Source organism: Solanum lycopersicum, chromosome 8 (genome assembly GCF_036512215.1).
Source record: "Solanum lycopersicum chromosome 8, SLM_r2.1".
NCBI lineage: Eukaryota > Viridiplantae > Streptophyta > Magnoliopsida > Solanales > Solanaceae > Solanum > Solanum lycopersicum.
Genome location: NC_090807.1, coordinates 35,863,078 through 35,935,166, shown reverse-complemented (window position 1 = coordinate 35,935,166; position 72,089 = coordinate 35,863,078). Strand labels below are relative to the sequence as shown.

The following is a 72,089-nucleotide window of genomic DNA, read 5'->3' as shown; positions in this document are numbered from 1 at the left end:
GCGCAGGGTATGAATTTTATCTGCCAGCCAAAATCAATAATAAAAGCCCTAAGCATATCTTCAAGAGTTTTAATAGGACTCTCTTCTAGACAATCCATTTTTGGATGAAAAGTGGTACTTAACTTAACCTTAGTGCCAAACCCTTCTTGGAATGACCTTCAAAACCTAAATGTGAATTGTGCACCCCGATAAGATATGATGGATAAAAGAATACCATGGTGACACATAATCTCATCTGTGAAGATCCTAGCATAATTTTCCATCAAATAATTAGACATGACGGAAATAAAATAAATGTACCTTTTAAAGCTATCCACAACCACCTATATATAGTCATACTGCCTTGGAGTCGGAGTCAAATATACTTCAAAATCCATATAGATATATTCCCACATCCAAGTAAGAACTTGTATTTCTTGTATTAAGCCACCCGACTTTTGATTTTAAGATTTAACTTGTTGGCAATTTGGACACACAACAACAAACTCTTCTATGTCCTTCTGCAAACCTTTCAACCAAAATACTTCCCGAAGATCATGATACATTTTTGTCAATGGATGGAGTAGTGGGACCTATGATCTTCCTCAAGAATACGGTTCCTCAACAAATCAATATTGGGAACACGCAATCTTCCTTGGTACCTCCAAATACCATTCCCCTCTAAGGAGAATGACATATAAATCTTACCAAGAACCGATTCCTTTAACTCCATCAACAGTTTATGAATGTGTTGTTTGGAATTTACCTCAATCATCAAGGATACTCGGTGTTACATTGGACCATAAAACCACCATTTGGACATTATCCAACCTCACACCAAACATAATCAACCTATGAAAATCTTTCACTAGGTATTTCTTGGCTTCATCTATGTGATACACACTACCAATAGTCATACGACTTACAACATCTGCAACCACATTGGCTTTGTCGGGGTGATAGAGAACACTCATGTCATAATTTTTCAACAATTCTAACCACCTTCTTTGTAGTAGATTCAACTCCTTTTGGGTAAACACATATTTGAGACTCTTATGGACGGTGTACACATCATCATGGACATCGTACAAGTAATACCTCCATATTTTAAAGGAAAACACCATGCCCTTTAACTCTAGATCATGAGTTGGGTAATTTCTCTTATGCAGTTTAAGTTGCCTAGAAGCATAGGTTATTGCCTTCCTATGTTGCATAACCACACACACAAAACCCACTAGGGATGCCTCACAATACAACAACAAACTCTTTGTACCTTCCGATAGAGTCAACACTGGAGAGAAAGTAAGTCTAAATTTTTTGAAACATCTCTCACTTGCCTCTGACCACTCAAATTTCTTACTATTTTGGGTCAAAGTAGTCAACGGAGATGCAATAGATGCAAATCCATCCACAAACCTTCTATATTAACCCGCTAGACCTAAGAAACTTCTAATGTCTGTTGGAGTCAATGGTCTAGGACAATTTTTCGCTACCTCCAATTTCCTTGGATAGACCTCAACTCCCTCACTAGAGATAATATGACAAAGAAATGTCATCGAACTCAACAAAAACTCACATTTTCTATGCATGGCAAACAATTGGTTCTCCTTAAGCACTTGTAACACCACCCTAAAATGGTTCATGTGATCAACCTTGTTTTTTGAATATACCAACAAGTTGTCAAATAATACAATGACAAATGAATCTAGGTAACTTCGAAACACCCTGTTCATGTGATCCATACACGTTGCCGGGGCATTCGTGAGACCAATGGACATTACTAAGAACTAATAGTTACCATATCTAGTCCAAAATAACGCCTTTGGTATATCCTCACCTCTCACCTTTAGTTGGTGATACCCCAATCTCAAGTCAACCATAGAAAAGTATCTTGCCCATTGTAGTTGATCAAGAAAGTAGTCAATCCGAGGGAGAGGATACTTATTCAAAATAGTGACTCTATTAAGTTGACGGTAATCAATATAAATCCTAAGGGACCCATCCTTTTTCTTAACAAACAATACAAAGAGCACCCAATGGAGAAATACTAGGTCTAATGAAGCCTTTCTCTAGTAGATATTTGAGTTGAGCCTTCAAATCTTTAAATTCGCCCGGAGCCACCCGATAAAGAGGAATCGAACTGGGATTTTTATCCGGTAACAAGTCGATACAAAAATCATTTTCCCATTTGAGTGGAATATAGTGGAGATCATTAGGATAGACCTCTGAAAATTCACCCACTACGAGAACCAACCCAATGGGAAGAATTTCAGAGTCTTAATCTTAGACTCTTACAATATGGTTTAAACATCCTTTAGAGATCATTTAACATTCTTTAAAACAAGAGATGATACAACCTCTAGGAATAGAATTTCTCCCCTTACTGTCAATAACAAGCTCATTTGGAAAGTTAAACGTCACCACCCTCATTCTACAATCTATTGACGCAAAGAAAGAATCTAACCAATCCATAAAAAAAATGATATCAGAATCAAGCGTATCATGTTCTACTAGTTCAACATAAGAAACTCTATTGAGCAAATTATATGATAATTTCTATACACCCTTTTTACAATAATCGACTCACTTACTGGAGTAGACACTACAAATAATTCATGCAATATATCGAGCAAAATGTAAAAAACTTTAGCTATTAGAGGAGTAACTAATGATAAAGTAGTACCGGGATTATGTAAGGCATATACATCCATAGAGATGACTTTTAACATACGGTTCACCATGTCAGGAGAAATCTCTCGCTCACCCTTGTCTTGACTCTTCACATTAGGAAAATCCCTACTCTTGTGACCAATTATACCACAACTAACACATTTGTTCGTCCCAATGAGACAATCACCATAGTGATTCTTGCCACACTCACTACAAGTTTGATTCTTGCTTGGGGAACTAGTACCTCTTCCCTTTTGAAGCTTTAGGTTTTCAACCTTATCACCACGAGCCTTAGGAACTTGGGTGGAATTTTATTAGAAACTATCTTCTTAAACCTAGGCTTGTCTTATATCTCAAGCCTATTCTTTGAAGAACCACCATCAAAAGATCTTGCCCTCTTAAAATCTCTACTCTTTCTCTTCGTCCTTGCCACTTCTACATGTTCGGCATGAACCATGAGGCGAGAAATATTCATGTCGTCATGTAGCATAGATGGATGACACTTCTCTAGCAAATCATGCAACACTTGCGGCACAAAATGGCTGATTTCATCTCTAGGATCAAAAACCAAAAAAGGACCATATTTTGACAATTTTGTGAATTTCAATGAGTATTCATGCATAATCCCACACCTTCTTGGTTAAGGTTGATGAACTCCACCACTTTAGCTTCACTCTTTTCCATAGGAAAGAACTGATCAAGAAAATCCTTCTTTAACACCTCCGATGTCACCAGTCCACCCCTTAAGGACCTATTATCCCTCTATTTGACATACCATGCTTGAGCTATATCATTGAGTTGATAAGTGACTAACTTTTCTTTTCACTGGTAGACAATCCCATATAATATAGAATCTTATATATTTAATCGATGAACTATTCGGGGTATCCTTCAACCTTGGAATCATAGAAAGTAGTAGGATTCATCATACTGATATAACTTAGATGAGAGGCTATAGTAGAAACTTGTTAGTATGCTCAGGGCATAACATCCTGATTCTTTTGGGTCGTCATCGCTTGGAATTTAGTAGTGGAGGCTTATGCTTGGGTAGTAATTTCTTGGGACATTTGGAGGAGAGATACTCTCATGTTCTCATCCGGCAATGGAGGAGGATTCAACGAGGCTTGCTCATCATTAACAGTTTCCTCAAGAGAATGAACATTATCATCACTAGGAGGAACTCTCGTATTGATAATCTCTTCTTCAAGTCTTCGTTCGGCATTCCTTCGAGTAATCATTACCTATAATCCCAATAAAAGGATAAAATGCAAAAGCACCCAATAAGTACACTCTTGTGGCATGATATTCGATTTCAAGGAACGTGAGAGTTTGTTAAGCATCATATAGATTCCTATTCATAACTGTGGCGCGCTTCACTATTAGGAATACAAACCTGCATAGACATGGCTGAGAGAGACATTAACTCAAAGGTATTCAACCTCATGATCTGATACCAAGTTTGTCACATCGAGGTTTAGCGACTAGACGAAAACGGCATCGTCATCCTCCTTAAGGACTAAGACTAGACTCTTAGCATACATCATTATATTCATAGCTGAAAAACGCGAAAATATTTAAAACTTTTCATTACATCTATTTGAAGGTTTACACAGACTTCTACATACACATTGTGTGTGTGTGTGTATATATATATATATATATATATAGCGAGTATACATAGATCCTTCGTATAAGAAGATTACTTAGTCTACTACTTTTATTGTACATAAGTATATAAAATGTAACATAGTTATAATAGTAATGTCATATCATAACCATATAATAAGAGTGTAAGAACATGGACATAACCTATACATCAGAGTAATAATGCCTCACATGGGATATACAATGTTTCATAAAAAATGGAAATGAAAGAATCATATAATTCTTTAACTAAAAACAACTCCATAAGATAGATAATGGCATCTCCTTCGAAAATTGAGGACCTAACCAACTTGGATTATCAAGAGATCCAAGTCCTCTTCAATGTCGTCTACAAATCCCTTCAACGGTCGGAACATAAAATGTAGGGGAAAGGGAAGAAATGGGTTTAGGACACAACTTGTACTAAGTATGAGATCATATGCACACATATATGAAAACATGATAAGAAAGAGGGACATTTCATAAAGTATGCATTTTTCATTTAAAATCCTTTATACACTTTCAACAACACCTTACCAACCAATAAGACATGTCCATTTAGTCATAGTCATGTACATTACAAAAACCATAACATAAAGTTAGGTCAAGTGAAGCATGCACATCATATCATTGAATACATATTCAAGTAACTCTATCATCAAGTCATATTAGCAACAAGAATGAATAAGAGTACATTTCATTATAACCAAATCAAGACAATTACCCATGAACCTCTATCAAGTAAACAAGTGGAATGACCAATTAAAGCCCCATAACCTTAATAAAGAAACCACGCAAGAATCATAACAAAAATCTTACTTTACATATTATAACATTTTAAGAATGCATATCATCTTACTTTAACAATGTAAACCTATAACTACTTATAAGTGATACTAATCAACATATAGTATAAGAAATGTGAATGTTCATGATATCTATAACATATATTATCATAAACGTAATCATGCATAAGAACATCCTCCTATGACTCCCGTCAACGCTAACTAGTGAAAGGCTTAGGTAGAGTCCCATACCTCTACCTAGGCTGATCTAGACCCCTTAAGTTATCATAGTTAGAGTTCATTCCTTTAGTTCATTTTAAATTTTGGGAATATCTTGCCTTAACCTAAATAGACCACAATAACAAATTTTGAATCCGGTGTTGTAAAACCTTACACCGAAAGAAAGGTAGTCTACCCGACAAAGAAAAACTACACATAAACGTATCATTGTAGGTGGATCCACTAGCTAGTATTCCTATGGTGGAAACATAGTTTATCTAACTTGGGGACATCTAGGAAACATTACTCTACACCATATTTTGTTCATGAGGATATCCACCACATGAAAACCGTAGTGAACCCTACCTTCCTTGTATAAAAAAGTGTCACCCCCTCACATACAAGATCACTCGATGCTAAGCTAGAGTCCCTTTTTGAAATGTCTTTAATATCTTCATTAATAATCATACTTTATTGTAGGTCATAGGGTCTAACCCTTGTATATTCATCATCAACATCATAGCTCAATAGGAATTACATAAGTATTGTTCTTTCATTACAATTCATATAGGTAAGGTTAGCACATTAGCATCATCATATCATGATAAAGCACATTGGCAAATCATTCACCATCCGTATAACATTTACATCTTAATAAAATAGATAAAAATCATTATTAAGACATTTCAACTCAACATCATACCACCCTATAAATCCTAATACAAGGCATACTCCAACACCACATCATTACTTAATCACAATTAATCATCATTTGAAGTAAAGGATAGGGATCATAAGAATTACCAAGTTTCCTTCATATTTCATCATTAAGTTATTAGCACAAACCCTTAATTCAACCCAATTTGGGATTACATCATCATGAGTCAATAACCAACATGATAATAAGACTAGAAGAATGTAATTCCCCCAAAATGAGTTAGGGTTTCTAGAGACTAATAAGTTTTTCATAAGGTTATATGTTTATAAATTGACATATAATATGTTTTGGAGGAAGTGTGTAATGTTTTAAGGTGATTTTTAAGTCAAGCCTCAAGGGACGACCGGGAGGTTCAAGGACTAGTCGCCTATGTGACTCATGTGTCTATATGTGCTTATATTTGTATGTCATGATATTAAGAAGTCTTAAAATGAGTAATATAATGTTTAATCATATTATATGGAGTTTTATGAAGGTTGGAGGTCAAACGTCCATGAACATCCATGACGTACAAAAGTTAGCCCTTGAGACGTCTAAGTGTTTCTTGATGGGGCCTAGCCTCTTTAAACATGTTATGTGTATTTGTATTCTGGGTGAAACTTATGTGGAAGGTATAAACATATTTAAAGGTTTAATTAACGTTTGAAACGTCTAAGTAGGACTTATAAAGGGCCCCGCAAAAGGGCCCACAAGAAAGACGAAAGAATGGTTGAGACACTGCCTTGGCAGTGTCCACCGACTGAACCAAACGACGGCCAGTTCGTTGACCAACCACCCGTTGATGAGTTTTAGTCGATGGACAATTAGACTGGTCAGGTCTCAACCCAAAAACAGACCGTGTCCCAATTGAAGAAAGCAAAGGACAACCAGTCTATTTACAAACGATAAGTCGATGGTGGTCCATCAACAGAAGCCTGCAGTTGTTGCCTGCGTGCTCTTTTATTTAAGTGGTGAATAGGAAATTCACCCGATGTCCTAAACTAAGTCTAAATGATTACTTTATCCATATTTTGGTGTATTTAAGAGATAAAACACGTGAACAACCCAATCTTAATCCCTACTACACGAAATAAACCTTTCCCTCCAAATACGTTCTCCTTAGAAACCACCATTGTTGATGAAGCTCAAGAACAGCTTGGAGCTTGGATTAACCCTGATGATTCACCATGTCTTTGTGGATTTCAACTAGACAAATGTATGCTGATCCTTCATCTCCAAGTAACCTTTCACTTGGAGAGTTAATCTCATGTTTTTTCAAAGAAACTTTCATGATCAAAGTTCTTCTTTTTCAATCTATCAATGGGTTCTTTCTAAAGACGTTTTAAATGGTTAAAGGATGATTAAATAATGTTAATAAATTGGTTTTAATGTGATTTTAACCCAGTTTCATGATGAACACATGTCCCTTCAAAAAATTTATTTAGCCCATGCATGGGCATTGTGATAATGTCTTGTGAATGGTTTAATGGTGATTCTCTTACGTTGAATTGTCTATATCTACTGTTATTTACATTAATTAGTGATTAATTGATTATTAAAGATCCATAAGGATCAATGTATGAAAAATTGAGCATACTTAGTCTAGTCCATCAAGAGATCATTGTAACCTTTCCTCTATTAACCATGAATGTGGAATTCAATTTTGTAGGGTTGGTTGTATATAATGTATTACTTAGATGTTATTAATGAATTTTAAATAATTGATTCATGTGTATCAAGGTCAATTAACCTATGATTCTTCTAACTTCCATCGATTTATAATGTAGCATGTTTAGTGTGATCTAGAGGTTATGGAAAATTGTAGTAGAATTATATGTAGATTATGTTGTACGTAACTACTGACTTATATTGATGATATTAATTAATTGTGGATACAAATTCTTGATGATCAAATAAAAGGAGTCTTGGCATGAATTGATATAGGTTCTTCTAGCCTACAAATTGAATTTTGTAATGAACATTATGTGATCTTAATTCTAAGGTAGATGAAGCTTGATTTAGATTTGATTTATTCCTATTTAACAACTTCCCTAAATGTATCTTATTAAAACATGATGATTATGAGCAAAACTAGGGAAGTTACTTGATGATCTATAACTCTCTAGTTTCTACCATATATGTGATATAGTTCACTAGTTGTATCATGATCTTGTGACGACTTGTACATGCTTTCGTTTATGATTTAAGTACATATATATACTTCTATATAATGTATTAATAATTAGAAAGGTTTATTGATCAATTATGATCAAAGAATGATGAATTGGTAAGAATGGATCATCCCTATACTTTTCTATATAATGTTTATGAAGCCTTGTATGCCATAGGCTTAGCATCTCTAAAGCTTTTTGTAAGAATGTTGTAAGTCTTAAATTAATGAGTCTTATGCTATGCTAACCATTTTATGATGTTGTGTGACATATCATTCAATAGGATGACTTGATAGATGTACTAAAATGGGCAAGGTATGGGACTTTTACTATGCATTGCACATGTGCACCTTGATGTGATAATTCATAGGTTGGTCTTCTACGGACATGCATAGGATTCTATGAACATGTTAAAACTGACTTGTATTCTATGTGGTTAAGCATATGATATGATGAAGTTTGAATGTGCATAGTGTCTTTGAGTGCTGATATGAAAGAATTTCTCATGTAGGTACACATATAGACTTATGCATTGATATTTGAACATGTGTCACATTATGTGTTATGTGAAACGTTTGTTCACACATAAATACACATGCACACATGAATGATCTAGTTAATGGGGGGAAATTGAAAGGTGTACCCAAAAATACTCTAAAACTTGATAGCTGCTTAAATATGCTATAAGCATATGAGGAATGAATATGCTAAGCCTATGTTTTATTAATAAATGTAATAAAGGCATTTCAATAAAGGGAACTTATCGTAGCACCGAGTAAACTTCACACTAAGAGGTGTTGACTTCCCTTAGAGGAAGATTCACCATTTGTCCCTTACAGAGTTTTGACTTCCCTTAGAGGAGCACTAACTTGTGGATCCACATGAGGTGTTGACTTATCTTTGAGTAAGACTCACCCTTGTTTTCACATGATAGGAGGCCCCGATTACCCAGTGGCATGAAGAGGGATGACCTATCTCTTAGTTCCATAAACTTTGCTTACCACATATGATCTAGCAATGTGAATTCACTTAGGATGCTAAAATGTATGTTAATGTTTTACTTTGGCTAGGTGAGGACACCTTCCATCGGTGTATGGCTCTACACTATCGAATTCCATGTTTAGCACCCATAATCTTAGTGTCGGTTAAGGATATAGTTTCCCTAACCTAAAATGGACAATGAAAGTAAATGAATAGGAACCTAGCTAGGAGGACTGAAGGGAGGTTACTTAGGATAAGTCGAAGTAATTAAACCATCTAGACATTGCACAATCAACTCCTTAGGAAGTCCTCGGAAGGTTACCTAATATATATGATTATGTTGATGTTCATATACATGACTTGTAGTATTGGTCTACTTGTTATGTAGATATGCATAATATGAATCTATATGACGTGGTCTGATATTTATATGCACTATGTTGGTCTAAATGACTATATGATGAAAGTTTTGTATTGACATGAATGAAGTTGTCTTCACTTACTTTTTTATGTATGAATTAGATTGTAAGGCTTGTGGCCTTATGATAAGTTTAATAAGTATGTGTGAGGTTATGGGGATTCACATATACATTGCACTAGTAGGATTAGATTAGGATTATGATTAAGGTCTTATAATTCATTGATGTAAAGTGAAGTTTCTATATGTGGAAGTTTAATGTAGCTTATTGTAATTGTCCTATGGTATTGACTTAAATATGTCTATGTTGTACTAAACATCTATGATGGTATGTGTTGTGTAGGTTGTATGCATTGTTTTCTTGTGGCCTTAATGTGATGCATTGCATCAACTATCACTAGAGGGTTACTTGGGAGGTTAATGAATAAAAGGAAAGAATGTTCACTATAAAGTAGAAATAGCTCACTATAATGTCACTTGGAAATGTCACAAATTTTATATGTGATTTTATGAAGTGTTTGGACTTTTAGTATGTTCATATGAATCCCGTGAATGATATGAATGCTATTGGATAAAGGTTTTATGTATATTTACTCCAAAAGGCACGATTTATGATTTCCAAGAAAATGTCCGTTTCAAATGCATGTTTTGGCATGATTGCCATACTTAGTGCATTGTTGTACTAATACCATTCCTGTCTACATTTTAGACAAAGTTTAGTTTATGGGTTCTTAAAGAATGTCTTGAATTGTGAAGAGCTTGATAGATGATCCCCAAGCTCAATGAAAGGAATCCTTAAGTTCAAGGATCTCCTAATTATGTCTTTACTATTAAGTGTATAAGGTTGTACTTGTCTTTATGTTTTCAGGGTCTTGTCCCCAATGTACTCTATATTGTTGTCTATTATTTCAAAGAGACTTAAGGTCTAAACATCTATTATATTTTAAATATATGAAGTAATGTTTCTAGCATTTGATGTGTTATAAATACATTTAAATTTTTCGCTAAAATTAATGTATCTATGCGATGAATGATAACAATGGGATTGTATAAGACTTCTGAGAGGTCAAGTAAGCCATGTTACTTCTAAGGGGTGCTCCCTTGGATGTAAATTTTTTTTACTATATCAAAATTAAATATTAGATCATAGCTTAAGACAAGATACTTGGGTCAATTTACAATATACTTCATAACCTAGATAATCTTTTGAAAAACTAGCATGAAACACTACAAATATAGATAATAACATTCATGATTAGTGCGACAACATAATCTAGTAGTAATTCATCAAATAACCAAGTCAATTAAACCAATACAACTTAATTCATATAAAGATCCAAACCTAGGGTTAAGGGGTAAGGGTCATCTTCTACAAACTATACCAAACTATCAAGATATAGAATAATTATGTTAGAATACATTTTAATATATTCATAATATCCAAAAAAAAACATAAAAAAATCAGTTCATAACATTTGTTTTGTATTGAATGAAAATCCACTAGAAAACTCAACTTTTTAAATCAAATTGATGGAACCTTTTAAGGAAACAGGTCTCAAAAGTGAATTAAATGACATACCTTACTATTTGATGAATATTTATTGATGAAATTGACCCCTTGAAGCCATTACACCATCCCCTTGCTTGGTCTTCAATGGTATCTTCCACTAGAGAGAACAAAGAGAAAAGGAATAGAGTTTTATTTTGTGAGGTTTAATTAGTCTAATGGGGTTTGGGTCTTTATATAGGGTGTTAATTAACTTAATTAGGTTTTCCTAAACACATACTAAAGACTTAATACATTAATTAATTAATTAGGACATAGTTAAAACATGCCGAAAATTTAACCATCACAGAAGACACCACGATAGCCAGATCGTGGGTCAATCGACGAACAACCCCCTTTTCCGTGCTGCAAATCTGCCAGATTGGTCATAGTTATGCAAATATAGTTTCTTTAGGGATTTTTTTAAGTGTTGGTAGACGTAAGTTGATCCACAGATGTTTCGTCGATGGCCTTCCGTGGGTGCACAATGCCCAGGTAGTGTTTAACTCCAAACGCTAGAGTCCTCTTCAAGGGCCCTTGGTTGTTGCTTGGGGAGTTATAACCAGACGGTTCTAGACCTCTTAAATTAGTTATATTAATCAAAATGAAAATTAAAACAGTGTCTATACCTTATGAAACTTAAGTTAGGCTCAGAACACATCTTGGATTTTTTTAAGTGTTAAAAATGTACACAAACAGCCCTCCTAGTTCACTTTTGACTCAGCTTCCATAGTGACTTGAAAGAGTCATTTAAGAGAGATGGGTTTTGGGTATTAGAAAATGGAGTCTAAAATTTGGTATAACGGTTGGAATTCCCTAATATACCTAAAGATGACCTAAAAATGACTTCCTAGGTTCATAAAAGACTTGGGGTGAATTTACCAAACACCCCAAGTAATTACAGGAAAAACAACTTCTGGACACTCTTCAAAAGACGTATGTAACCAATGGACCGTCTGTCCATCAACGGTCCCCTAGTGGGAGTTCCTGGTTTGATACAAAGATTCATATGGGTCGTAGATATCCTACCTTGAAGGATTAGCGATAGGGAAAGTCTACGGGCCGTTGGTTGGACTACTAGCCGTCGTTTTCCCTCGTTGGTGGACACTGCCAAGGTAGTGTTTGGTCATTGTCTTGGGGCCCATTTCTAGTGAACAATTTGTATCCTAGGAAGGGTCATACCTAGACTTTAAATCCCAAAACAGACTCTTCTAGGTCATAGTAACATCCCACATCAATTTCAAACTAAACAGACACGTAAAACTTACTTAAACACGCAAAGACACACAATCACTCTCTAAGGCACACTATGCGAACGTCATGGACGTTTTCGGACATCTTACCCCCACACTTAAAAAAACTTCACACTTCCTAAAAACATCAATATTAATCTTTTCAATTTAAAATTAATTTAAGAAACAATTACGAAGTTCTAGTTCACCATAGTTCGTTTTATGGTGTTTTACCTACTAGATCTTGGTGTGGTAAGAGGCATGAGGGTAGGTCTTTGGGTGGTATAGGTTGTCGCTATGGATATGGTGAGATTTTACATAATATGAGTTATTTCCCTAAGGCAAAGTCTAATATGAGGGAAGGCAAGCAACTTGATACTAGTAGTGTGGAAGGTGTTCCTTATGAAAAGGCTAGGTTCTTTGCTCTTAAATCCAAGCGTAATCAAAAGTGATCTCCCTATGTCCTTTTCCAGTATGTGCTTATTATTTGATTTATTAAAATATCCAGTAATTTTATGATTTTGATTTGTTTTAGTAATTTTGATGTTTCCTTATGATGAGGAATTGATGATAGAAAGTCATATTTATCTTAATCATATGTGGGGGATAAGGAGCTTTTGTATAATGTCTTTATATAGTAATGTTTAGCTTTGAATTGAATTGTGTCCTCGATTTAGTATATGCATTTGGGTATAATGCACATACAATGTGTTTTTAGTATAGAATAGGTCCTTTCAAGAAGAGGTTAGGATGGTGTCATTTGAGGAATTATGTTTCCCAAGTGAGGTATATTGTAACACCCTAAAAATTAATCAGGATATGGTAGAGCCTAACATGTGGGCTATGAGATTTTAAGGTAATAACAGGGTCAAATATGGTTTCTAGAGGTATCATAAAGAGTTTAAGAGAGTTTGCATGTGAAACGTCCAAGAACGTCATGTGATGTTTGAAAGTTAGACTTGAGACATGCTAATGTGCCTTAGTATGTTTCGTGAGGTTTATGTTGAGTTGGGGTTCAAATTTACCAGGTTTGTTCCTAACACCTAGACAGACATACTTAGAATGGAAACATCCAGAAACGAATCCCTATGGGACCTGAAAAAGTCCCTCAATAGGGACCCCAACCATTGCCTAGACACGACCTAGGTAGTGACTATCAATGTGGCAATAAACACCTTGTGTGTTGGTCGACGCCCATCGATGGTGGGGCGTAGGTTGACACTTAGGCTCCATATATTAAGACCCATTTGAGGAGTCTCTAATAAAGATGAAATCTTTAAAGGATGGCCCATCATCTGGTTGACGCATTGTCGATACACACTGTTGATGCATTCTAGAATTTAGAACAGTTCACTATTAATTGAAGGGGTGAATTGGAAAATTTAGCCCACGTCCAAATAAATGCATAGGTGATTAAATTAGGTTCTTTTCGGTATTGTAGTAGTATTTATACAATAAAAATACCCTTTTAGACTCTATACTCAAAATATAAACCTCTCTGTGACAATAGGACTCTTAAAAACACAATTGGAGAAGAAGAAGAAGAATTGGGTGCAACAACATAGAAATATTACTTAAATTATTCAACCTAGGAATAAGGCTCCAATATAATGTATATGAATATTATTCATTCATGGATTTTTCCATCTATTACTAATCACAAGTAACCACAATTGAAGTAAAGAATAAGGATTACATGATATTCCAAGTCTCATTCACAAGCCAACCTCATGGTCTTACCATCAACCCTCAAACTCAACCCAACAATTGGTGTAATAACATCATATAATAGTAACAAACATTATTAACAATCCAATTCAATCATTATGCAACAACTAACCACTAGTTCATAGATTATAATTAGAGGCTTATATCAAGTTGACAACCTACTTCACAATTTAGGTTAATTACTCAAGAGCTAGCATAACTAAACTACAATATATCATAATCTACTCATTATTATCATAATAACAACATACAATAGTACTTCACACACTAAGAAAACCAATTGCAACAATAATATACAATTCAATTCAAGATCACAACCTAGAGTTAAGGGGAAGAGTCATCTTCTACAAACTAGACCGATACATCAATCGCTAGTGTAATGTAGTTATTCTTCATCATAGTCTAATAAATTACATCAAAATAATCCATAAAAAATCAGTTTAAAAGACCAATTTCGCGATTAGAAGAGACCCACATGAAAACTCATCTTTTGGAATCAATTTGAATGAAACCTTTAGGGAAAGAGATATCAAAGGTGAAAGGAATCAAATACATTAATGTTTGATGGAGGTTTATGGATTAAACTTTATTATTTCATCCCTAAAAACCACCTTGACCTTTTCATATATGGTTTTCTTTAACTTGGGAGGGAGAAAGAAGAGAGAAGGAAGAGAGTTTGAGTTTTGGAAAATTATGAGAGATTAGGTTAGTCTAATTAGGTTACGGTATTTATATATATTGTTATTAACCTAATAAGAACTCCCCCTAAACCCTAATTAACCTCTTATCTAATACAGATAATAAAAGTAATTAAATAAAAACGTGCAGCAAAACACTGACTCCATAGACAAGAGCACGATCGACGTATCGCGTGTCCGGTAGGCACTATTCATCTCCGTGCATCACTCTCGTCGATAATTTTAGAGACATTCCATTTGAAGAATTTGAAAATTCTTTGATAAGTGTCCATCGACGGAAGCATTCCACTACCCATCAATTGGACAACAGATCGTGAGTTGAATCTGTTGGTGGATACTTCCTTGGGCAGCCTTTGAGCCAAAAATATTAGGGTCTTCCTCAAGTGCCCTTGGTTGGTCATTGAGGAGTTGCACCCGAAATTCTTGACTATGAATTCACCCTAATACATGTTAGACACCATTCAATGAAAATTCATCAATTTTTGACTCCGCAAACCTAGTCACACAGTCTAAGGCACGCTAGTACCTCACAAAACTACTTTCCATATGTCATTAATATTCCTTGAAGTTTTGATTTCTAAACTACTTATATACATTAAAATGGACATTAAATTAGTGTCTAAAAACTATGACGCCTATGTTAGACTCTAAAACACGTCTTAGATTTTTGAAATATTACAATATGTTTCTTGTGGTAGCTTAGGGTTGAGGATTCATTCCCCCCATGATTAGCTTTCATATACATTATTAGTTGCATGGTTGTAAGGATGGTTGTATCGTTTCTTTATTTAGTAGTGTTATTATGTAGATGTACTTTCCATGATAGTAGGTCTACTATTGTAGTATGTTGAGCTTAATAGTCAAAGATACAAAATAAGTTATCTTTGAGTAGGTTAGTTTAGAGAAGTACTTATTATGGATGGTAGTATGGGATGCCATCAATACATTGCACAAGTATGACATGAAGCTACCTAAGACATGACCACAACATGTTGTATGCTTATCTTGTATAGTGCTATAGTTGCATTCCATGACATGATTGACTTCAAATTATAGTTCCTTGTCAATATCAAGTAGGTATATTAGATGGATATTAAGATGACATGAAAAAAGGAAGGGTGATTTCAAGATATTTTTAGTGTGTGAGGTATTATGGGATCTTTCACAGGCATTGCAAAAGGATTTTCTGAGGTGGCCTAGGTGCTTAGTGAAAATAGGTCTTAATTGTGAAAGTGGACTATGATCAAGCATTACCAAAGAGAGGTACTTAGCTTTGGTAGTAGTATGAGATGCTACCTTAGCATTGCATAAAGACACTTAGAGGTGGCCTGTGATGTAGTTAATAGTAAGAAATACAATGAGTTTATTATGAACTCCTATATGCTTTATGATGCCTTAATATGTTTATGATATACATGTTATGCCTATGTAATTATCTCGTCTAATTATGTCTATTATTGACTAACCCTTTGAGATATCTTATGTTTTGTATGATATTTCCATACTTAGTACGTATCGTACTAACACATATTTCCTAAATGTTGTCCATGTTGAGTTTTGAGGTGATTAAGGTTTTGTTGATGGGTAGAGTTTCCAGGATTTCCAAGAAGAGATGATTGGTGAGTCCTCATAGAATCCAAGGACTACAATCATTATGTTGTCTTTATGTTTTTCTTCCATGTTAGACTATCATGAGCCGTGACTCAAGATTTTTGTATTCATGTTGTCATATATGATTTGATACATATGTTAGACATTTTATGAAATTACTTTCGCATTATATTTTTGAAAATAAAGTTTTAATTCCGTGTACGTATTTGTTTAACGCATTAATCCTACATATTGTCCATGTAGGGTCTTGAGAAGATTGAGGTTGCTTTAAGGATAGAGTTTCAAATATTTCGAAGAAGAGAAGATTGGTACATCCTCATAGCAACTACCACCACTATGTCGTCTCTATGTTTTTCCTTCATGTAAGACTATTATGGGCCGTGACCCAAGACTATTGTATTCATGTTTTAAATAGATTACTTGAGACATATGGTAGACATTTTATGAAATGAGTTTTGCATTATGTTTTTGAAGAAAAAATTTTAATTCCGTGAATTTTTGGTATATATGCAATGAATGATGTGTAAGGGCTTGTACGAAACCTCCAAGAGGTCAAATACTCCGTTTTGCGACCTAAGAATGCCCTGTGTTCTAGGGAGTACATGTGGGTCGTGAAAGGAAATAGTGAATGCAAATAAAAAAAACCTTCTCTAAGCACAACTTAATCTGGAAACAATTAGAGGAACAATAATTGTGGAACTTGTGGTGTCCCAACAACAATAACATAGGGCAGGTTATCAGGAAAATCAATCAGATTTCGATCAAGAGAGAGCTCAATGGATTTGTTAAAGGGGAAGACTTCAGAGGAACTAGAGTCATACTCGACTAATGAAAGACGTGTTGGACAAATGGTGGCCTCCCATCATCAACAAATACGAGGATGGAATCAGACTTGCAATTCACTTCGATCAAAGGTCCATTGTTTTGCCAAATGGATCTGCATAACGAAGGGATGAACGTTGAAAATATCTGGAAAAAGTGACGGAATTTGATGAGTACCTTCTGAGTTAATTGAAAGATATAATAAGAATTTAAGAGGTCATTTAAGACCTGGATCTCAACGACTGAGCTGATTTGGATGCAAGCGTAAGATCTTTGGGATAGAAGGGTTATAACTGAGCTTTGTTTCATTAGCGTGGTTTCCTTTTAGTTAGAGTCCTGACATATTTATTCTAGTTGTTAACTTTATTCGAATCATGTCTTTTTAAGTTACTGACATTTCTTTGGTGATATTTTTATTGCTTTCCTACTTCTGTTTTAAACATTGATATGATATTTTGAGTTATCTTTAATTCTTTTTTATAAATAAATAATAGTAATGTAACATATGAATCTACAAAAAATAATAATAATAATTATAATAATAATATAATCTATTCTCGAACTACGTAAATATTTGATTCATCCACCAACTTGATATGTAGGAGACCCAATGGGTTCAATCAAAACTTTTTCAACAAAAATAACTGAAGATGAGAAAAACGCCTAGATAAGTCGGGATGAAACATAATGTCTTCCCTTTATTATATGGATTCAATGTGCACAATTTCTTAACACTAAACTCATTGCTTGTCTATTTAATAAGAAAGAGAGACATATTAGTGTAAAGGTGGTTGGTTTAGGGCTAAACTCACATCACATACATACAATACAAGGTGAAAGGGGAAAAAGAAAATTACTCAGAAAGACGGTAATGAGTCGGGCAATGATGAGGTTCTAAACCATATGGTCTCGCAAGAAATTCCTGTCGACTTGAAGAGGGAAGAATATCAAGACAGAGTATGATGGAGATGTACAAAAAATAGAAGGGTGGAAAAGTTGCATCATCTTTAATCCATAACCATGTAACTATTAATATTTGACCCCCTACAATGTGTTGATGGGTGATCCGATTTATCCACACAAATTCTCCCTTACGCTAACATATATAGCATAGCTAGAACTTCAACGATGTGCCCTTTGAGTACTCCTATGCTGCATAATCAACTTTTCTTGCCAACTGAGCTGACTAACAATGTCTAACAGTGAAAAATGTTACCCAAATCCAATAAGTATTCTCTGTCCTAAATCCCTCGTGATCGTGACTACCACACTATGAAGCTCTTAAAATTTAAAGCTCTTATACCCACACTCATGAATACATTTCCTCTTTCCAAGTTGATAAAATCGTATAAAACGATGAACACGAAGAAATGACTAGATAAATGAAGTGTTTGGAACAAAGTATAAGACTTATACAAGGCCTGGCAAGCCACAAAAGCAACTCATTGAATGATTTATGCATGTTCCTCCACGTCTATTTGCCTAATGGTTTTACAACCTAAAGTTTGAGAAATACAATTTTCATTGAGACCCTATTGCTTATTTAAAGAAATATTGCAGTAAAATTAGGGATGCAGAGGCAAAGAAGAATTAATCATGGCCTATTTTAGGGAAAGCTTGGTGGGGATTGCATTTGAATGGTTCACAGACTAGGATGTTACCATTGGATTAAATTGGATGATTTGGCTCAAAATTTTATCACCAATCTCAATATAATATTGATATCATTCCACTGATCTTCTCTTGCAAATATAAGGAAATAGACTACTGAAATTGTTTGTGAATATGTTGTTAGGTGGTGTGAACAGGATTCTAGGGTTAAGCCGTAAATATAAGAGTAAAAGAGGATCAATGTCTTTCTCCAAGGACATGAGCCTAAATACTTTCATAACTTCCTCTCCACCATAGGGATAACATTCGGGGAAGATATTAATGTTATGGTGGAAAATGGCATTAAGTCTGTAAATATTATAAGTCATGCTTTCTTAGAAGCCACAACACGAATGTTTCAAAATGGTTCTTCAAATATTGGAGGAAAGAAAAGTGGGAAGAAGTAGTTACTATTGTACCAGCTCTTTGAACCTCTGTACAAGATAATAACTCTCAACACTATTTTCCATCCCTAACTCCACAATGTCCTGTCCAATTCTCACAACAATAGAGTACACACCTAGAAGATATGGTGTTCTCTAATTGCAAAGCAGCGTACTTGACTTATCGAAGGTCTTGTACAAAACCTTTGACATCATTTCTTTTATAACATGTATGAAATGTAGTGTGGAATTAAAACTTTTCACACGATATAGTAATACTTCGAAACATCTTTTATAGAAAACATAATGGAAGACTAAGTCTCAAAGTCGACATTCTAGAAATACGAATATAATGTGACACTTCCCATACTTCAACATATACAAAATACGTAAGTATATTACAATACTTTCAAATAAGGAAATCTAAACATCATGTCCTCGAATCTAGTGAGGACATACCAACTCTTACTTGAATGAATTCTAATCCAAGCCTCTAGTTCGAGACTCCTACAAAATGCCACCTCCATCTTTTGAAATAGAAAAAATATGTGGAATTATTACATTAGATGTACTAAGTATTGAATAATGCATAAAATCATGATAAAAGACATTTGTATAAAACATGACCTTTTGAGTAAAACTTCATAAAACAAGTATAAGAGATCACATTAAGTCAACATAAGCAGAAATAGTCACATTCAATCAATATAACATTACTATCACCTCAAAACACATTAACATTAGACCTTCTTACCAAAGGTGATTCTAAGACTCACTTGAGTGAGTTATGTAGTGAATGCCCATACAATCCCTTAACACACACCAAAGTAATCCTTTAGATTACCTAAATAAGATTATTCCCATTTCATATATTTAAATCCCTATCTAGAATTTCTCTAAGACTCACCTAAGTAAGCCATGAAGAGAACGCACATACCCTCTCCAAGCCTACCTGAGCATTCCTCAAAGCTACTCTACATAAGTACCTTTTCATTAACATACAACTTACTTAAGTCAATATGTTCATTAAGTCATTAAGGAGAAATTCAACGCTTAAGGACATTGACATATTTGTCATGGAGAAAACCTAGGTAACTCACATACTAAATCTTCAAAGCCTAGTAGTGCAATGTCTAGATAGTGTATCCACTACCTAAACTTCATAGTTCTTATAAAACACTAGCATGTATCCTACATGATCAGCATATGCAATAACCGATATAGACCATACTAAATAGGGATGGAATTCAGAGTCTATCCTACTTTGATAGAGGGTTTTCTACTTGCCAATGGTAGTACTACGAAAAAACCCATATAGGCACATGGTTATGGAATATCAAGGGTTTCCTTGTACTCTAATATCCATCTTAACTAGAGATACTCCTCAAACATATTCTCTTGGTGCTAGCCTTTGTTCTCGTAGAGTATTTCAATAAAGAAGCATATGAAGAGGTAACATGTCTTAGTCATAACCCAATCATAACACACCTTACCAAGGAGGGTACACTAGGGATGCCTACAATGGTTATTAAGATAGCTCAGTGACTTTCCCAAAGATGATTTCATGTCGTTTCAGTCAACCAACCTTAAATCCACCATTCACACTAGAAGGATACCATTACGGGTTTCAACTTCAAGGATATCATTACCTTCTATCAAAAAGGTTCCTCATAAATGGCCTTCTTTACCGTATTAAAGATCATAGTCCATTCATACATATACATTCATGAATAAGGTGCTTTTCACGACGTGGATTCTGGAACCTGAATTGCAACAGGCGTCGTTGACCTCTCAGAGGTCGTAGACATGAATTCATAACATTCATATTGTTAATTTTAATGGAAAATATAAATCTTTTTATAAGTATTAAGTATACATAGACTTCATATAGATTTTACATAACTTCATCATATACTAAGCTAAAATTAAGGGAACAACCATCTAAAATAAGGAATCAAATAGAAACAGAGAATTATTTTAACAAATTAGTTTGCCAAACACAGCCTTATTACAAAGCTTCGAAATGAACGTATGAAAGAAAATCCAGGGAAACATCCACTATCTCTGTCTAAAACTAAAGCTTGACTAAAATCGTAGCATACTCAAAATCAAGAGGACCTGTCAAATGGTTTGGAGAATGTTGATGTCCAAACCGCTGCAAAAGTATTCAATCTGTCCTCAAACTTGCACCTATAAAATAGTAAATTTGTATAGGTTTAGTACACCACTTCTATTAATTATGGGTGCATGCACACAAAGACACATAAGGATATGCATGATCAAAGAAAACTCTTCCTAAACGACATGCCATTTCTAGAAAGTGACTTCAATAAACGTTCCTAATTTGTTATTTGTGAATTGTGGTATGAATATGATGTATTTTAATGCATTTAAAGAACTTAACTAATTTTCTATGTTATTATAAGACATTTTAATAATCAACATAATTTTTGAACAACTCCAACGAAAATTTTAAAATTTGTCTATTGCCCATCCTGAGAGCCCCCTTTTTTTACACTTAGAATTTTTCCAGTTTTTTGCTTCTTGTTGTTGTGTAGTTCAATGATTTCTTTGATCTTATGTTTTACTTAAAAGTGCAATGATTTATTGTAGTACCATACCCACAATGAATCAAATAAGTAATGCGAGGACTAAGGAATAATTTCATTACCTTACAATGAGTCATTCGTTAGTCTATGTATCCATTAACATTTTATAAGCCAATCTCTATTGTCTATGCAATATAATTTATTACGTTCATGTTAGGGGGAGTTATGAGGTTTTTAGTTCTCATTATGTTTCTACTTCCCTTTATTGGCATCATATAAGAAGTCAGTATAGATTAATCTTATTTGGCCTTACCCATTCTTTTATGAAAGTTAATAAGTATTGATATTGGCAATTGACATTCTTAAGCCCTTCTTCATAGCTCACTTTGAACATAGGTTCCATCATTATTCTTTCTTAATTTCATATAGACATCCTTAGAAGTAAGATTATACAAACTAACATGAAATCCTTTTTCTTCCCCACGTCGAAAAGAGGTGATTCACCGATTAAAATGAATCTAGATCATGTGAGCCACACATTATATCTAGTGTCTACCCCATATCGAAAAGGGGTGATTCCCGGCTAAGGTGAATCCATCTCAAGTGTTCACTCCACACTTAAAAGGAGTGGCTCATGGATATAGTGAACCAAGAACATATCGTGAACATTAAAAGGCATAGAGCATGTGAGATAAAAATTAAATCTGATGTCTTTCCCTCATCGAAAAGAGGTTGAATAATTGGACAAAGTGGAACCGAAACATACCTAGCTCTCTTAGGTGGAAACCATTGGCTAGTTCCTATTTTGGCTAGACATAGTTCGAAGACTAGGGACTTAATGATACTACATATCAACCTCAATGACAGCCTCCTCTCATGAAACTTACATGTGCAAGCACATGCTCATAACTAGTCTATCGGTTTTGTGCTCACTTTCATTATCTTATTTATCTTTTAGAGTTAACTCAAGCATTATGGAATCTTTCTTCTAGATTGAGATTTACTTAATCTTTTGATGACTTGTACTCCATACTTTACATTGATGAAATGTTAAATTTCCTTAAATATCATCCTTACTTTACATTTATAAAATGTGAATTGTGCTTTCATATAATCATTAGATGTTAATGAGACTAGTCTCCCACATTCTAACACCTTCATTCGTGAGTATTCTTTTAACATAGTTTCTTAGGAGTAAGTAAGACGTGTTTCACTTCCTTTAACACCCCATTATGGTCAAATAATTAAGAACCCTTTAATTATTTTATAACTCACGTTACTTTGTTTAGTGTAGTAGCTTCATGTCATCGTTTATGGACGATGACCACTTCTTCCAATGAGTTACATATGTCCATAGTTCATTCTGTTAGAGCATGTTGGGAGTTTTCCAAAGGAATGGCATGCCCTTGGTTAAGGATTCATTAATTTACTTTAGAAGTTCTTATAATATCAATAGATACTCTAACTACACAAGATTGATATATGATTAATATTGGCCTCAATATTTGGATATTTAACTACATAGCCATTTATGTTGGCATAAGCCAATTTTTTGTATGTTCATATTTAAATTGAATATGTATGAACCATTAGACAATCTTTCAATCATTTACATAAACTCATATCCATTTTCATGCATCCCTTTTTATAAAGTAGTGTTAGGAAATTTGTCGTTATAAGATAGGCAATTCATAGTTTATTGTTTTTACTGATAACGTTTTTAAATCTCTTGGACAATATCATATTAATACTTTGATTAACTTATCTTATGAATTACATCACAATAAGAGCAATTAAGCATTCGGCCAAAACACATAGATTACTTAACACATCACGGACATAACTTAGCATATCATCGGTTATTAATTTACATGATAATATTAACTTTACAGGACCACAAGTTCATAAATACATTCGTTATTCAACATTTAAGAACAATACATGTTAACAACATCCATCACCACATACCAACAACATGATCTATAACCTATTTATCATTGAATTTAAAAGGATACTATGGACAAGGAAGTTCGACGACAATATAGGAACAACCCCAAGAAAGAATTTAGTGTTCTACGTTCTTGCGGTATGTTGCTTACTGCCTTTGTCGTGAGTTTCTTATGAATTGACGTGGTTTCTAGGTTTTTGAAACTTATGTTGAATTCTTCAACTTTAGATTAATTAACTTAAATAATAACTTCATTAATTAATTACTAAAATATCCCTCCTAAGTTTACTAGACATAGGTGGACCATTAACTTAGCCAATTTTAATTTTGATTAAGTGTCTCGGCTGACGAAAGAGTCATTTGATTAATTTGATTCATTTAATTAATTAAATAAGGTACATAATGCAATAAAAAACACCCCTAAGTAACTAGGACCACAACTAACAACTTTAGACAATCCTAGGTTAGGTACTACTAGGTTGTCTCCTTCTTGTCTAAACCAAAATGTAGAAATTTCTTGTGATTTCGGTTTTTCCATTTTAAATTAACTAATTAGGAAGATAAATTAATTAACTAAATATCCAAGGGTAATTACTAAAGTATCCCTAAGTTGTTAGGACCATAACCAACCTTTTGGACAATCCTAAGTTAGAAACTAGGTTGTCTCTTTAACTAGTTTCTAGGTTTATGTCACCCAATTAAGTCTTAGATTTTTGGGTGTACTACATAACATATTTTTTATTGTATTAGGTTATTTAGCTATTAAGGGAAGTAGGTAAGGTTCTAGAATTAGTTAGCGATTTAGGCGCCTCATGAAGTGGTCCCTTGTGCACGTTTTCCCCCTAACTACCCTAACTGAATTCAGTTAGGCTGGTCCCTTCCTTTGGCCGCTTCTTCAAATGTCCTTACATGTGCTTGCACATGGGTTGCTTGCACATGGGTTGGTTGTACCTCCCTCACTAACTATTATTTATTGTTCATTTGGGAATGATAACTTAATGTCCCAAGGATTTTCACTATATCCTTGGGCACTTCTTAATCTACATGATCAGTGTAATTAATCATGTTCCATGGTATCTAGGCTTGACACTTGGATGCCTCATACCATTTTGTGGGTTTGATGAATATATTTAAAACCCTTAATGCCAATATTTTCTAATATGACCAATATTTTTCTTATTTGGATATTTTATAGAAATTGGCTAATACCCCTTAGCCAATTTTCTATTTTATGCCCAATATTTATAAATATTGGGCATTGGAATGCTTATGTCTCCCCAACATGCATTCTTACAGATTTACTAGGCTCTTCATTGGACATGTAATTTTTCCAGAATGTTACAGTGCTTTAGCCTTCTAATTTAAGGATTCATATTCATATTCTTCATTTATCAATTAAGAGACATAGCTGTACAAAACAATTCACATTTCATTCCCATCTTATCATATGTAAAATATCACTCAAGTAGCATATAGTGAAAACTTAAGCATGATACAAATCACCCTACACACATCTATAGAATTGTAAAACTTTGAAAGTTCAATACATAATCTAGAACCTCACATGAGTGTCTACGGTCTATAACACTGTTTTAAGGTCCATAATAATGAATAAAAGTTACATAGGAAGTTTTCCACTAAAGGAACGTCCACGATGCCCATATATTAGTGCGAAAGGTGCCACTGTGCCTTTACCTATGTGACGGGGTTTTATGAGTTTGAATTTGATGAGATATGGTGGTAAGGTGTACAAAATGTATTAGAGTTGATATAGGATCAAAACTTCTGTCTATGACTCCCCAAGGACCAACAGAAGGGTCCTTGATAAGAACCATTTCATTTTGACCCAAAGCTGCCAATAACGGCACTACAGGCAATAACGATTGACGCTTGCAGGCGACGAGCATGGCTTAATTGACGGGGCATCGCTGCCTCCGTACAATATCAATTAGACATTTTCATGAAAGGGTAATTTTTTCAAGTCTCAGTCACAAACGATGGATGTACAACACGAAGGGGGGCTTGGCCATCGACTGACCTACAGCGCAGGTTAGGTCTGCATTATAAATCAAATTTTATTTATTTCATTCAATTAGTTAGTTAGTTAGTTAATTAGGGGTTAGGGGAGGTATAATTAAGTTATTTAATGGCTTATATAAAGACCTAAGCCTAATCAAACTAACCCAACTCCCATATTTCCCAAAACATAATTTCTATTCCATCTCTATTCTATCTCCCAAATAGAAGAACTTCATTGAAGGTATGGTCTAGGTAAAGTTCTAAGAGAAGAAATAAGTGTGCTTTTCTCCATCATTCTTCATCAATTTACAAGGTATGAAATAATTTCACCTTTGGGATTCTTTTTCTAAAAGGGTTCTTTCTAAATTGATTTCAAAAAGATAACTTTCAAGTGGGTTTTCTTCTATTACGAATTTATTCTTATAAATTGTATTGAATACAGTTCATTTTGGGTATTATACTTAGACTATGATGTATTATTATAAAGTATGCTATTTCTTGATGAATTAACTTATTGTGAAATAGATCATGAAATTTACCCAATTCTATAACCTTGGGTTATGAGCTAGTGGTAAATTAATGTGTGGTGATTCAATTGACTTCATTATTGTTTAATTACTACCGTGTGAAGATAGTACACACATTGTTGGTTGAATATGATGGTTGATTCTAAAACCTTGTATGATGGCTTGTGAAGGAGATGGCGTAAGTCTTGTGATCTCAATCCTTTATTTTAATTGTGATTAGTTGTGTTTAGTGATGAATTTATATTGAAGTACAACTTATTATTAGATTGATTAGAGTTGTTATGATGTTGAATTGAACTGTTTTAATTTATGGCTTGTGAGTTGTTCGCTAGGATGTAATGATATAAGATTGGTGATGAATTGCCTATATGCCTTATATTAATATGGTTATGTAAACTTGTTAACCTCACATATGTGAATTGTATTGAAAGGACATACTTATACAATTACTACTGAGGTATGACTATGAATATATAAGGGGTAGACCCCTATGACCTAAACTAAGTTGTGATTATAAATGAAAGACATTTCAAAAGCGAACCTAGATAAGTAGTGAGTGAAGTAGAAATGAGGAGTGTCCCTTCCTATATAAGGGAGGTAGGATCAATATTGTACTCATGATATTTGAGACTATAACAAATGTAGCATAAAAGGGTCCAAACTACATATCCCAGTTCTTGAACTATGTCGACTCATAGGAATACAACCTAGTGGATCCACATAGATGCTATTTTCATGTTTCAGTACTACCTTAGCAAGTATTCCACCTTTTTTCGGTGTAGGTTTCCATGACACAGGATTTCACATTAACTCATGTGGTCTAGTCGGTTAAGGCAAGACGTAACCAAAAGATAAACCGAAGTAACAAGGTGAACTCTAAATAGGATTACCTAAGGGATTTGGCTTAGTCTAGGTAGGAGTATAGGACTCTACCTGTACATTGCACCAGTTAGCCTTGAGAGTACTCTTAGAAGGAGGTTATTATGTTGTTATATGCATATAATATATATATATATATATCTGTGTGTGTGTGTGTGTGTGTGTACGTGTTAAACTTACATGTTAATGACACTATGTGACATTGGTTTCACTTATGAACATGGGGTTTGTCTCTATTGCTTAAGTATGATAATGAGTACTCTTAATGATATAGTATGTAAAGTTTGGAATTTCTTATATTTGTTGGTGGGTTTACTTGGTTGAATAAAGTTATGGGGCCTTAATTAGGGATTTCAGTAGTGAACTTAATGGGGGCGTATGAGCGATGGTCTAGCTTATATTTTGATGTTATGAACTCTTATGCATACTTGTTGATATTATATCATGATTATAGAGTTGTCTTGATTATGTGCTCACTTATGTTTATATGCATGTTCACTTCACAATAAATTCAAAGGATCATAAAAATAATAGGAAGACTAAGATAAATTTAAATGATCGACAACAAATTAAAGATATACTTCAGGCTCATTTTTATTACAAAGATGGTTTTAGGTTATCTTCTAACGATTATTCAAGGTTTAAGGACTGACATGGTGATTCACAAATTGCCAAGTGACCCTAAGCTTCCGTCGTTCAAGTAATATTTGAGAATTATAAAAATTGACATGAGCGTAATAATAAAGGAGGACATTAAAAACCAACTTGAAGCTAAAGTCATTGGAGTCGCTCAATATCCATCATTGTTAGAAAATATGATGCATGTCCAAAAGAAAGAGGGAAAAGTTTTAATGTGTGTTGATTATTCTAATTTTAACAAAGAATGTCCAAAAGATGACTTTCCCTTGCACAAAATCCATATTTTATTGGATTATTGTGCTAAACATGAAATTGCATTTTTTGTGGATTTCTATGCGAGGTACCATCAGATTATTGGTGGATGATGAAGATGCCGGAAAAATGTCTTTCATCACAGCATGGGATAGATATTGTTATCGAGTCATGCCATTTGGGTTAAAAATGTTGGAGCAACTTATATTGGAGCAATGAAAATCATGTTTCATGATATGATTCATAAAGAAATCAAATTTTATGTTGATGATGTAGTCATCAAATAAAAAAAATATTCAAATCATGTGCAAGTCTTTAGAAGGTTCTTCGAAAGGTTCCGCATGTATAATCTAAAGCTTAATCTCGCAAATTATGTAATTGGAGTACCATAAAGAAAGCTTTGTGAGTTTTTAGTTATTCAAGGAGGTCTCGAGTTCCATCATTAAAAATAAAATCTATTTAGGAATTTCCAACTCCAAAAAATAAAACAGAGATCATGAGCACTTTTGGAAGGTTAAACTACAATAGTAGATTCATAACTCAACTCACAAAAACTTGTAAAACATTTTTAGGTTTTAAAAAAGATTGTTATGGTCGAATGGAAAAAATAATGTCAAGAGGATTTTTTAAAATAGTCAAGAGGTACTTTTGGAATCACCTTAGTTGGTTCTTATTATACGTATCATGGCACTTCATCCAATTCTATGTGTCAGCAATCGTTAGCAAGTATATCACCCAACTGAATGGTTTGGGATTGCTCTCACATGGAATGGTAGAGATTTGGCATTCAATAGCTAAATGTGAATATGCTATAAGCAATCATAGCTACAAACATTCACGAATAAAAACATAGTACATGTTTTAAGTGTCACAAGTGTCAAATATCATAAGGGTTTTGACTTAAAATAATTAATCCAACAGATAATGCTAAAATAACAGTTATAGAGAAGGGTTCTTAGGATGTGACTGGGTAATGAGATAAGGTAGGGAATTAGGTAATTACAATAAATAGTGAATTGTGGTAAATAAGTGAATAATCTAGACTTTTGTTGGGATAAATTTTCTCTTGAATAATTTACCATAAATCAAATCGGCTTCTCTCGACCACTAATAAGCAATAATGAAAAACATTATTAGCTTTAGTCCATTCACTCTCTTTATCTGAATGTGTGCAAAAGGGTTTATCATTAACTCTCTCGAGCAGAACAATTTTATCCCAATATACAAAGACCATCAAATTAGTGATCTTACTTTTTAACACCTATCTCTCACTCGGGCAAACCAAAAACACGATGGTGGAGTTGCATTTGAAACTACAACCTTTTATATTATTACGCAATAACTAAATGAAATCACTTTTAAACACAATCTACACTATTGATTAAAAATATCTAGCAACTAAATCTACACCTTATCCCACCCCAAGAATTGGGGCTTTAGATAGACATAAAAAAAAGATAGAAATTATTACAAAATGGTTTCCATCAACTGAGTAAGCTTTATAACATATTTACAAAGGTCTAAGATGCAAAATATTCAATATCTAAGGAAAAATATAGTCCCTATAATTAGTTCTCGTCTCTGAACTTCAAAACAAAACAATAATGAATAATTCTCTAGAAATCTATCCTCTTTTTAAACGAAAAATGTAATACCTCAGAAGTTCCATAACTTAGGCTAGATCCTCATGTAGTGGATAGTGCTAATTTAAGACCTAAACTAATCTACTAAACCTTATTTGAAGTATTAAGACCTAAACGTCAAGGGACGACCACGATGTCCAGATATATGTGAAGAGGACCTATAGTGACTTAAGGTGTTTCAAGGGGCTTAAAGAGTCGGATAAAAGTAAAATATGGTGAAAAGTCTTAGGATTTAGTAGTGTCGAAATGTCAAGGACCATCGAGGATGACCCAACATTTGACCCTAAAAAGATGTATAAAACTGTGTGCAAACCACGAGAGGAATGACAGACCGTTGACTCCCTATCGTTTGGTCTCGTTGGTCCACACTTAACCATGTAACCTTGAGACTCCATTTTCGGCCTCTGCCCCTAACCACAAATGACCAGGACGGTCCGTGGTTGGTACAACATCCGGTCGACGAGGTATCATCATTTAGGAACCCATTCACTATCTTTAGTTGATCAATTAGGAGTGATTAGGTAATTAATTAATTAATTAATTAAATAATGGTTAGGTAAAGTTTTTATAAGTTAGCTTATGACTATAAAAAGGTCCTATGTAATTAAACTAACCTAACAATTAATAAATCCTAAAACCGAAATAAATGCAACTTCTCTCTACTTTCTATTTCTACCGCAAAGACCCCATGAAGAAAAAGTTCAAGCTTAACTAGGTAGTCAAGATCAAGTCTTTATTCTACAATTCCCAAAAAATTAACACAGTATGAAACTTATTCACTCTAGGGAGTCCTTTCACCAAGAGTTTTTTCAAAGGTTAGTTTTCAATGTTCTTCAAAACTATGGGTTTCAACCAATTTGGTAAGATTTATTTCAAATTGGTTTAATGTGATATTGATGGATTATGATTTTTTATTAGTAGATTGATGTAGTTCCTTAGACGTTTACCTAATTTAACTAAGATATCCATGAATGTACCTTTTACCTAACCCTAACTATGCATTAGATTTGTAGATGATTAGGGATATTTTAATTGGATGTGCTATTGCTTAATTTACTATTATATTGTGATAATGATTGGATTATCGGATAAATTTTGTAGAATTGAGGGTGAGGTCTTGAAAGAGATTGTTTGAAGCCACTGGTAATACTTTCAATATCATGAATATTCTACTTCAATTATATTGGTCTATTACTGATGATAATGTTCAATTGCAGTGTGAATATGTGAATATGATAGGAGGATGAATATGATAGCATGTTATGAATATGATGAATGTGAGATGATGATAGTATTTTGATAAAGAAAGATTCAAAGTGACTCTCTTGTGAACCTTATTATTATGACTATGATGGGATGATCTCACTAAATGTTGGGTTGTAATGAAAGGACCTAAGAGCTATGATCATGATTATACAATGGGTTAGTTGTAACAATTCGGAAGTTCCATGACTTAGAATAGAGACTCGCCTATTAAATAATGGTTCAAATTATGTTTGAAGACGTATATCAATGTAATAAACTCAATTATAACAATTAGAGATAAAATGACAAAAAAGACCTTGACGTCCGGAAACTAGCGAAAAAGAACTAGTGGACGTCCCTATGTTTGGTAAATGTATGAAAGTGTCATATTAAGTCTAAAACATATAAAAATAATATAAATAGATAACATATATAATAAAAGGTCCAAACGTCCAGTCACAACTCCCCAAGGACCACTTGAAGGGTCCTTGAGGAGGACCCAAACATTGGTGAGCAAGCTGCAAAAGCAGCTTGTGAGAGTCAAGATATGGAAGCTGCAACGCATCACGCAGCCAGCATAAGCAAGGAAAAATTTTGCCTCATGACGTGGGGCTTATACGAGAATCACTGTCTAAACCCCAATTTGAAAAAAAATAAAAATAGAACTGTCCCCGCGACATGTAGCCACTTCCAATTTCGATCCCATTGTTTATAACTCTATTTAACTTCATAAAAAGACCCAATTAAGTTAGGGGTATTTTGGGTAATTTAGTGGAGAAGTATACACTGGCTTTGGATCAGTTTCAAGACATTTTTCGTTCACTAAAATCAAAATCCAAAAGCTCTCATCTCTCTCCATTGATCCACCATTGAAGAAGCAAAGAAACTTGAGGAAGAAGACAAATTCTCCATGATTTTCACTCTAATTTCGTATATTAATCTTAATTAAGGTATGGGTTCTTCACTCCTTGGATTCCTTTCCCCAAGAGGTCCTTCCAAAGGTTATTTCTAAATCACCCAATTCTTAGGGTTTTCTTCTACAAATAGGTTTTCTTCAAAATTTGAAATTGATTATTGTTTATGAAGAATTGTGATTACCTATGAAAAATTGAGTATAGATTTTTGAGTAACTGATGTTGATTAAAGGTAATTTCGTCTGCTTCATGTCCTTTTCCCGATTCCCCAAAACATGGATCTTGCTTATAAATTCATGGGAATTGATGAATGTAGTGATTTTTAGACTTGTTTTATCCATTTGAATTCGTTCATGGACTGCCCAGGGTAATGTATTCTTGGGATTGGATATATTTCTTGAAGAATTCATGATGATTTCCTCTCCCCCTAACCTTAGGTTATGAATTGAAGTTAATTGCGATAGTGATCATGCAATTGACCTAGTTATTGTATTAAAATCTATTGAAATATGATTTTACACCTATTATTGGATGAAATTGTTCTGTTGATGGTAATACTATGGATGATAGATTTTGAAGGATATTGGGTAAGTCTTTGTGATCACAAACCTTTACTTCAATCATGATGGCTTGTACTTGGTATTGAAGTTCGATGGAAATGGGTCTTATGATTGGATTAAGTAGGTGTTGGTATGATTATGTAATTAAAATTCCTTGGTTATGTTGAGCGTGATTTTAAGATTTAATATGTTATGATATAAGGTTGGTTAAAAAGTATTTGTATTCTTTACTATGATATGCTACTATTAATGTGCTATTTTCACATGTGAGGGGTGTATTGAACGGATTTTCTCATGCAATTCCTATTGATCTAATTACTATGACTATACAAGGATTTATCTCCTATTACATAGACTAAGTTATGATTGTTAAATAAAGACAATTCAAAAGGAACTCTAGCTTAGCACCGAATGAACTAGTAGTGAGGAGTGTCCCTTCCCATGTAGGGAAGGTAGGTTCACTATTGTACTCATTAGGTAGAGGTTACAATGTCAAATCCATAAAGATGGTTTTAAACATGCCTCCTAGTTCTTCAGTTGTGTTGCCTCCATAGGAATACGAGCTAGTGGATCCACCTTGATACTATGTTAATGTAGTGGTCCTTCCTTAGCAAGTAGTCCACCTTCTTTCAGTGTAAGGTTTCATGACACCGGATTTTGTATTATCTCATGTGGTCTATGTCAGTTAAGGCAAGATGCTCCCAGAAGTAAAATAAAGCAATAAAGTGAACTCTAACTAAGAAGACTCAAGGGGTTTGACTTAGTCTAGTTAGAAGTATGGGACTCTACCTTACATTCAATTAGTTGGCCTTGAGGGAAGTCCTAGATGGATGTTCGTATGTTCTTATACTTTTATGAAATGAATGACATGTTTAGGTTTATTTTATATGTTAATATCCTATAATTCTAAATATGATGATAAATACTTGTGATGCTATGTTATGTGAAGTTAGACATTATTTATGATCCTTTGGTTTGGTTACTATGTTGAGTGGGGGTATGGGGCTTCATTTGGCTATTGCACTAGTAGGCTTGGTAATGGATAATAAGTAAGGGTTTTAGTTATGTTATAATATTATGACTCTTGAGCATGCTTTATTGTCATATCATGATGTTAGAGGTTTTTTTGCGATGAATTCTAAACTATACACATGTTGACTTGACTTAACTTGATGATGTTTGTCTTGTTTTAAATATTCTATTGATCTTGGAATACGTGATTATTGTCTTATATGTGTTTTTGGTTGTGCATAATTTTTAAAGTAACTTAGCATGGTTTTGAAAAAATTACCTTTTAGCATGATTTCTAAGATGTGTATTATGTTTCCATACTTAGTACAAGTGATGTACTAACCCCTATTTCTCCCTTTTTTCCAAACATTGTAGGTTCTGATCGTTGAATGGTTCGTGAACAATTTTCAATGAAGGCTTGGATCATTTCTCCAAATGTGAGTAAGTCCTCAAGATTTGAGGATGATGTCTTTTATCATTCTACCTATATGACTTTGTATAGTTTAATGACATTCGTTTCGCTTTTATTTTTCAAGACATAGTTGTAAGCTCTATGTTGCAATTATACTTTTTTGTAAGGGTTATGCTAAAATTGTTCTCTTCCAACTTAGATGATTTTATATGACATTCCTATTAGACTGTATATTGTTTATGTTGTATATTGGTAATAAAAGTAGAAGCATGTGTAAGCTTCTTATGCCAAGAGTGTAAGTAAACTCCCTATGAATTTATTATGTGCAAGCAAAAGGTCTATGTACACCTCAAGATGTATGTATAGATGAAAATTTTTAAATTTCCACACTTTTCAATCAATGATATGCAATAATGAATGATAAGAGGGTAGTCTCCCTGGATGTGATATTAGTCTTCTAAGTCATATACTATGAAGTAATGTAAAGGAAGATACAACATACTTCAAAAAGGAAATTTAGATTAGCACTGAGCGAACTAGACAATGAGAGGTGTCCCTTCCCCAGACGGTAGGTAGGTTCACCATCGTTCACATGAGATGGAGACTATAGCGCGAGTTAGCATAAAGCAAGTTTCCTATAAACATCTTCTAGTTTCATCACTATGTGCCCCCATAGGAAGACTAGCTAGCAGATCCACCTAGATGCTATGTTTATGTATGGTTTTACCTTAGCAAGTGGAACACCTTTTTCAAGTGTCGGGTGTCATGACACCGAAGATCCATGTTTAGCATACATGGTGTATTTTCTGTTATGACGAGTGTTCCCGAAAATAAAATTAATGAATGAAAGTAATACAGATGGACCCTAACTAGGACTACTTAATACTTAGTGTAGGTGAGGGTATGAAAAAGTTGGCCTTGAGGGGAATGCACTTATTTTATGAATGAAATGCATAATGTTTGTTCTGTACAATGTTTATCTCATATGATGTTTGTTTCATTTGATGAACATGATCGTAGTCTAAATAGCTACGTATAATAATGAATACACATGGTGTTATTTCATATGAGGTAAAGGCAATACTTATTTCACATTTAGTATCTTACTTTGTTTATGTGGGGTTGTGGGGATCCACGTGAGCATTGCAAGAGTAGGCTTGGATAGGGATTGTAACGGTCTTGTTTTCTTTGATGATATTAACTCTAGAACATGAAATGTTGATATGAATTGATGATGATGCTATTGTTGTATATGGATATGAACATGTCTTAATGTGGTTGTGATTAGTGACTTCTATATGCTTTTCTGTGTGCATAAAGGATTTATAGTAACTTAGCATGTTTTTAAACAAAATGTCCCTTTGTGCATGTCTTCAAAGGTTTACTTGCATATGTTTAAATACTTAGTACATGTGTTTTGTACTAACCCATATTATGTTCTCTATCTTTAATAATGTAGGTTTTGGCCTTTGAAGAAATACAAGGCTATTTTAAAGAAAGACTTGGTTAGTTCCCAAGTTAGTTGTGAGTCCCCATATCCAAGAAGAAAGCCTACTATAATATATACTCTATTTGATTAGTCTAATGACATTGTTGTACTTCCTATATTTTAAAGACTATGTTGTACTCTCTTATTAAAATTTATTATACTGATGTGAGGGTTGTTACACCCTCAAAAGAAGCTAGGTATAATTAGATTGTAACATGTTTATTATTATCTTCTTAACTCCTAAAATAGTTTATAATGTGGTAATGAGGCAGTGTCTAAATATTTAGGAGAATTAAAAGTCAAACGTCAAGGGATGACCAAGACTTATGACGACTAGTCACCTATATGCTTCATGTGTGTTTATGTGCTTATATGTGCTTTTTATGAAATTAGGAGGTCCTTATATGAGTAATAATAGTGTTTATAGGCAGTGTGTCTAGTTTCATGATCCCTTCTTTTCTCACCTTAGAGACTCTAAGTATAACTTTGTTTGTGAAACCTCATGGGATATAAGTTTAATATGCCCGGGTGAAAATATTTATTGTATTGTGATTCACACTAAGTCTATTTCACTGTAATGTGTCAGTGTGTTCATTGTAAGATTGCCTAATATTACTGAAGTGTGTCTTTTGCTTCTCCAATTGTGAGATTCCTACCTTATATGTTAATTTATGATACTTATACTATTTTTAATCTTAAATCTTGAAGGTTTTATAAATTTGGCATGACAACTTATTTTACTAAAATGTCCCTTTTTGCATGTTTTTGCATATGCCATACCTAATACATTGTCTTGTACATAGCCCTTACCTTTCTATACTTAATAAATATAAGTTGGAGGCAAGTTTGAAAACTAGAACAAAAGATTTGGAATGTTTCTCTCAAGACCAAGCATGTCCCCATATATTCTAGGAATAGTAGTATTTTATAGTTTATATTCTAAAGACTCATTATGTATTTTCATTTAAAGTAAACGGTCGTGTCCCTACTATATTTATATCATGTCTTTAAGTTGTTTTCTGTTGACGAGATCAAATCCTTAGATTTTATGAGAGATGTTCTCTTTATTAATTTATTCGTGAAAAGTTGTATTCCCCACTACATTTTATGTCTTGTATAATTAATGATAGCTAAGGCTTTTACAAGACATTCTAAAGGTCAAGTACACAATTGTTCCGGACCGTTTGTTCTCCCTAACTTCTAAAAGGTACATTCGTGTCGTTACATGTAAAAGACCTCTGAGAGGTCAAGTACACAGTTTGATGACTCAAAGATTTGCCCTAAATTCTAGGGGGAACTCTCGGTTCGTTAAGAAATGTCCGGGTAAGAATCCCCATGGACCACTAATGGGGTCTTTGAGGGGGACCAAAACTTTAGCAAAAAAACTATCAAAATAGGTTGATTCACGACCCCATTTCACAACAGTAGTTCAAGCTACAGCTTATGGGTCTTGGGTGTGGATCAGTCCTAAAAATTGTGAGTTTCATACAAAAACCATGGATCAAAACCATGGACACTAGTTCAATATACGGTTTGTAGATGGTCAGGTCAAAGTTGCTGCCAAATTTCCTCTTTTTAGTTTAAGTTGGGGGTTTAGGAATTAGTTAGTTTTCTAATTAGGGGTTAATATAGGTTCGTTAATTAGTTAAGTTACCACCTATATAATTATAATAAACCCTTTACTAATCACTTTAACTAACTCTTCTAAAGAGACCAAATAACTCTGCAAATATCCTCTGTCTAGAAGCGAGAAGAAGAAGAAGTTAGGGCAGAAACTAGGTCAAGATTTCACCAAGGTTTCAATCTTGGTTTAGGGCCTTAAATGAAGGTATATTAATCTTATTCATCCATGGGTTATTCCAACCATGGCCCCCACATAGAAATCCCCCAATTGTGGATCCAAAACCCAATTAAAGCTAGGGTTGTGATTTGCATTGTGGGTAGGACTTAAATGCGATTCAAAATTAGTGTATATTATCCAATTATGATTGAATTATGTTTTTTATATTTTTGTAATTATATAATGTTAATTACATAGTGAACCCTAATCTGTGGTGATGAATCTGATCTTGTAGGTTTAAACCATTAGAGGCAAAGTTGAAGGTTCTATAGTGATCTTGCTAATCCAATGTCTTCAATAATAAATGATCATAGTTAGGATAATCTAAATATGAATTTAAATAGACTTAACGGAATAGGAAGTATTATGGCTTGTAAATTTATAACTTAACCTTTATAATCAAGTATGACAAAAATCAACTTCTAATGAACCGTGTGATTGAATAGCTTGTAATTTAGACATGGATCATGATAAAATCCATTTAGTCTTGAAATTTTTTCTTCTATCCATCATTGTTAGGGATTTGGGGGTAAAGTCAATATGAGGTGACCTTTATCGAGTATTATTTTTCTCATATACACAGACATAAACAAGCTAGGAGAATCAAGTTCTATGACATTGAAGTATTCTAGGATGACTCAAAAACCTAAAATTAAATCAAATCATGTTAGATTACAATGGATTGAAGTTGTGATGTACGATCCCTTCAAGTGTATATTGACTTGGCAAGAAAAAATGAAGATAGGATAGCTTGAAATTGAGGCTTGTTGTAACACCATCTATGTTTCAAGACCTATACTAAAGCCTAAGTCGTACTGTAATGCCCAAAGGAGGTCATAATATATGGTGAAGTTCCTCAAATAATCTCCCTATCACTAAACTAAGGTTCTAGCACATTAAAGATAAGATTTGACAAACCTAGGACCCTACAAGGACCCAAGGAAGAGTCGAAAAAGCTCTCTAATACAGGTTAGGCTCGACGAGCCCCATTGACGGGTTGTTGATGGACTCGTTCCCTGTTGATTGGAGTAATGAGTCCATACTTTGTATCCACCAAGTAATCCCCCCAAAAACTTGGTCTCTGTCCCAAAAAACGACTGACCAGGATGGTTCAGTGTTGCATCGACGCCACATAAATGGGCACTCCTCTTTGGGACAGTCCTCACTGCCTTCACAAGAATAAGATGAGGGTTATTTAGGGAATTAGTTAGACATCCAATTAAACCCTAATAATTACTTCCATTAGTTATTTTGGTATATTAAAATTTGTTAAAACATTAAAAATAGTCTTCCACCTCATAACTACCAATAAGATTTAAAAATACACTTTTCCTCTCTCACGAAATCTCTCTCTAACCCTCCATTGAAGAACAAGAAAGAAATCATGCTAGGGCTGTAACAACCCGCAAGTACACCTCAGAAGTTGGGCAACCCTTGGGTCGGAACAAGGCATACATGAACTTTTGGAGGTCTTGTACTAGTCTCTTAGCTTTCATTCATTAAAATTAGTAAGGAATTAAAACTTTTTACGGTATTAATAATAATAAGAAATAACTTTTATAAATGTGAAAGAGTAGTCTCATCGTCACAAGGCATCCTATAGACAAAACTTAAATATCTTAGTGACACGACCCTTTACATTGAATGAAATTACATAATAAGTCTTAGAAGTAGAAACTAAAGAAATAAAGACTATGGCCTCGAATATATGAGGACATACTTAGTATTAAGAGAGTTGATTCCGAATCTTGACTTCTAATCTTCAACTTGCGTCCAACATATACTTATATAGTACAAAAAAGTTTGGGGTTAGTACAAATATTGTACTAGGTATGGGATATGAAAAAACATACAATCAGGGATAGTTTAGTAGAAATAAACTTTCATGCCAATTAAGTAAAACGTTTATGAATATAGAAATAAAACAACATGTGAATCTCCATTTAACACATAAAATAGAAGTTCCATAATTTTAGCACCAAAAAGCACATTACACTAAACTCAAGCAACTTTACAATGGACTTCCTGAAATCTTATAGTGAACTCACTACCTTTAAATTTTACCTAACAAAGGTTATCCTAAGACTCACTAATGTAAGATATGAAGGAAATGTCTCGTAAATACATACCTATGTGATCCTTAAGTGATACATACTTGCATCTAAAGACTTCACCATAAGTGTCCTTCTCCAAGTGTACTTTCAAGTTACACAAAGTACAATGTGAGAATAACATTCAATACTACTACTCCTATTATGTGCTCCTTGAGGATTCTATGAGATTAGGCGCCCATATTCACTATTCATAATATCATCATACAAGACTTAATATTAACATGCTTTCTTAACGTTAGACATTAAGTCACATAACTTCATTTTAATTATATAATAAAACATTCATACATTAAATATAAATACACACAAAGACTCCCCTTTCAAGTGCCTACTCGTATAATGGATAAATATTGTACCATATTACCACCTACCCTAAGTAGTAGACTCTTTAGTAGAGTTAGTTAATTGCGTTCTTTTATGGGGGATATATTTAACCGACTTGAACTTGAGAGATATACATGGAATGCGACATTAACCCTTATCGAATGAGGTATCCCCGCTTTCCTGGAGTAGGGGCATTTTCTTAGACTTTACCAAAATTATCCAATATCTACACCTATGCAGGCGGATATTTAAGGATAAGGAGAGAACTTTTCAGTAACTCATTCTCTACTAGAGAGGAATATTAATCTGAAGAGGTACATTGGATACAACATCTCAACTCACGAAGTGTAACCACCCTTCTTCAAATTCTCTTTCTGCTAAGCATAACTCCCCCATAGAGCGTTAAGCATTATTTACTCAAGGTTAGGGAATGACTATTTAACACCACATCTCAACTCACGAAGGGTATCCATCCTTCAACATACATTAAAAAGCTCTTGCGAAGTAGTAAGGTTTCTACTAAACACTCAATCTCAACTGTCGAAGAGTGTTAACTTCAAAACATCCCCATTCACATTCATTATTCATTTGTCACGACCCAAATCTGGGACGCGACTGGCACCCACACTTACCCTCCTATGTGAGCGAACCAACCCATCTAAACCTTAACATTTCAATGTAATATCAACATAAAGTAATGCGGAAGACTTAAACTCATTAATAAAATCAATAACTATTATTATCCCCAAAATCTGGAAGTCATCATCACAAGAACATCTATAATCAAATTACTAAACTAAGAGTATTCTAAGAAGCTAAAAATACATAAGAAGCTTGTCCATGCCGGAAGTTCAAGGCATCAAGACTTGAAGAAGAAGATCTAGTCCAAGCTAGAAGCATTAGCTCACCCTGAATTTCCGATGTAGTAAGACTGGGTTGAGTTACTGTTGAGCCGAAGATGACAGCACGTTTGCTGCACTCCACAAATAAACAAGAAAAAAACCATAAAAGTAGGGGTCAGTACAAAACACAGGTACTGAGTAGATATCATCGGCCAACTCAAAATAGAAAACCGTATGTATTAAGTAATATCATAAAATAAACTAATATCCTTAGCATGCAGCATTTACAGTTACCATAACTCTTGGTTACAACACCAAGCACATCAATGAAGACTCACACCTCCTCATCATACTCATTGGGAATTTAGTTCATTAGAATGGATATATTAACATATTTCAAGATTCATTATCTTTATTCCCCTCGTGTAGGTACTTGACACTCCGCTCCTCAATATACTATCCTGGTGTCGGAACGTGACACTCTGATCCTCATTCTATCCTGGTACCGGAATGTGGCACCCGATCCATATTCTATCCTGGTGTCGGAACGTGACACTCCGATCCTCATATACTATCCTGGTACCGGAACGTGGCACCCGATCCATATTCTATCCTGGTGTCAGAACGTGACACCCGATCCATATTCTATCCTGGTACCGGAATGTGGCACCCGATCCATATTCTATCCTGGTGTCGGAACGTGACACCCGATCCATATTCTATCCTGGTACCGGAAATTGGCACCCGATCCATATTCTATCCTGGTGTCGGAACATGACACCCGATCCATATTCTATCCTGGTACCGGAACGTGGCACCCGATCCCCTAATCTCACCACTTTCGTTCATCAAGCCTTCTTTTATACCAAGGCATCATCATTAACAAAGTAGATTAGGGTTTCTTTTCAAGATTTGGGATTCAATAGCTTCATCCTGCTTATTTATTCACAATTACATAATCACATCAATTATGCAAGCATAACATTAAGCATATAGAAGGTTTATAATACTACTAACACATATCATTCGCTATTAAGAGTTTACTACGAATAGCATGAAAACCATAACCTACCTCCACCGAAGAATTGAAATCAAACAAGTTAATCCTCAAAGCTTGGTGCTTTCCTCTTCTCTCGATCGTTTCTCTCTCTCCCTTCTTGTTCTTTCTGTTTTCTTATTCAAACCCTCTTTCTTTTACCCAAATTAGTATATAATTAATAATAAAAGATGGAAATAATACCCCACTAATTAACTTAAGGTTACCTCTTTTAACCCCCAAGTAATTAGACTTATTAACCTTAACCCTCTAACTTTATAATTAAATTAGGAATAGTCCAAAACGTCCCTTTAAAGCTTAACAAGAAATCTGACTCCAACTGGGATTACGCAAGTTGTGACGGGCCGTCGCGCCTGCGAAGGTCCGTCCTGCTGTCCGTCGCATAGTTCAGAAACTTGATTTTGGGTGAATGGCATGTGACGGTCCGTCACACCTGTGACGGTCCGTCACACCTGTGACGGTCCGTCTTTCCACTCCGTTACAAAAATCAGAGAGTCAATTTTCAGTACCCAATTTCAGATTTTCTAAGTGTTTGGAAACGAAACCCTGCGACGGTTCGTCGTGCCCATGACGGTCCGTCGTTGGGTTCGTCGCCTCAGCCTGTTTTCCAGAAATAAAATGTACTGCTCAAAACGACTAAACAGGTCGTTACAATAGATACCAATTTACCCATCATTCGTCCCCGAACGATCACAAGAAGGAAAACAAGGGCGAAAAGGAGTACCTGAATCTGTAAACAGATGTGGGTATTTTTCTCGCATATCCGCCTCCTTCTCCCAAGTGGCTTCTTCAACGGGTCGATTTTTCCATTGCACCTTGATGGATGCAATCTCTCTTGACCTCAACTTGCGAACTTCTCTATCTAAAATAGCAACATGCTCCTCCTCATAAGACAAGTTCTCATCAAGCAAAACTGAATCCCAACGGATAATGTAGTTTCCATCCCCATGGTATCTTTTCAACATCGACACATGGAATACCGGATGTACTCCGGACAGCCCTGGAGGCAAGGCTAACTCATAAGCCACCTCCCCTACTCGCTTAAGTACTTTAAATGGTCCAATGTACCTTGGACTTAGTTTACCCCTTTTACCAAACCGCATCACCCCTTTCATTGGTGAAACTTTCAACAAGACTTGTTCACCCTCCATGAACTCTAAGTCTCTAAACTTTCGATCTGCATATTCTTTTTGTCTACTTTGCGCCGCTAGAAGCTTTTCTTGAATAGACTTCACTTTTTCCATCGAATCCCTCAAGAGATCAGTACCCCAAGGTCTATCCTCGAACGCATCAAACCAACAAATGGGAGACCTACATCTCCTACCATACAATGCTTCAAATGGAGCCATATCAATGCTTGAGTGATAGCTATTATTGTATGAAAACTCCGCTAAGGGTAGGAAGCTATCCCAATGACCACCAAACTCTATCACACATGCACGAAGCATATCCTCCAACACTTGAATCATTCGCTCAGACTGACCATCGATCTGAGGATGGAACGCAGTACTAAGGTCAAACCTAGTACCCAATTCCGCATGCAATGTTTTCCAAAACATAGAAGTAAACTGTGTACCTCTATCTGATATGATGGATAGTGGAACCCCATGCAATCGCACCACTTCCGAGATGTAAAGTTTGGCTAACTTCTCTGCATTGTAAGTTACCTTAACCGGAATAAAATGAGCAGACTTAGTTAACCTATCAACAATTACCCAAATAGAATCAAACTTTCCCAATGTCTTGGGAAGACCAACCCCAAAGTCCATTGCAATTCTCTCCCACTTCCATTAGGGAATGGGCATTCTCTGAAGTGTTCCTCCGGGCCTCTGGTGTTCATACTTTACTTGTTGACAGTTTGGACATTTGGCAATAAAGTCAACAACATCACGCTTCACTCTACTCCACCAAAAGTGTTGCTTTAGGCCACGTTACATCTTGGTTGCACCCGGATGTATAGAATATCTTGAACTATGAGCCTCTGTCAGAATAGTGTCGATCAAATCATCGACGAGGGGTACACATACCCTTCCCTTGATCCTCAAAACACCTTCCTCATCAATTTGTGCTTCCTTAGCCTCTCCTCGCAATACCTTATCTTGAATTATGCGCAGTTTCTCATCATCAGACTGTCTTCCCTTAATGTGGTCAAGAAAGGAGGATCTTGCCTCCACAGAAGCCAACAACCCTCCATTCTCATTTACTTCTAATCTCATCAAGTCATTAGCTAGAGTTTGAACCTCTCTAGCCAGTGGGCATCTAGAAGTTTGCAAGTGAGCTAGACTTCCCATGCTTCCCGCCTTTCTACTTAAAGCATCCGCTACAACATTCGCCTTCCCCGGATGATACAAAATAGTGATGTTGTAGTCCTTCAGTAGTTCCATCCATCTCCTCTGTCTCAAGTTCAAATCCTTCTGAGTAAAGACATACTGAAGGCTACGATGATCCGTGTAGACCTCACACTTAACCCCATATAAATAGTGTCTCCATTGTTTTAATGCAAACACTACCGTAGTCAATTCCAAATCTTGAGTTGGATAGTTACGTTCATGCACCTTTAATTGCCTTGAAGCATAAGCAATCACATTCTTCTCTTGCATTAGCACTGCACCCAAACCCAAATAGGATGCATCACAATAAACAATGAAGTTCTTACTCTCTACTAGCAAGGTAAGGATAGGTGCGGTAGTCAACAAGGTCTTGAGCTTCTGAAAGCTTTCCTCACACTTGTCCGACCATACAAATGGAACATTTTGCTTAGTCAGGTTCGTCAATTGGGAAGCAATAGAAGAGAATCCCTTGAAAAATCGATGGTAGTAGCTAGCTAACCCAACAAAGCGCCTTATTTCTGACACATTAGTAGGTCTTACCCAATTCTTCACTGTCTTAATCTTAAAAGGATTCACCATCACTCCATCCTTCGAAACCACGTGCCCCAAGGAGGACACTGCATCTAGCCAAAACTCACACTTAGAGAACTTGGCATAAAGCTTTTTCTCCCTCAACATTTCCAATACCATTCTCAAATGCTCTTCATGTTCCTTCTTGCTCTTTGAGTATACCAATATATCATCAATAAATACGATCACGAAGAGGTCCAAATATGGCTTAAAAATCCCGTTCATCAAGCTCATGAACGCAGCAGGGGCATTCGTAAGACAAAAAGACATCACTACAACTTCATAATGCCCATACCTCGTTCGAAAAGCAGTCTTTGGCACATCCGTTGCCCGTATTTTTAATTGATGATAACCGGATCTCAAGTCAATCTTAGAGAAGACACAAGCACCTTGTAACAGATCGAACAATTCATCAATGTGGGGAAGAGGATACTTGTTCTTTATGGTTACCTTGTTTAGTTGTATGTAGTCTATACACATTCGAAAACTCCCATCCTTCTTCTTTACAAACATAACCGGAGCACCCCAAGGAGATGCACTTGGTCTAATAAAGCCTTTGTTTAACAACTCATGAAGTTGGGCTTTTAACTCTCTTAACTCTGCGGGAGCCATTCTATAAGGGGGTATAGAAATGGGGCGTGTGCCCGGTTTAAGATTGATACAGAAGTCAATATCCCTATCTGGTGGCATACCCGGAAGATCTGCAGGGAACACTTCCAAAAACTCGCGGACTACCGAAACCGACTCAATCGAAGGTACTTGGGTAGTGTCATCCTTGAGACGTGCCAAGAAAGCAAAACACCCTTTACTAACCATTTTCTTAGCACGAAGAAAGGAGATGATACGCACCGGATCGGAAGTGTAGTCACCCTCCCACACTAACGGATCTGCCCCAGGCTTGGCTAACGTCACTGTTTTAGCATTACAATCCAAGATTGCAAATTGCAGAGAAAGCCAAGTCATACCCAGAATTACATCAAAATCAACCATTTCTAAGATAACGAAATCTACATAACTGTTACTCCCCACAAAGTTCACCAAAAAATACCTATACACCTTTTCAACTACCATAGACTCACCCACCGGAGTAGAAACACGAATAGGCATATCAAGTAATTCACAATGTAATGTTATACCATTAGCAAATGAGGAAGATACATAAGAAAATGTGGATCCAGGATCAAACAATACAGAAGCCATGCGATCACAAACCAAAAGATTACCTGTGATGACAGCATCAGATGCCTCCGCTTCAGACCGCCCAGGGAAAGCGTATCAATGGGCCCTATCGTTCCTCTTTCCATTGCCCCTACCATGTTGTGATGTAGTGGCTCCAGGTTGCCCATCACCTCGGCCGTTCTAGTGACCACCATTACCTCGACCACCACGTCCTCCAGAATAACGACCTCTGCCATGACCACCTCTACCTCTAACAATTGGAGGTCTGTAACTCTGTTTTGGACAATATCTCTTAATATTTCCAATCTCCCCACATCCATAGCACTCTTTGGGTTCATACATAGGTCTTTCAGAGAAGTGTTGACCGGTCGGAGGTGGACCCCCAACTACAGTCTGTAGTGAAGACTGAATTGGTCGGACTGAGTAACTTCCCGAACCCTGTCCTCTAGTGTAAGCACCATTAAACTCACCTCCCTTTCGAAACATCTTTGATGTCGATGTCGGGGTGAAGTCATCGGGCTTCACTCCTTCCACCTCTATCACGAAGTCTACCACTTCTTGAAAGGATTTTGCTGTAGCCGCTACCTGTAAGGCCAAAATCCGCAACTCTGATCTCAACCCCTTCACAAACCGGCAAATCCACTCTTGTGGACTGAAACAAAGTTGCGTGGCATATCTTGATAGTGCACGGAACTTAGCCTCATATGCATTGACCGACATCCTGCCTTGCTCTAGGTTCAAGAACTCATCCCTTTTCCTATCCCTCAAAGTTCGGGGGATATACTTCTCCATAAACAAGCTAGAGAATGAGGCCCAAGTCATAGGTGGTGCCTCTGTTGGTTGACACTCAATATGTGACCGCCACCACATTTTGGCGTTCCCTTGAAACTGATAACTCACGAACTCAACACCAAACCGTTCTACTATACCCATCTTGTGTAGGAGCTCATGACAGTCAACCAGAAAATCATAAGAATCCTCAGATTCCACACCCTTGAAGACTGGAGGTTTCAATTTCAAGAACTTACTGAAAAATTCATGCTGATCATTTGTCATTATAGGCCCAGTAGTCAGACATGGAAACGTGCCTATTTCCAATGGAACATCCATGCGGGGAGCCATAGTAGCCGCATGTTGTACCTCCGGAGCCTGAGGTGCTGGTGCAGAAAACACTGGGGATGTCTGGCCCTAATCAGATAACCCGCTAAGATAAGCCAGAACCTGATTGATCATCTCTGGGTAGGTTGGGGTGGCATTTCCTCATTCTGCACTTGTTCATTTTCCCCATCCTCCCCTTCTCTTTTTACCTCCTCAGTCGGTGGAGGAGTCACTGCCCTAGTATCTGATGGACTAGGTGTTCGTCCTCTTCCCCTAGAGGACGTCCTCCCACAACCTCTACCACGGCCCCATGCCGCTGTTCTTCCTCGAGCCACAGCCCCAGTGGCTGGCTCAGTTGTTTCTTGTCTGGCCGGTGTTGGTGTTGGCGTAGTCGTTGCTCTAGTTCTAACCATCTGCGAAAGAGAGTGAAGATGGTTAGATACCAATTCGTATCGCCTAGATACCAATTGGACTCAAGTAGTAGCACGAAAGAAAGAATGAAAGAGTGAAATTTTCCTAAATTCTTATAGCCTCTCAAGGAAAAGTAAAGGCGTCCCCCTACCGTTCCTTAAGACTCTACTAGACCTATTCTTGTGTGATGAGACCAACAAACCTAATGCTCTGATACCAAGTTTGTCACGACCCAAATCTGGGCCGCGACTGGCACCCACACTTACCCTCCTATGTGAGCGAACCAACTCATCTAAACCTTAACATTTCAATGTAATATCAACATAAAGTAATGCGGAAGACTTAGACTCATTAATAAAATCAATAACTATTATTATCCAAAAATCTAGAAGTCATCATCACAAGAACATCTATAATCAAATTACTAAACTAAGATTATTCTAAGAAGCTAAATATACATAAGAAGCTAGTCCATGCCGGAAGTTCAAGGCATCAAGACTTGAAGAAGAAGATCCAGTCCAAGCTAGAAGCATTAGCTCACCCTGAATTTCCGATGTAGTAAGACTGGCTTGAGTTATTGTTGAGCCGAAGATGACGGCACGTTTGCTGCACTCCACAAATAAACAAGAAGAAAACAACAAAAGTAGCGGTCCGTACAAAACACGGGTACTGAGTAGATATCATCGGCCAACTCAAAAAAGAAAAACCGTATGTATTAAGCAATATCATAAAATCAACTAATATCCTTAGCATGCAGCATTTACAGTTACCATAACCCTTGGTTACAACACCAAGCACATCAATGAGGACTCACACCTCCTCCTCATACTCATTGGGAATTTAGTTCATTAGATTGGATATATTAACATATTTCAAGATTCATTATCTTTATTCCCCTCGTGTCGGTACGTGACACTCCGCTCCTCAATATACTGTCCTTGTGTCGGAACGTGACACTCTGATCCTCATTCTATCCTGGTACCGGAACGTTGCACCCGATCCATATTCTATCCTGGTGTCGGAACGTGACACTCCGATCCTCATATACTATCCTGATACCGGAACGTGGCACCCGATCCATATTCTATCCTGGTGTCAGAACGTGACACCCGATCCATATTCTATCCTGGTACCGGAACGTGGCACCCGATCCATATTCTATCCTGGTGTTGGAACGTGACACCCGATCCATATTCTATCCTGGTACCAGAACGTGGCACCCGATCCATATTCTATCCTGGTGTCGGAACGTGACACCCGATCCATATTCTATCCTGGTACCGGAACGTGGCACCTGATCCCCTAATCTCACCACTTTCATTCATCAAGCCTTCTTTTATAACAAGGCATCATCATTAACAAAGTAGATTAGGGTTTCTTTTCAAGATTTAGGATTCAATAGCTTCATCATGCTTATTTATTCACAATTACATAATCACATCATTCATGCAAGCATACAATTAAGCATATAGAAGGTTTACAATACTACTAACACATATCATTCTCTATTAAGAGTTTACTACGAATAGCATGAAAACCATAACCTACCTCCACCGAAGAATTGAAATCAAGCAAGTTAATCCTCAAAGCTTGGTGCTTTCCTCTTCTCTCGATCGTTTCTCTCTCTCCCTTCTTGTTCTTTCTGTTTTCTTATTCAAACCCTCTTTCTTTTACCCAAATTAGTATATAATTAAGAATAAAAGATGGCAAAAATACCCAACTAATTAACTTAAGGTTACCTCTTTTAACCCCAAAGTAATTAGACTTATTAACCTTAACCCTCTAACTTTATAATTAAAGTAGGAATAGTCCAAAACGTCCCTTTAAAGCTTAACCAGAAATCCAACTCCAACTGGGATTACGCAAGCTGTGACGGGCCGTCGCGCCTGCGACGGTCCGTCCTGCTATCCGTCGCATAGTTTAGAAACTTGATTTTGGGTGAATAGCCTGTGACGGTCCGTCACACCTGTGACGGTCCGTCCTGCCACTCCGTTATGAAGTTCAGAGATTCGATTTTCAGTACCCAATTTCAGATTTTCTAAGTGTTTGGAAACGAGACCCCGTGACGGTCCGTCGTTGGGTTCGTCTCCTCAGCCTGTTTTTCCAGAAATAAAATCTGCTGCTCAAAACGACTAAACAGGTCGTTACATCATTTATTCAAGTGTGTTTGTAAGCACACCTTTCATATAATCACTATTTTCATAACATTGATCCCTAGACATGCTTATACTTTCATTCGTACTATTACACCCACTAGACTGCTTAAGATAACCATATTTTTCACTTAAATATAGTATAATCAAGAAACTCATTTCAATCATCTAAAATATATCATGCATGAATATCGTAATCAGCATTTCACTTCACATTATATGCCTTAAAGTTCACATTAACAATACACACATTTATACAATATAATCATGAACTTCAACTAAACAGTGCCACCAAAGGTGGATTAAAACACTCAGGCATCATTTTAATGGAAACTAAAAAAAAAGAACAACTTACAGTTCATCAAAGTTTTCACGGACCGAATTCTTGAAATCCGAATCACAACTGGCGTTGTTGACCTCTCTGAGGTCGCAGACAATCCTGCTCTTGCATTCACCTAGTTAAATTTTTGGAAAATTTAAAATTTTTAAATGTATGAAGTATATATAGAAATCATATAATTATTAACTAGTTACATCATATACTAAGCTCAAAGTAAAGAGCAGCCATCTATCGTAAGTAATCAATTCAAAATATAAGATGAATATATCATAATTAAGTTTGCCAAACAAGACCTTATTACAAAGCTTAGAAATTAAATTATGAAAAAAAATGTGAGAACGATATCCACTAACTATGTATAGTACAATGCTAGACTAAAAATGTAGCATCCTCGAAATCAAGAGGACCTACCGAATGGTCTGGAAACACTAATGTCCATACCACTGTATTGAGTGTTCAACCTGCTCTCTGACCTGCACCTATAAAAATAGAAAATTGTATAGGGTTAATACACACTTGTACTAAGTATGGGTGTATGCACAAACACACATAAGAGCTATGCATGATCAAGGAAAGGTCTTCCTAGAAGAACATGCAATTTTTGAAAAGTGACATAACTAGACTTTCCTAATTCGTTATTTGTTAATTGTGGTATGAATATGATGTATTTTAATGCATTCATAGCACATAACTAATTTTTTATGTGATCACAAGACATAGGAATAATTAACATAAATTTAGAACCACTTGTGCAAAAATTTGAAAATTTGCTATGTTTGAACCCGAAAACCCTTTCATTGGGACTTAGTTTTTTCAGTCTTTTTCTTCTTCTTATTGTGTAGTTCAATAATTGCTTTGGCCCTATGTTTTACTTACAAGTGCAATTGATTCATTGTAGTCCCATACCCACAATAATTCAATTATGTAATCCAACAACTAGGGAATGATTTCACTATCCTTACAATGACTCATTCATTACGTATATATTCAATAACAGTTCATAAGCCAGTCTCTATTGGCTATGCCAATTATTTTATCATTTCTTGTTATTGAAGTTATGAAGCTTTGATTTTCTATGATGTTTCTACTCCCATTTATATGCATCATATAAAATGTCATTATAAGCTAATCTTGTTTTGCTTTGCCCGTTATTTGCTGAAATTTCATTGGTATTGATATTGACAATTGACATTCATAAGCTCTTAATTTCATAGCTCACTTTGAACATACTTTCCATCATCTTTCTTTCTTGCTTTCTTAGAGACATCTTTCAAGTAAGATCATGCGAGCTAACATGAAATCCATTGTCTTCCCCAAATTGAAAAAAGGTGATTAACCTGTTAAAATGAATCTAGATCATGTGAGCTACTCATGAAATACAATGTTTTCCCCACACTTAAAAGGGGTAATTCCACAGCTAAGGCGAATCTATATCAAGTATTCACTCCATATAAAAAAAGAGTGGCTCACGACAATTGTCAAACAAGAACATGTCATGAGGATTAAACGACATGCATAATGTGAGATAAACATGAAATCCGGTTTCGTCACCACACCAAAAAAGGTGGAATCACTGGCCAAAGTGAAACCAAAACATACATAGCTCCCTTAGGTGGAAACTACTAGCTAGTTCCTATGTTGGATAGACATAGTTCGAACACTACGAACGTAAAGAGACAACTTATCCACCGCGGTGGTAGCCTCGTCTCAAGAGACTTACACGTGCAAGCACATGTTCATAACTATCTATCGGTGCTTTGCTCACTTTCATTATCTTCTTATCTTTTAGAGTTGACTCAAACATTATGGAAGCTTTCTAGATTGAGTACTTACTCTACTGATGTCTTGTCATCCTTTTCTTTATATTGATGATATTTTAATTTTCCTTACATTGCATCTTTGGTCTTAATGAGAGTGGTCTCACATGTTCTAACACCTTCATTCGTGAATACTTTTAACTTAGTAGCTTAGGCCATCATTTTTCGCATAACCCAATTTTCATGTTCAACATGCTTATGTTATAATTTTTATAAATTATATATTAACCATTATTTTAGTGATTTAACATTATATTAAATCCAATTCCCTACAACTTGTTTGACAATGCAGTGTTCACCAATTTATTGGCATAAGACAGGCAATTCATTCAAATCGTGATTTCATGGAAATATTTTAAGCCAATCTTTGTTATTGACTTAAAGCATAACGTTTTTAAACATCTTGGACAGAATCATATTAACACTTTATGCATATAACATCTACATAAAGTCATATTATCTACAAGTAAGCATTCAGACAAACATATCAACACTTAAGCATTTCTCGGAAATAACTTAGCATTACATGGTTCTTAAATTCACGTAAGAAACTTTACACCATACAATTACAATTCATGATTTTAGTCAAGAACATACATAATAAGATCAACCAGCACTAGAACATTATCAAATCTAATCTATACAACATGTATATCTTAACAAGGATACTAGGGACAGAAAAGTTCGAATAGAACTTTGGGAAACAACACTACTTTTCATGATCTCATGAATTCATTCGAAGGAAAGTATTCTTGCAGAAAGAATTCAAGGAGACAAACCCATACCATAAGTAGAACTTAATCTAGGACGACCACCTTAAATGAAAAGTTGAAGAAACCTTGGAATTGCCTAAGAACATTAATGGAATTTTTTGCTTTTTTCTTTCGTTCACTTTAGCGTTCAATTCATTAAGTGTTGATCGTGAGTTTTAGTTTTAGGAACTGATATTAACTCATTTAACTAAGGCTTGGTAAGTTAATTAAATTAATTAATTAATTAATTTATAGAAAGCCCCTCCTAGGTTGACTAGAACTAGGAAAACACAACACTTTAGTTAAATATGAAATTATTTCTAAGAATTTCGTTTTGTCCCTTTAAATTAAATAATTAAATGGCTAACTTAATGAACTATGGGACCTAGGGTAATTACTAAAGTACCCCTAAATCATTGGAACCATAACTAACCCTTTTGGACCATCCTAAGTTAAGAACTAGGATGTTACTTAAGTCAAACTAGGCTAGTCATAGTCCTCAAAGTGGAAAATGACGTCGGTTACGTCTAGGGGATGCTCCCCGGATGTGACAAACTTTGTATCAAATCATGAGGTTGAATATATTAGAGTCAATGTCTCTCTGAACCACGTCTATACAGATTCTTACTCTTAATTATGAAGTGTGCAACACGTATGAATAGGAAACTATGTGATACTTATAAAACACTCTCTTTTCATTGAAATCCGATATCATACCTCTAGAGTATACTTAATGAGTGCTTTCACAAAAACCTTGTATTTTGGTTATATGCAATGAATACTCAAAGGAACGTGGCACGAAGACTTGAATATGATATTGCCAATGCGGAAGTTCGCCTACGTGGTGATCAAGTTCCTCCTCTTGAAAAAGATGCTAATGTTGACAAAGATCAGGTCAATCCTCCACCTTTGACCGATGGTGATATAAGGGCTTCCCCTCTCAAAATGGTCCAATCTATTACTTCACAAGCTTAATCCATCACTACTCAAGCCCAAGATTTGACGGCCTAAAATAATCATAAGGTTTTACCTAGAGCAAACCAACATGTACCCACCACGGATTCCCGTTAAAATAAGCATGTTGCCCTTCTATGGTCTAATGTTGAGAAAAACCACAATAGTTCATTGACTAAATATACAATAACCTTTATGCTATGCATTTAAGTACTAGTGAGAAGGTCGAGTTATCCAGTTGTCAACTCAAGGATGTATCCCAAAACTTGGTACGTCCAATGGAGAGACAATAGGCCTCTATAGGGTGGACCGGTGACTTGAGAGGTTTTAAAGAAGGATTTTCTTGATCGGTTCGTTCATAGGGTAATGAGTGAAACCAAAATAATAAACTTCATCAACTTTCATCAAGGAGGTATGAGTGTACTTGAATACTCTTTGAAATTCAATAAATTATCAAAGTATGCTCCATCATTAGTTTTTGATCCTAGGGATGAAATGAGTCGCTTTGTGATGGGAGTGCCAGATAACTGGAAAGTGGAATGTCATTAGGCTATGCTACATTACAATATGAACAATTCTCGTCTCATGGTTCATGCTCAACAAGTGGAAGAGGCAAGGGATAAAAGAAAAACTAGAGATGCCAAAAGGGCAAGATCTTTTGATGGTGGTTCTTCAAAGGGTAGGCTTGATATCCAAGACAAGCCTATGTTCAAGAAGAGGTTCTCTAATCATGTTACTTATAAGTTCCCTAAACCTCTAGATGATAAGGTGCCTAAAGCTAGATCCCAAAAGGGAATGAGTGGAAACTCACCAAACAAGAAGTCTTCTTTTTCCCACTGTGGAAAAGGTCATATTGGTGAATACTTAGTTCGAACAACCAATTGTTATGGTTTTGATAAAAATGGACACAAGGTTTGGGATTATCTTAATGTGTACGACCAAGATAAGGGGGATGGTCAAGCGCAAGAAAGTGTTTCTAATGATGCTTCAAAAAAAGATCATTTCTATAACCTCTGCTCTAGAGGTGAGTAAGAGATTTCTCCAGATGTGGTGACCGGTATGTTAAAAGTCTTCTCTATTTACGTATAGTCTTTACTTGATCCCCGTGCTACCTTGTCATCTGTTATTCCTTTTGTAGCTAAAAAGTTTGACATTTTGCATGATATCTTGATTGAACCTTTTGTGGTCTCTACCCCGGTGGGTGACTCGATGGTTGCAAAAAGGGTATATAGAAATTGTCCTAAAATATTGCCCAATAGAGTTACTCATTTTGAACTATTAGAATTTGATATGTATGATTTTGATGTTATTTTTTGTATGGGTTTGTTGCATGCTTCCTTTGCTTCAATAGATTGAAGAACTACAGTGGTTAAATATAACTTACAAAATGAGCCCATTTTTAGAGTGGAATGGAGGAAACTCTATTCCTAGAGTTCAAATGATCTCTAAGTTTATACCACATAGTAAATGTCAAAGATCTAGACTCCTGAATTCGTCCCATTGAGTCTGTCCCTGTAGTGAGGGAATTTCCGTGGTCTTTCCTAATGACGTTCCCGGCAATCATCCCGAACGGGAAATTGACTTTTGTAATGACTTGCTACCGGATATAATTCCATTTCAATTTCTCCTTATCGGATGGCTCCTACTGAATTGAAAGATTTGAATGCTCAACTCAAAGACTTACTGGACATGGTATTTATTAAGCTAGTATTTTGCCATGGGGTGATCCAATATACTTTTTTAAAGAATAAGGATGGGTCCCTTAGAATGTGTATCAATTACCATCAACTCAAAAATGTCATAATCAACAACAAGTATCCTCTCCCTCAATTGATTATTTATTTGATCAACTCCATGGTGCGAGTTACTTTTCCGAAAAAAATTGATATCGAGATACCACCAACTTAGGGTGAGAGGTGAAGATATTCCCAAGATGATATTTCGAACAAGATATGGTAACAATGAGTTCTTATTATTGTGTTTTGGTCACACTGATGCTCCGGCAGCATTTATCGACATAATGAATAGGGTGTCTCGAAGTTACATATATTCATTTGTCATTATATTTATTGACGACATTTTTGTATTTTTGAATAATGAGGGTGAACACATGAACCATTTGAGGATGATGTTATAAGTTCTTATAGAACATCAATTATTTGTCAAGTATAGAAAATGCAAGTTTTGGTTGAGGTGTGTAGCGTTTCATGGTCATATAATTTCTAGTGAAGGTGTAGAGGTTGAACCAAGGAAGACCATAGGGGTGAAAAATTGGCCTAGGACCTTTGATCTTACGGATAATAGGAATTTCATAGGCCTAGCCGAATATTATAGAAGGTTTATCGACGGGTTTGCGTCTATTGCTTTCTCCTTGACAATATTGACCCAAAAAAATGTGAAATTTGAGTTGTCACAGAATTGTGAAAAGAGCTTCAAATTGTTAGAAGGATAGCCTTACTTTGGCACCGGTATTGACTCTACCCATGGGTTCAAAAGGTTTTGTTGTATATTTTTATACATCCCGACTTTGGTTTGGGTCTGCGCTTATGAAACATGGCAGAGTTATAGCCTTTGCTTCTAGGCAACTCAAAGTTCGTGAGAAGAATTATTCGCCTCATGAGCTTGAGTTAGCGGCCATGGTATTTATCTTGAAAATATGGAGGCATTATCTCTATGGGGTTCATGTTAATGTGTTACATACCACAAAAGTATCCAATATGTATTTAATCAAAAGGAGTTGAATCTCCGGCAATGGAGATTTTTAGAGTTGTTGAAAGACTATGACATTAGTGTTCTCCATAACCCTAACAAGGTTAATGTGTTAGTTGATGCTTTAACTAGGTTTTCCATAGGAAGTGCGTCCCATGTGAAGAATCCAAGAGAAACCTAGTGAAAGATGTTCATAGGTTGGCTCATTTAGGGGTTTAAATTGAAGATTCTCCAAATTTTCGTATAGTGGTACATCATAATTTCGAGTCGTCTTTGGTGTTTGAGGTGAATTCTAAACAACACCTTGATCCATTATTGATGGAATTGAAAGAATTGGTTCTTCTTAAGAAGAATAAGTCATTCTCCTACGGAGATGTGTATGGGATTGTTAGGTATCAAGGTAAATTCTGTGTGCCTTTTGTGGATAACTTGGGGAGTAGAATGCTGGAAGAAGCTCATGAGCCTGTTACCCTATTCATCTCGGTTCTACAAAGATGTACCATGACCTTAGAGAAGTTATTTGGTGGGATGGGATAAAAAAGGATATTGCAGAATTTGTTGCAAAGTCTCCCAATTCTCAACACCTGAAGGCCGAGCACCAAAAGTCGAGTGGTCTACTACAAAAAATCCAAACCCCTACTTTAAAATGGGAGGATGTGAACACAGATTTTGTAGTAGGTTTACCTCAAACTCAAAGTCAATCGGACTCTATATGTTTAATAGTGGATAGGTTGACCAAAACCATTCACTTTATTCCCGTTAAGTCTACTTATTTAGCAAATGACTATGCAAGGATCTATATTAATAAGATAGAGAGTCTTAATGGAGGAAGATTATGTAAGGATCTATAGTCAATAGGTGTTGTTTTTATAGATCTTTTTAAAAGGGTTTGGGTACTTAAGTGAAGTTAAGTATCGCTTTTTATCCCCAAATGGATGTTTAAGCAGAATGGATTATTGAAACTCTCGAAGATATGCTTACATCTTGTATCATTGATTTCAAAGGAAAATGGAATAAGCATTTGCTTTTGGTGGAGTTATTGTATAATAATAGTTTTTATTCATCCATCTCAATCGCTCCTTATGAATTCTTGTATGGTAGGAGGTGTGGATCTCCTATTGGGTGGTTTGAAGTTTTTGAGTCTTCTCTTGTTGGTCTCGATTTGATTATAACACTTTGGAGAAAGTTCATATCATAAGGAACCGGTTGCAAATATCCTATTGTCGAAAAAATTCTTATGCAAATCATAGGAGAGGAGATTTAGAGTTTGAAGAAGGTGATAAAGTGTATTTAAATATTTTCCCTATTAAAGGGGTGTTTAGATTTGGAAAGAATGGGAAGTTGAGTCCTCGTTATGTGGGTCACTATGAAATCTTGCAAAGGGTTGGTAAAGTTGCTTATGAAGTGAAACTTTACCAACCCTGGAACACTGGATTTTTTATCATTAATCCCCCATTAGAGACAAGAAGCTTGAGCAAGAACACAAAGTATCCAAGGTTTTCAGTCAATTTCTGTGGATAAATATTTATTGAGGTATGGTTTCTTCACTCTACGGATTCATTTCCCAAGAGGTCCGTTAAAATATGAATTTCAATTTATAAAATTCATAGAGTTTTCTCTACAAATGGGTTTTTCTTCAATAGTCGAAATTCATGATTGATTATGTTAAATTATTATTTTCTATGATTAATCTTATAAATAATATTATTTAATAAATATTAATTGTGGGTATTGTGAATGGATCATGTTCTTTCCCCAATTCCCCAAGTCTTGATTATTACTTGTAAATTGAAAAGAAATTGTGAATGTGTTAATTATTGTAGTAATCTTATTCAAGCTATGGGCTGCGTAGGAACTGGTATTATTGGGATTAGGCCTAGTTCTTAGAGGATTCATGATGAATATTTCCCTCTTAAACCTTGGTTGTGATCTTGAGTTGAATTGTAAAGTGTTTATTCAATTGAATTACAACTTTGATGATTGGATCAACTAAGATGGTATGATGTTGGTATTGAAAAGTCTTGACTTATGAATTGTGAGATCATATTATAATTTAAATAATATAAGGATGATGTTGATTCATTTATGTGCATTGCTATGACATGATGAAAGTTTTTTACTTGACAAAGAGGAATGTATTGAAAGGTGATCCTCGTACAATTCCTATTGAGCTATGATGTTGGTGAATATATAAGGGATAGACCCTATGACCTATACTAAGCTATGATTGTTAATAAAGGTTTAATAACACTTCAAAAAAGGACATAGCTTAGCACCGAATGAGCTTGGCAATGGGAGTTTTTTACTTTCCATAAAAAGAGATTCACCCTATTATTCCACATGAGGTGTTGATTCCCCCATTACGGATACTCATCCAAATATATTCCCATGAGAGGAGGCTTCAATTTCCAAATGGCATTTGGAGAAATCATATATATATCTTAGTTCTTGAATAGTGTTGCCTCATTCAGAAAAAGTTGTTGATCCACCTTGAAAGATACTTTTATGTTTTGTTTTATTTTAGCCGGTAGACCACCTTCCATCGGTCTAAGGTTTTACAAAGATGGATTGCACACTTAGCTCTTTTGTCTATGTCGGTTAATGCAAGTTTTCCCTAACTAAAATGAAGTACTGAGTGCACTCTCAATAAGATGACCTAAGGGGTTTAGTTTAAGTCTAGGTAAGAATATGGGACTCTACCTATACATTGCACTATAAATCCTTGAAGTAATTCTTAGGAGGATATTCTTATGTATGAATATGCCTATGAATTAATTATATGTATATGATGATCTTACAAGTTAATGACATGATGTGATTTTAGTTACTCGTATGAACATGTAGTTGGTCTCTATTATTAAAGTATGAATTTATGTACTATTAATGATATGATATGTGAAGTTGGACATTGAATATGGATCTTGCAAGGTTTACTTGATTAAATAAGGTTATGCCACTTTGCTTAGTGATTGCATAAGTGGACATAAAAAGTCCCATAGGTAATGGTCTTGCTTTAATGTCAAGTGATCAACTTTTATTCATTTTTGATGATGTTATTACTTGGATATAGTTATATTAGATTTTGAGTTCAATTATTTTAATATACATGTGAGTTACTTAGACTTAACGTTGTTGGTCTTGGGAAGTACATTGTATTGACTTGATGAATATGCTTAAATTACTTGTATTGATTCTTAATATGTGCATACATCTTTCCTAAGTTAAAGTAGCATATTTTAATAATAAGTCCCTTTTGAATGATTTTATTATATATGCATATGATCTCATACGTAGTATGTGTGATGTGGTAACCCCATTTTCTCCCGTTTTCCCAGCATTTTAGGTACCGATTGTTAAAGGCTTTTGAGATGACATTGAAGAAGACTTCAGATTTATCAATTATCCAAGTTGGGTAGGTCATCACTTATGACGGAAATGTCGATATCGAGATTATAAAGTTTTTTTAGTTTTAAGACTCTTATGCTCTTTCCTCTCATTTTAGTACGGAATGTATAGCATATATATATGAATTTATTACATTGTTGTATTGATATGCCTAATTATTACATTCTTATTTTAGATTGTTATGAGATATGAAACTCTTTTAAGACTATGTTATGTCTTATATATTTATGTGCAATAAAATTTTAAGCCTATTTAATCTTCTTATACGAAGGGTCTATGTATACTTCATATATATATATATATATATATATATATATTGCGTATGCGAGAGGTCTATGTAAAGCTCCTGATATATATAAAAAGTTATAAATTTTACGCATTTTAACTATGAATGTAACGATGTAAACTCAGATGCTAGACTTAGTCTTCAAAGAGGACGACAAAGCAAGTTAAATCTAGGGGGTGCTTCCCATATGTGACAATTACATTATAAGTCTTTGACTTATTTTGACCTCATGTTGATGTTGAGAAATAAATTTCTCATTATGTGTTATGAAATGTTGAATCTCTTATATGTTGTGCATCATGAATTGAGTTACAATTTGTAATGTTGTTATATGCATTAAGAGGAGTTTGTGATGTAATCCTGTGAGTTGTGACTCATTATGATTATATGTTGTTGATTGGTTTGGCTGCCAGTATTGAGTCTATTCATACACTCCAATAGATTTTATTGTTATTCGAGGGCGAATGTTCCTAAGAGGGGGGGATAATGTAACACTCCGCAATTTCCATGACATAATCTAGAGATTCACCTATTGAATAATGACTAAATGATGTTTCAAGAATTATGTTAATATATTTAACTTAATTAGAAAAGTTTAGAGCCTAGACGATAAAAAAGACCTTGACGTACGAAAACTAGCTAAATTGAACTTGTAGATGTCGCTATGTTTGGTGAAGGTTTTTGAGTGACAAATGAAGTCCACAACAATTAAAGATACATTAAATAGTTAATATTTAGTGCAAAGGGTCTAAACGTCCATTAATGGTGTAAGACCCCAAAATGAGTTAGGGTGTCTAAAGCCTAATATGATCATCATAAGGTTCTATGGTCCTAAAATGGTTTATAATGTGATATTGAGGATCTGTTTGAATTTTGAAATCATTTGGAAGTCAAACTTCAAGGGACGACCAAGATGTTCGACGACTAGTAACCAAAGGGGCCTTAGATCCTTTTACGTGTTTATTTGTGTGTCATGAGATTATGAGGTCCTTATATTAGTTATAATTGTTTTTATAGGATGTATATTAAGATTGATGAAGCTTTTAGGTTAAAACGTCCAAGAACGTCTAGAATGTTCGAAAGTTAGCCCTCAAGACGTTTATGTCTGGTCATGATTGTACCTTGCCTGTTTGGATGTGTTTAACGTGTACATTTTAGGTGAAACTTGAATTAAAGGTCTTTATATGTTAAGGTATATATTTAAGTTGTAAACGTCCAGGTACATCTTTTGAAGGGTCCTGCAAGAGCCCCTCAAGAAGGACAAAAAGGTTGTTGAGACACTACCTTGGTAGTGTCAATCGACTGACTCAAACAACACCCCATGTGTTGACTGATACCCCATTTATGGGCCAACGTGTCTTCTTCTGTGTTCATTGCTGCATGGCTGCAGAATTGCCATGCACGTTATCTAATTATGGGGTGAATGGGAAATTCACCCTACGTGCTAACCTGACCCTAATTGGTTTATTTGGTTATTTTCAGTACACCATTTTAGGCGTCTGACCACCCCACTAAAGTGTAGCCTACACTAGTAAAAATTGTGGCCTTTGATAAATGGCTACACTTCAGGACTTTAAGTAACACTTTTCAAGCGTTATCCAAAAGAGGAGTAACCTTAGCTTTTAGGAAACACTTTTCTAGTGCTGCCTTTATTAGCTACACTTAAAAGTGTAGCCTAAAATGAAAACAACAATATTTCGTTTTCTATCTCAATCAGCTACACTTTAAAGTGTGGCGTTTGCATCCTTATTGGCCACATTTTTGAAATGTTTCCTTTTCTATCCAATGTATGACAACGATTTTAAAGTGTTGCCTTTTCTATCTAGTTTATGAAAACACTTGAAAATGTAGTCCTTACCCATGTGCATACCCCAATTTACAGGCCTATGTCCGCACTTTCAAGTGTGGTAATACTATTTTTGTTATAAATTATATTTATATACCACAATTCCTATTAAAAACACCATTTTGTTTTGCAATAAATATTAAATTTGTAATACACTTCAAAAGATTGTAAGTCTTGCGTACATAAACATACTTATAATGCAATATTCTTCATGTTTACACAATAGTTCAAAAAGTACTCTTATAGTAGATCAATATATTCTAGCAATGAACATATTTCACAATATCAAACATAATGTATTCAAACTTTTACAATAGTTCAAAAACTCTTTGCTAAATTAAGAAATTGGTCTATCAATAAAAAAAGTTACGGACAAATATTTTTGTCTTAAACCTTAACAAATATGAATACTATGGATCAAGTTATGTTTTTTAAATGTCAAAAAGAACATCATAAATCATTTGACAAAATGATATAGCATTTGATTACCTATATAACGTATTGCCCAGCGTACGTCCCAATCATAGTCGAGATGTGCCCTGATGCTAGTAAAGCAATTGCAAATAGCTTGGAACTCCTGTTGCCTAAAATGTTCTATAAGTAACGTAAAAAGGAACATCGTCATTAAGACATAAAATATCATAAAATGATTGAAAAAACATAGCTTTGTATAATTGAATCCAATAACGTTGTAGTATGGTGCCACCTACTTTTGGTAAAAAAGAGGCTTTGTTCATGTCTGAGTACTGACACACTTGATCATTTGGGCTCATATAAGGGGAATTGCAGATAACATCACTTACTAAGATAACTGATATGTTTATAAGAAATTCTACCTTCAAAGACAGATCACATTCAATCAGATAATATCTGCATGCCTCCCTGAAAAAAACATTTCACTAATTATGTCAAAACGTGCGTCTCTATAACATTTAATTTATGGTTAACCAATTTGTCATATACACTACTCCTTATCACTTTTGGTTAAAAACTTTTCACTAATTTGTTACTCCTACTGTCATAAATTTTAAAATAAAATACTCCTTTCGATTCCAATTATGTGAATGTGAAATAATCAAATGCTAGTATCTGTATCTCCATGCACAGGAAATAATCATGAAACAACCGAGAGGTGAGCAATTGCTCGTGTATTATTCCAATCTCTGATGACTCAATGTTATGGTTCACGATTTTGTATATTCATAAATTTTCATGATGAAGATCAATTGTAACTACTTATATGGACATATGAACGTCTGTAGAGTCATCATAATCTTGCCTCGCATGTCCTTCCTGCAATTCCAATTATTCCATTCTTTGTTTCCACCCTCCCTCTTTGTTATGATCCCATCTTGCACTTCCAGATTTAGAAGATTGATAGGGATGTATCCTTTTGTGAAGTTGAGATTTCAACGTCTACTCTCCATTTCCATGATATTATATTGGAAATTCACCGGGAACCTGCACATTACCGTGGAGAATGGTCTCAACAATGTTTGTATTCCTGTATTGCTCATCATAAACATTGGAATCATGATCAATATCGTCATTATCTTCCTCATCATCATCTCCCAGCACCCTTGGACGTCCTTCAAACCATCAAATACAATCAAAAATCAATAATAAATTACCCAGACAACCAGAACAAGTTTACATGGATGTGAATAGTTTTTATTCATCAAGATATGTATATACCCTTGAGAAATTTGTATCTAGTCTGGCATTGTGGACACTGTTGAGTTTCTTCCCTTCTTTCATAAAGTAGCAAGGCCAACCCACAGGAAAACAACTCTTTACAGCCACAAAATATCACTTTCAACTGTTAAGCCTATTTCATCACAACATATGTCACAAACTTGTCCACTCAAATCTTTCATAGGCTTATTTTGCATAAACTTAAGGACAAATAAAGGAACACATTTTTGTCAGTTATAGGTGCCATGTTGAACTTGAAGATGTAACAAAAATTCAACACCATAAAGTATACTTTTTTAATATACTCTATCTAATTTGTTGTCACAATGGACTAAACAACATCATTTCAAACCCAATCAAATGTTAGGATGAGGCATCATCAAGAAGATATAATAAGGTAATAGCCTTGAGAAATATGAGATTTGATGCAAATCCAAGTTGTCCAGGAACATTTCTATACTACTTAAACCGAATCAATCACCAGGCTCTATTTATTCTCATAAAACCATCTATTATTTTATCACATTCAACTACATGCGAGTAGTTATTGAGTTGCAATGAGAGCCATGTTTAAAGGAGAAATAACAACCCAAAATATTTGATATCCTCATATTTCTCCGCCAAAATAGTTGTCTCCTTTAATGTCGCTAGTTATTTTCATTTATTTAGAAATAGAAAACACCCTTTTTATCATATTTCCTTTCCAAGGAAGTTGACTAAATAGTATTAATAATAGATTGAACTTAATTCTGAAGTATTTTCCTCGTGTAAACGATACAAACCTTATGATTTGGGTTCTTTACTAGATACGACTGCTTTACTTCTTATTTGAGAAGTAAGTTTGAGCGTATCAAATTTTGGCACCGCTGCCGGGGAAAGTAGCTTTTGGATTAACTTAAACTTATTAATATAGATTAGTAAATATTTTTCTTGATTTTACTTTGTTTTATTGTGTTTGATTTTTGAAGAACCATCTTCCTTTTATGCCAAATACACGGAGAGGAAGAGAGCCCTTGTTTCCCAATGATCATGAATTAGAGCATACACTACACAACATAAATCGAAACTTGGGTATTAATGATGATGATCCAAACCAAATTATCCTAACTCCGGTTGATGTTCATGGTCAGTATTTACCCGATGCGCGGGTGAGAACTAATAGAGGGGATAGAACCCCGCTCCATATCCCCAAGAATACTAAAGAAGCTATGACAATATCGTTGACTCTGATGGGCCGCTTTTCTTGCCCCATATACAACTAGGCCACATCTTTGTGGTAACTATTAGCCTAATGGAAATGCTAACTGCCAGAGGTTTGTTTTTAGGGATACCTTCGAAGGATCCACATGCCCATATAGCAAAGGTAAGGGCAGTGTGTAAATCTGTGTAGGGAGGCCTGACTTGGACATGGATGTAATAGGGATAAGATTTTTTCCTCTCTCAATGACGAGAGAGGCTACTATTTGGTTCAGTGAGCTCCCTTACAACTAAATTTTCACTTGGAACCAACTAATGGAGGTTTTCTTAGTACGCTACTACCCGGTCTCCAATAAACTAAACCACAAAGACAGTGTGATCAAGTTAGTGGCACTACCAGGAGACTCAGTTAGTAGTTCTTGGGATAGATTCACCTCGTTTTTGACACGAGTCACCAATCACCGCATAGATGATGAGTCACTGAAGGAATAATTCTATCAGGGACACGATGATAATAATAAAGCGGTGTTGGATAATATAGCGGGTGGTTGTTATGGGGAGTGTCCTTATGCTGAGATTGCTTAAAAGTTAGAGAAAATCTCCTTGAATAATATAGGTTGGAGTAATAGGAAGTTAGATACTCGGAGAAGTACCTTTGTAGTACAGTCCACTCACAACCCAGCCATAGATGAGATCCGTGAAGAGATGGCACAGATCAAAACTGAGCTTGGATTGGTACTGAAACATATCACTGGGGTGCAAAAAAGATAAAAGCAGTTAACTACTTGTCTAAACCACCACCACGAAATGATAAATGTTATTATGCGGATGATTCTTATGCATTAAATGAGCACACGGGGGGTATCCAATTGAGTGCCCAAGGCTCAAATCAGTATAATGGGTTCCAAGGTCAAGGGAACCAAGGTCGGAGCTATGTTAACTATAACAGTGAGGGTCATTATATCCGAGATGGAATTTACAACCGCGACAAATCTTCAACAGGGGTAACTATGGTAACAGAAATGATAGGAATGGGCCCTATATACCTCCTCTAAATCATGAATTTACTCCTAGGTATGGTGGAGATAGTATGGCGCAAGTTGAGGATATGTTGCACAAAACGATGGGGAGGTTCGATGCTAATGATTAGCACATTAAAGAGTTAAAGAGTGATTTAGCGGGTATTGGGAAGAAAGTTGATACACATGCAATATCAATTAAGTATATCGAGTTTCAAATGGCCCAATTATCTGCGAATGTGAACACATGCCAATCGGGCACTCTTTCTAGAAACACTGTCCAAAATCTGAAAAATGATGCACACTGTATGGAAATCACTACTCGGGTGGTAAGCAAACGTTGACCCACCTATGCCGTCTAAAGAGGAAAAGGTGAGAAAGGATAATGATAAGGTTGTAGAGGGTAGTGGTGAAATAGAAGATAGCACTGGAAAAGATGCAGAAGTCCCTATAAAGGTAATTCCCATGCCTAGACCATCCCCCCTTCCTAAGATATTAGAGAATAAGACCGAGGATGGTAAATATCGGCGTTTTATAACAATGTTGAAGCTACTTTCTATCTCTGTCCGTTTTGGTAGACGCTCAGGAACAAATTCCCGGTTATGCCAAGCTTATGAAAGATCTCTTTACAAAGAAAATATTGTCTCTTTCGAGGACGATGATAGAATGCAACATTATAGTGCTATTACTACAAGATCTCTCGTACAAAAGAAAAAAGATCCGGGTAAATTCGCTATTCCTTGTATAGTCGGGTCATTACATTTTGCGAAAGCATTATGTGATCTGGGATATTTCAGGCATATTTTTTTATTATTGATTACGAAGTTGATTTTGAAGTGCCTATTATTCTTCGGAGGCTGTTCCATGCAATGGTTAGAGCCTTAGTTGATATCGAAAAGGGGCAGATGAAATTTCGGTTGAACAATTATGAAGCGACCTTCAACATTTGTACGTCCATGAGGTAGAGTGGTAAGCTCTAATCGCTATCTGCTATATCCTACAACGAAAAGATGAAGATGGATAATGACCTAAAAAGTGAAAAAGGAGAGTTTCTGGTTGAGGATTTTGTGCTATTAGACAATTCTAGGTTGTGTTGGCTTCCGGGCAAGCTGAAGTCCAAACGGACATGCCCTTAGTTGATTACCCAAGTATTCCCTAGTGGAGCAATTGAGTTACAACAAAAAAGGGGGTGTGGTTTAAGGTGAATGGAGAACAAATAAAACTCTATTTTGGGAATACTGCATCGGTGATGAAGTGATAGAGGCATACCATCTTGATGAAGGCTGAGTAATCAAGTGTCATCAGTCATACTGTGACGTTAAATCAGGCGCTTATTGGGAGGCAACCCAATACTTATAGTTTTTCTTTTTTGTAATGGTAGCGTCTTCTACTAATGGGCTTTAAATTGAAGACACATCACCAGGAAATTCTGCTAAAAATCACTCTACAACAATCACTGACGGATACATCGACGGCCCATCACGATCGCGAAGGACCGTTGCATGAATACGTTGTGCCTGGTACATCTTTTTGTTATTTTCAAAACTCGTGCACACGCACCTGGTACGTCTTTCTGTCATTAATGAAGCATTCCCGACCTGACCCAGCTGGGGGTTTAAAAAATTCTTAAAATTTAAAACCCCAACCCCTTTATTTCACCCATTTCTTTTCCTCTTCCTCTCATTTCCCTCCCTTTTCAACTTCCAATTTCCTACCTTTCTTTCTTTCAACCGATCATTTTCCCAAATTACCCAATTTCTAAAATCCACTCTCTTGTAGTCAGAGTCGCAACTATGGTTCTTTACTTGATCACCAAGTACCTTCCTCTCTTGTTTTTCTCAAATTCTCAGATAGGTGTCGCTGATTTCTACCCATTTACATTGCATTTTTTTTATCAATTACTATTAGCCTATTTCGTATTGAAGGATTAATTCTTTAATACATATTTTTTCTTACATAGGTTGAGAATCTTCAAAATTGCCTTGTTAAAACTCTAGAAATAGGTGCTTTAGCGTTGCTAGTTTACTCGATATTTGGGTTAGACAAATGTAGGTTAAAACACTAACAATTCCATTTGGGTCATAGGGGATGAATTGAGCATCCCCAGTTCTATCACTGAATGACATAACGAGACCATGATAACGGAACGTCGTACCCACGATGGACTGTCATTGGTTCTGTTCCAACATCTTTAACAACCCACTGGCCAATTTTCTCCAAGTGTCCACCATCGGTAACATGCGATGGACCGTCGTTCCCACGATGTCCGTCCTTCACAACCGTTCTGGTTGTCAGAGACCCTGTTCCTAAGGGTCTCTAACTTTTTGTAGGTGTCCTCCAAGGGACACCTGCGACGGACCGTCATTCGCATGACAACCCGTCCTGCACATACCATCATGACAGTTAGAGACCCTATACCTAAGGTTATCTCATTTTTCTAAGTGTCCTCCAACGAACATCTATGATGGATCGTCATACCCTCAACGGTCTATCATGAATAACCGTTATGATGGTCATAAACCCCTCTCATAAGGGTCTCCATACTTTTTATAAGTATCCTCTGACGGACATCTATGATAGACTGTCATACCCTCGAAGGTTCATCCTGCATAACTGTTATGACGGTCAGAGACCCCTCTCTTATGGGTCTCCATACTTTTTTTCTAAGTGTCTCAAGACAGACATTGACGATGAACCTTTATAATCACAAAGGTTCGTCCTGCCTATCTGTCATACTTGTCAGAGACTTTCCATCAGGGGTCTCCAAATAAGCATAGTTTAAGTAATACATGACGGACCCCTTGATGGTCCATCGTGCTCACGACGAGCCAGTACCTGGTCCGTCGTGTTCCATAATTACTATATAAATGTCATTACATCTTAACTCATTTATTTATTTCGTGTGGATTTGCTTGTCTTGTTTTTTCCTTCCATTACTAATATTGATTCTTTACAGGTACTATTTATTATAGAACCAAAACAAGATCAAGTCTACGCACGTGGGCGATCAAAGTCTATCGCCCCATCTGCCCTAGTCATTGGCTCTGATAAAAAGCGTGACCCCGGGTACGTGCCCCCAGAAACTTCCACCACAGCCCGAGTTGTACGTTCTGCTAGAGCCACACCGAAAAAGGTGGCATCCGGCGTAGTCACTGCTCCCAGTCTGATGAGGAGCGCACACTGACCGGCACACCTTCTGGGTCAGCTACTAATGAAGAAGGAGTGTTTGGTTCATTAAGAGTTTCATGTTCGGAGGAAGCCTTCGGATCTGATGAGGTCCCAAAACCTTCCACCGCTGCAAAGTCTCCTTCGTCTGATGAGGCTGACAGTTCAGAATCAACACTTGGTTCACCGACTCATGATCTCACCCCGGTTGCTGATGGGCAGTATCAAGTCTATTCCGATCCAGAGTTTCTGAATGACAAAGTAGTCATGACACGGACACTTACATTAAAGTGGCGGGTCCTTACAGGAAGTCTCCCGACTATGCAAGAGATCCACAATCACTTCACAAGACATCAACAGGAGTGGACAACGCGTTTGTTGAAACGTTATATTGAAAAGTTGGTCAGAGAATTCTATGCCTCTTACGTGGCTACTCTTATATCATTAATTGATAGGCGGACTGCCCCCGCCAAACAGGCCACACTAGAGCGTGCCCGAGTACGTGGCATTCAAGTTGATATCTCACTGGCCGCTATCTATCGGTATTTATACGACGTTGATGTTGATGCCAATCGGACCCCTCTCACAGCCGAGTTTGACTACTGGTGGAAAATTGTTAAAGATGGACAATTCCTTCATGAGCCATCGGTGAGAGAGGCCACCAAGAGGTGGATGGCCTTACACTTGTGTGTTGATGAAGAGGGTGCTGACTGGATGACCGAGCCAAAGGGAGCCATTTAGAAGGCTAACCTAATCTTCACGACAACGTTTTAATGGTTGATTGTCCGCCACTTCCTTTCCCCCACTGCCGCTGATAATATAGTCACATGGGATGGTGTAGTGTTGATGGCGGCGATGATAGCCAGGTATAAGGTGGACTTTGCTTGGCTTCTACAGGCGGTCATACACGAGAGGGCTTTAAGATAACAACTACTTACCCTTTCCCGTGCATGGTATTTTCTCTATGTAGGTTCACAGGTGTGCCTATATGGCACATTCATCATCTCAAGGCCCCGCTGGGCACTGTAGATATCGGCCCCATCAGGGATTAGGCCAATCAGTTTGCTCCACACTAAGGGCCCCATCCAGAGTTGCCTCCACTTGGTGTCAATCAAGTAGATATTATAGCACAGGACTGCATGGCTACGAAAGTAGCTTCTACTGACATTACCCTGGTCGAGTCTATCCCGGGTAGTAGCAATGCCCCGAGCTCCTCATGCTCAGCCCCTTTCCCCGCTGTTGTTCCGCTTGCTAGGGTCCATAAATTAGATGCACAGATGGCTACACCTCTCCATCACATCCATCCTTGGATGCAGAGGTCTATTGCTGAGAATGGTCCACCACACAGAGTAGAAGATCGCTGAGGTTCATCAACGCTTTGAAACTTTTGAGTTACGGGTGCTAGACTAGCCTGTAACTCAGGTGGATGTGTCGACCCTTTAGGCTGCGGTTGACAATCTTCGTGGAGACATCGATATGATCTTAGAGGATAGGGTGCCTGAGTCTGATACCACTTCTACAGAGCCTGTTGAAGACACAGTGTTGGCGTCCTTATTCACCACCATTGATATTTCACCACCTCCCCCTAGAGGGCATGCCAAGAGGCGTAGGGGTCGAGAGGAAATGAGGTTTGATCATATAAGAAGGAGCACCGTAAGATAGTGGTTGTGAGGAGAGCCTCGCTTGCTGATGATGAGACATGTCAAATTTGGGCAGTAGAATTAGCTATTGGGGCATCTAGCTCCTGAAATGTGGAGATAGCGGGAGGCACTGCTGATAGTGCTTTTGATGTTATGGACACTACGGAGGGTGTCCAGATTACATAGGTAGTGGGTTCCGGGGAGCCAGACCGATCAACTTACTGATCGTCGACTCTTTGCGCCCCAGTTTGCTTCACCTACTACTCTTGTATTCAAATTTTTTTATGCATTGGGGACAATTGCATGTCTTTTTGTTAAGGGTGAAATAAATGGAAAGTGAGTGCTAGGGTGAAGTCTGAGTAGCCCAATTCACTATCCTCTTTTGGGGTTTTCTTGCCTGTGTTCTTTTTCCCCAAGAGACTGATTATTTTTCTGTTGAACCGGCATGTCTATATCTTGGGTACATTGTTTAGTAGAAAATTATGCATGACTAGGCATAGTAATTGATAGATGTGTGGCTTTAAGCATTACATAGAGGTACACAACTGCATGACTCTAAGTCTAAAATTCAAACTAGGTGTCTGATAATTTGGTAGAGTAATAAGTTGTCAACTAAGTGTGAGGATGATTTTAATAGTCCACTACTTGTACTAAGCTAGAACTTGCATGGTTAGTCCTGCTGAAAGTAAGATGTAATTGACAATTAGGAAAGGATCATAGGCACTTTTTCAATATAGCCCATTTTTAGCCTAAATAAAAGAAAACCAAATGAAATTAATCCTTCTTTGATCTAAATTATTTGAGCATAAACTATACCTTTCTTTTTCACCCCAACTAATCTTTTATGAGAATAATGTATTGTACATGGTCACTTTTTGGACATGTGCACCTCAGCTTATACCAAAAGCATAAGTTGAGGGTAGCTAATGCAGTAAACACCCCTTTTTATGGCCCTGACCCAACTTTGGGTATTGTGTACTTTGACTCATGGCAAAGCCATGAGTTAAGGGTGGCTATTATGAGGAATGCTCTGGAAAGTGGGGTTGAAAGAACCAAGAGAGAGAAACAACAAAAGTAAAGTGACTCAAGAATCAGTTGACAAAAAAGTGAAAAAAAATAAAAATAAGAAAAAGAATACAATAAATACAAGCAAAAAAAGAAGAGAGTCACTTACACAAATGAAGAAAGAAGGGAATATAGAAAGGTTAAAAAATATGAGAAACTGGGGAGAAATAAAATGATAAAAAGTGGTATGTTCAGCCGATATGTCAAGGAGGAATAAAAAAGTCACTAATGTATATCTAAATATACCCTACTTGAACCTGAGCCTATATTACGACCTAAGAAAGTCTTATCGTGATCCTAAGAGTTATATAGCGAACTTAAAGCTGTGAAAATAAGGGTAAGCTTACGGCAATATGTATGAATGAGTGTGAATTTGTTCTGAGAGTGAGTGTTAAAAAGTAATCCTTATACTAAAACTGATATCACTGTGTGAAAAAATGAGGATGTTGTTTTGAAGTGAGGTTACTTGTTGCCATACAGAAAATATTACCACCTCGGTGAGAAATTGAAAAAGATAAGTGTTATTACATGGTGAGTCTGTGTCATGGTCTGATTCAACATAATACATGCCTAATAGTTATAGCATGCATAAATATGATAAGACTGATCGGGATTGATAGCTAAATGATTGCAAAAGATAAAACATGGATACTATTCTACAAAGATTTTGTATTGAGTCATAGTGTGTCGCTTGACGACAAACAATGAATTTAAGTTCAGGGTGTTGATATACCGTGGTTTCACGGTATTTTTAATGCTTTTTTCCTAAATTTATGTAAGTTTTTATTTATTTTAAGGAAATTTGTCTAAAAGATCAATGCGGAGGTTTTTGTGCAAGAAATGCAATGAAGTACCACCTACGGAGCTTGTGACGGTCCATCATGCACGTGACGGTCCGTAGGTGGCATCGTAGTGCAGCTGCTGAAGGAATATGGGGATGTCTGACCAAGTGTGGTGTTA

The 72,089-nt window shown here is 35.9% G+C and overlaps 1 long non-coding RNA gene across 1 annotated transcript; it reads left to right on the top strand.

The window, feature by feature from the left end:
• The first annotated feature begins 25,930 nt into the window (after positions 1-25,930).
• Positions 25,931-28,464, top strand: LOC138337775 (uncharacterized). Its single transcript, XR_011211186.1, has 2 exons — positions 25,931-26,063; positions 28,146-28,464. It is a non-coding gene; the product is annotated as an uncharacterized lncRNA (long non-coding RNA).
• The last annotated feature ends 43,625 nt before the right edge of the window (positions 28,465-72,089 follow it).